This window comes from Nicotiana tomentosiformis, chromosome 10, assembly GCF_000390325.3.
Source record: "Nicotiana tomentosiformis chromosome 10, ASM39032v3, whole genome shotgun sequence".
Lineage (NCBI taxonomy): Eukaryota > Viridiplantae > Streptophyta > Magnoliopsida > Solanales > Solanaceae > Nicotiana > Nicotiana tomentosiformis.
The window spans coordinates 61,049,084-61,119,729 of NC_090821.1; the positions used below are offsets into that span (position 1 = coordinate 61,049,084).

A 70,646-nucleotide genomic window follows, 5' to 3' on the forward strand; every position below is an offset into this window, starting at 1 on the left:
CAACATTTAATATAGATGTATAAAAAGTAGGCTGAAATTTAATTAGACGTTTTAATTTAATACCTGGCCAAAGTGTTTATCACTCAAAACTAAGGCTGTCCAACGGGACGGGCCATTCCGTCCCGCGTCCCGTCCCGTCCCACTTAATTCTAAACGAGATGGGCCCATGTTAAACGGGACACGGGATGGGACATGATGGCCATTTTGTCCCGTTTGTCCCGTCTCGTTTCGTCCCGTCCCGTCCCGCATCCTATTATTTTTATTTTTATTTTTTGAATTCTAGCCGTTGGGCAACGGCTCCAATTGCAAAAATAATCGTACCCAACGACTAAAAACGATTATAATTGGCCTCCACCCCTCATAAATGATATGTATGAAGTAAAACTTAAAGAGATCCAACTCAAAACCAAAAAAAAGAAGTTAATTCCAAGGAGTTTTCTTTGGTGAATTCGGCACATGTTTCCTTTGCCCATAGAGAATACTAGGAATAAAAGTTTAGAATTAGAAATTTCATTCAACATTTAATATAGATGTATAAAAAGTAGGCTGAAATTTAATTAGACGTTTTAATTTAATACCTGGCCAAAGTGTTTATCACTCAAAACTAAGGCTGTCCAACGGGACGGGCCGTCCCGTCCCGTGCCGTCCCGCGTCCCGTGCCGTCCTGTCCCACTTAATTCTAAACGAGATAGGCCCATGTTAAACGGGATACGGGATGGGACATGATGGCCATTTCGTCTCGTTTGTCCCGTCTCGTTTCGTCCCGTCCCGTCCCGCCTGTCTCGCGTCCTATTATTTTTATTTTTATTTTTTGAATTCTAGCCATTGGGCAACGGCTCCAATTGCAAAAATAGCCGTATCCAACGGCTAAAAACGGCTATAATTGGCCTCCCTCCCCCCTCCCCCCTCCCACAAAAGATGTTTGTACTAGGTGGAATTCTACTTATGAAATGCTTAAAGTTGCTTATGATTATCGGGCGCCTATAAAAAAGGTATTTAATATGCATAATGGTATCCCCGCTGATCAAATTGTTAGATTCTGATTGGGATCATATCAAAGAGCTTATTAAATTTTTAAAAAAAATTTATTATGCTACAAAATAATTTTCTAGTATATATTATCCTACTGTTACACAAATATTATGGTATATTTGTAGAATTTCTGTTGTATTTGGTAAGTATAAAACTAATCCAACTTATGCACCAGCCATTAATGAAATGATTGCAAAATTTAAAAAGTATTTTTTCCTATTCCCCAAGTTTATTTAATTTCTACTATACTTAACCCATCTTTAAAATTAAGAGGTGCAAATGGACTTGTTTGTAAAATTTATGAGAATTTAGCAATTCAAGAAAATGAACAACTATCTCTCGAAGACTGCCAAGCTAACATATATTCTTATGTTAGATCAATGTTTGATAAATATAAATATATGAAAACAACAGATGGTGAAACTGCTCCTTCTACTTCTAAGCGTAGAGTAGAAGTTATATGGGAAGATATGGATGATATAACAGGTTTTGATTCCTCTATTGATGATGAACTTGATTCTTATCTTAATCAAGAATTGGAAAGTATTAAAGACGAAGAAGGCAACGAATAACTTTTGGCATGGTGGAGGGAGCGTGGCAAGACTTTTTCAACATTTTCAATAATGGCCCAAGATATCCTTGCTATTCAAGCATCATCAGTAGCATCGGAGAGTGCTTTTAGCGCAACAAGATTTTAAATCGGAGATCATAGACATTCATTAGTAGAGGACAACCTAGAGATTTCCGTATTATTCAGAGATTGGATTAATTCAGAAAGAAGAAATCTTGGTTTTGAAAAATTAACCACTAGGGAAGAAGAGGAATACAATGAGATACTTAGCACTGGGAGCGATGACGGCATGGAACTCATGGAACATCAATCAACATTGCCAATTCCAGAACAATGTCTGAGAGAAATTATAGATAAGTTACAACGAAATTATATAGGAGCTTACAAATATTAGTATGATAATTTGTAATTAGCTACTAAGAGGCCTAGTTCAAATAGAATCCTTCCTAGAAGGTGGCTACGTAGATTAGGTCCTCTTCAAAAGAATTATATTTGTTTGTGAGATTTGAAAGTTCTATTAATAAAATAAAAGACTCTAAGCGTATTTTTTTTATGAATTGTCTTACACTCTTACTTAGTTACTTAATAGCTTGAAATTATATTAAATAAATTATAACTCTATTATAAATTTATAATTACTAGAATATTTCATTACAAGTCTTTTGTTTTAATATTTTATAATTCTTTACTTAGTTTTCTAATTTTCGTTTAATTTTTAAGTTTATTAAATAAGTCAAAAAACTAGTTGTTGCAAACTTCAAAAACTTAGTCATTGTCAAAAGAATAGCTGTTGCCAAACTCAATATTTAAATAATTTTTTTTTTAAAACGACACTTAAGGCCCGCGAACCCGTCCCATCCCGTTTGTTAGCGGGACTGGATGGGCCTACCGTCCGTCCCGTCCCGTTTGTTAGCGGGACGGGATGAGCCTGCCATTTCGTCCCGTTTATCCCGTCCCGTTTCTTCCCGTCCCGGCCCGTTAATTTTGTCTCATTCCGTTGGACAACCATACTCAAAACTGACCGCGGAGCAGTGGGGCCATTGGAGCACAACATAGTTGATCTTAGAATATTTTTTAAGAGTACCTGCCTGGATTAAAAGTTGGTAAACTGATTTCTTAAATCTTCGTATGCCATCTATGAGTCATATTACTAAATTGTACAAGTTTGGTCTCCCAATAATATATGGGTGGGGTAGTTAAAGGATAGCTAGAAACCATTAATTCCTAAAAGAAAAGTGTCAAGAGAAACACACACACAAACCCCAAACTTTTCTCGAATATAATGTTACACGCTTAAACTTCGCGGGGTCGGTAATAGGTCCCTAGCAAAGTTTAGGTGTTAAACAGCAAATTCGAGATAAGTTCATTGTAGTTTTTATGCATTTCCCTTTTTTTATGGAAATTACAAGCACGAAATAATTTGGACGCACTTGGCTGATCAAATTTGCAGTAACTAAATTCCAAATTCTTCAAACAAGAGAGGAATCCAAAGAGCTAAAGCTCAGATGGGCTACTTCTTTCCCTTGCTGTATAAATTTCACAACAGTTTCTCAGAAAGAGGAAAGAGATGGAGAGGAAATTCCTTGGTAAGACTTTACAGAAAATTGTATAGATCATTTATTGGAACAAGCACAAATTTAGAAAAAATAACTAATGTTTCTTGGTTTCCTAAAACAATAACTATTTTATACCACAGTTATTTAGCTAAAGCGGCAAATAAGAAGGAATATATAAGCAGTTGATCCTTATTTTTTCCGGAATGTTAGACTATTGTATACGGTCAAAATCGAATTTGCCCTTCGTGTGATTAATAAAGATTGGAGCATGATGGACCGATATTCGTCATTATAATATCGAGCTGTGATGTGAAGTTGGGTTGTCAAGTTCGAGACCTAGAGATCGATCAATACCGATATCGAGTCAATATCGAGCTCGAGACCCAGAGATCGATCAATATCGAGCTCGAGTCAATATCGAGCTAGAGACCCGGAAGTTCGATCTATATCGAGCCCGAGCCAATATCAAGCTCGAAACCCAGAGACCGGCCAAGATCGAGATCGAGCCAAAAGATAAAAGAGCCGTTATAGCCGCATTTGGGGAGAGAATCTCGGCGAAAATTAAGAAAAAACTAATTAATTAATCTATCATGGAATCACCACTATATATTTTTAATTATACCCAAAATGAGATTCCTCCCCTATATTAAGAGTGGTTGTCATTTGTAAGAGAGAAGATTGGATACACTCATTCATTCTAATATATACAGAAAATAGTGCTAATACTATCCTTCTTTGGTTTTTGGTATCTTAATCATATTATTTCTTCTGTCAATCGTTTTTTACCCAGTTTGGAGGTCATTAAATTTGAAAGCTTAGGCTAACTAGTTCATCTGGTTTGCATTCATCCCTTTTATAACTAATTTTAATACACATTTATTTATCTTTTCCGATTTATACCAATTTTTATCACATATCCTTAGAACTACGTATAAATTCAACTCTATCCGTTTTTCGGGTAAACAACTATATAATTCAATAACATATGATGAGGAAAGCAAATTATTGTGGAAGCAGTTGGCTAGTCAAATTTGAAGCAACTAAAATATATAAGGAGTAGTTAGAACTTAGAAGACAGAGACCTCTGAAAGACTGTACACTTGTTTGAGAGGCTGAATCAAACGTTTGTTCCAATTTCCAAAGCTCAGCTGGAAATTGAAACCATTAGTTCCAGTTTACAACATTCTAAACAAAGAGAAAGAAAAGCATTTGTCTTCAAACATGTCTCATCCTCTTGAAACACTGCAGTGTCTTGAAAAGCAATTAATTTCATTCCGTGAGAATGCTCATCTCATTGATACTCTGCAGTGGATCGAAAAGGAGTACTGTTCATCCTGTGTACTTGCAGACGAAGATCTGATATTTATATATCATGTCTTAGACACACTGCAGCGGGTTGAAGAGGAATGCGGTTCATTCTGTAAGTTTTTAGACGGACATCGTTTTTCAGAGGAATCTCGTCCCCTTGACACACTGCAGTGGATTGAAGAGGACTGGGGCTCATTCCTTGTGTTTTCAGAAGAGTACAACAACAACAACAACTCAATATAATCTCATAAATGGGTCTTGGGAGGGTAGTGTGTACGCAAACTTTACCTCTACCATGGGGTAGGAAGGCTGTTTCTGAATAGACCCTCGGCATAAGAAGATGAAATGCGACAATAGAATAGTAACACCAACATAACCAGAAAGATAGTACCAGCGAGCCACGAGTCCGAAAATATACCTGGAAAAGCAATATCAATAATCAATGCAGTGACGAGGTCCTAGAAAATAGTACGAGCACCACACTTACCTCTAGCATACTAACACTGACCGACTAGACTTACACAGAACAGTGTAGAAAAACGGTCAACTACCTACTAACCTTCAACCCTAATGATCTCCCTTCATACCTTCCTATTAAGGGTCATGTCTTCGGTGAGCTGAAGTTGCGTCATGTCCTGCCTGATCAACTCTCCCCAATACTTTTTTGGCCGCCCTCTACCTCTCCTCATACTCGTTAGAGTCAACCGCTCGCACCTCATAACCTCCTCTACACGTGCCCGAACCATCTAAGTCTCACTTCCCGCATTTTGTCTTCCATGGGAGCCACGCCCACCCTTGCTCGAATATCTTCATTCCTAATCTTATCCAACCCCGTGTGCTCGCACACTCATCTCAACATCCTCATTTATGCTACTTTCATCTTCTGGATATGGGCAATCTTAATTGGCCAACATTCTGACCCATACAACATGGCCGGTCTAACCACCGCTCTGTAGAACCTGTCTTTAAGTCTCGGGGCACCTTCTTATCACATAAAACGCCAGATGTTAACCTCCATTTCATCCAACCTGCCCCTATACGGTGTGTGACATCCTCGCCGATCTCCCCGTTCCCCTGGATAATCGACCCAAGGTACTTAAAACTTCCTTTTGGGGGATGACTTGTGAATCAAACCTCACGTCGTTGTCCACTTCCTCTGTAACATCGTTGAACTTGCACTCCAAGTACTCAGTCTTAGTCCTGCTCAACTTGAAACCTTTTAACTCAAGGGTCTGTCTCCAAACCTCCAACCTCTCGTCAACCCTTCCTCACGTCTCATCAATCAAAACTATAACATCAGCACTACAACAAAAAAGGAGCTTTAGCGGCAATTAAAAACGGCTTTAGCAGCAATAACAATAGCCGCTATATCGTTTACCGGCCATTGGTATTTATGCCATCATTTTTTCTGGCACTAATGGGTATAAGTTCATGATTTAATTTAAGGATTAGAGAATCATGATCTAACACCTATTTCTCATGAACTCCATCCTAACCGATATTTTTACACACAAACACATTGATCCAGATTCATCATATAACAAAGCCAGAATAACTATTACTTTCAAAAAAAATATGTTTTCTATTCTAATAACTGATATAAAATCCCCATAAAAATGCAACTTTCACTACTTAAAAATTAAAGAAGATTAAAATATTACCAAATCCAAAAGACGACTTGAACTTGGTATAATTTTAAGACGATAATCATTAAGAATGAAGTTTACTATGATGAAATCAACAGGAAAGAGTTCCTTCATAGCAAAGATCTTTAAATTGCTAGTACTGGATGTTCACGTAGAATAATCACACAACTTCAATAATGAGACTCGGTCTATCTAGCCAGAAGAAATTGTTCTGAGAATGAACACAAAATGCAGCAAAACATTCCATGGGTATAAACAACTACCAACATTATAATTCAAAACATAAACTTTTCTCCACCCTTAACATTCAATCTGCCAAGCTAGCTAATTGAATTGATCCAGCAAATACAATTTCAACCATACCAAGAGATTTTAAATTCTAAATTATAGTCTGCCTAAAACAAGAAAGAACACCACAATTAATTAAAAGCAGTATCTTAAGTTATCTTATTTAAATCAATTCAATTATATTACAGCAAAATAAAAAAAGATTAGGAAGAGATTTGAGAAATAGGATGATCTTAGTAGCTATCATGAATGACAGTCCCAGGAAACGAAATTTTCATCATCTGCCTTAATAAACACATATGTAAAAACATAGAGCAAAAGCTATTCAATGGCAGTCAACGCATTATTAACAAACAAGACCTTGTAGAAAGCGCTAAAGTCTGCTATGGTTTTAAGCACAAAGAATACCAAAACAATAAAACATGAGATTTAGCGAAGAAAGGTGCTTATAAGGAGAAAAATTGAGTTGGGTTTTTAGGTATTGAGTCAAAAAGGTTCAATCTTTCTGTTGTCATAACCATTGAACCCTAAATTCTAAAAGATAAAGATAGAAAGTGTATAAAGAGAGATTGAAAAATATAGAATTAGAAATAAAGAGATTAATCAAAATCGTACCTACAACCTACGAAGAATTTTGTTTGTTGAAGCCAAATTGCAATGTTAGGTTTTTTAACTCCTGGAACCTTGCAAAGCTTATGGAAGAGCCGTAGTTTGAAGTCCAAATTACAACGAGATTCGTAATATTTTTTTAAGAGAAAATGGAGTGGTAAATTATATAGGAGGGAAAATATTTAGAGCGAAAAATAAATTGGTGGGAAGAGAAAAAGTAAAAACAAATTTTTTCGGGCTATTCTCTTGAATTGCCACTAAAAATATACTTTTTGCTGACCAATATTATTTGGCTGCTAATATTTTACTCGGCAATTATACTATTGCCACTAAATAATTGCCCGCTAAAACCATCTTTTATTGTAGTGGCAAATAACATACACCATGACACCTCCCTTGAATATGATGCATCTTTGCGTCCGTGCGTCCATTGCAAGAGCAAATAAGAAAGGGCTGAGCGCAGATCCTTGGTGTAACCCCATAACCACCGAAAAATGCTCCGAGTCTCCTCCTACTGTCCTAACCTGAGTCTTGGCTCCATCATACATGTCTTTAATCATACTAATGTAAGCTACCAGGACACTTTTTACCTCCAAGCATCTCCAAAGAACCTCCCTCGGACCTTGTCGTACGCTTTCTCTAGGTCAATAAACACCATATGCAAATCCTTCCTCCTATCTCTATACTGTTCCACTAACCTCCGGATAAGATGAATAGATTCTGTAATTGAATGACCCGGCATGAATCCAAATTGGTTCTCAGATATAGACACCGACCTCCTCACCCTTGCTCAAACTTCCATCGTATGACTAAGCAGCTTGATACCCCTATAGTTGTTACAATTATGGATATCACTTTTGTTCTTGTACAACGAAATCACCATACTCCACCTCCATTCCTCTGGCATCTTCTTCGTATTAAAAATAACATTGAACAGCCTGGTCAGCCACTCCAGGCCCTCTTTGTCGACATACCTCCAAAATTCAATCGGGATCTCGTCCGGCCCAGTTGCTCTGCCCTTATTCATCTTACGCATAGCGCCAACGACCTCTTCAACCTTAATGCACCTACAGTACCTAAAATCACGGCGACTCTCGGAGTGCTCCAAATCACCCAACACAATGTCTATGTCCCCTTCTTCATTCAGAAGTTTATGAAAGTAAGTCTATCATCTCCTCTTAATCATAGCCCCATCCATTAAAACTCTCCCTTCCTCGTGTTTGATGCACCTCACTTTATCCAGATCACGAGCCTTTCTCTCTATCGCCTTGGCCAACCGAAATAATTTTTTGTCCCTGCCTTTTTCCCCCAACTCTTCATACAAACGACTAAGCGCTGCATTATTGGCATCAGTGACCGCTAGCTTCGCCTCCTTCCTTGCCTTCTTATACCCTGCCATGTTCGCTCTTCTCTCATCCTCGTCTGTACTCTGCACTAACTTCAAGTATGCCGCTTTATTTGCTTCCACTTTTCCTTGAACATCCTCATTCCAACACCAATCTCCTCTGTGCCCGCCAGAGTAACCCATTGAGACCCCTAACACCTCCCTCGCAACCTTCCTAATACAGTTCGCCGTCATCGACCACATAACACATGCGTCCTCACTACTCTTCCATGCCCCCAAATCCATCAGCTTCCCCTCCAACTCCTATGCTTTATCCTTGGAAAAAGCTCTGCACTCGATCCTCGGGAGACCCCTTATAACCCACTTCTTCCTTTTATCATGATGTCGGCGTCCATCACCAATAGTTTATGTTGCGACACGAGGGACTCACTCGGGATAACCTTGTAATCATCTAGGTATTAGCCACCGTGCTACGGAAAGTAACCAAATGTTCATCCCTCTTGGGAAAGAAAGAGTTCGCTACAACCAGCTCAAAAACCTTAGCGAAATCCAACAGAGTCGTACCTCCTCCGTTCCTATCCCCAAATCCGAAACCGCCATGAACCTCACCGTATCCTCCAGCGGATGTCTAAATATGCCTATTAAAATCCCCTCTTATAAACAGCTTATCAGTGGGCGGAATACCACGCACAAGCTCATCCAACTCCTCCCAGAAGCGCCTAACCTCTTCATCTAAGCCCACTTGGGGTGCGTAAGCGCTAATGACATTTAGGGTGAGCTCTCCAATAACTAACTTAATCGCCATAAGTCTATCATTCACCCGCCTAACATCAACCACCGACTCTCTAAGATCTTTATCCACCAAAATACCCACCCTGTTCCTACCTTCCTACTACTTGAGTACCATAGTTTAAACCCGTCTGCGTTCTTCGCCCTCGTTCCTACCCACATAGTCTCCTGAGCACATGCTATATTGATCATCCTCTTATGGAGAATCTTAGCTAATTCTATAGAATTACCCACCAGCGTCCCTATATTCCACGACCCAATTTCCAAACTATAGGCTCCCTTGATCCCCTTGCCCCTACCTTAGCCCCTGCCCTACCCCCTCCATCCCTCGGCACTCCCACCCCACCCCGAGTACATGACCTTATTCTACCATCATCAACCACTACCACTAGAACCTAGCAAATAAAAACAATCGCTAACTCAAAAACAAACAAGTACCCACCTTTATAAAGAAAACAAGCTAAAAGTACAAGCACGCTAATAATTTGTATGGACCAAAATACGAACTAATATGATAATTTTAACTAGCGTAGGAGAAAAGGAACAAGAAATCAGGAGGTACCAATTCCTAAAGTAAACCTGGAATGTAGTCTGGCGTACCAAGATCGGGAGCAAATCTGACTGGCCGGAGGTACTGATGCACCTCAAAGCTGCTTGGAAAAGAGGTTGAGCAGCCTGATCCGGCGGCTGCAACCACTGACGTACAATCTGCGCTCTTGAAATCTGTGCCAGCGCTTGACCGGAACTTCGCCGGAAAGGGACTGCAACTCCGGGAACTGCCTCTGTACACTCACACACACGCAGGAGAAAGAGATATCTGCATCGCCGGACTTAGACCGGCGAGGGGAGAAGAAGAGAACGGGAAAGAAAGAAGAAGAAAGAGGAAGAAAGAGAAAGAAAAAGAAAAAAGAAGGATACCACACACACACCGAAGAAAGAGGGCGAGAGGGGGATGTTGAATCTGGGCCGGCAACGACGATTCCGACGGCGCTACGTCTCCGGACTCTGACCAGTTGGGGGGGGGGGGGGGAGGAAGATAGAGGAAGCGGGAGAAAAGGAAGAGAAAGACAAGAAAAAGGAGATTAGGGTTCTTATCTGGGCTCGCCGACGGTGGATGCGGCGGTGAAGAGGTGGTACAACGGAAGTGTCTGTAAGTTACCGTTAAGAAATAAGAAAGAACGAAAAAAGTGAAAACAATCTTTGTTGTATCAAGTTGAATGTTTTCAGAAGAGTATCTGTCAAAATTATCTCATCTTCGTGAAACTCTGCAGCGGATTGAAGAGGAATACAGTTCATTCCATATGTTCTTATATAAAACTCTTTTTTCACGTGAATCTGATTCCCTCCATATTCTGCAGCATATTGAAGAGGGATTGGATTCATTCGATATGTATTTGAACGAATTACGATCAAAGTTATCTAATTTCCTTGAAACTGTACGGCAGGTTGGAGAGGAATGCGGTTCACTCCTAATATTTTCAGAAAAGTATATGCTGTCCTCAAAGGAATCTGACCCCCTTGAAACTATGCAGTGGATTAAAAAGGAATGGGGTTTATCCAGTTTTCTTTCAGAAAAGTATCTGTCTTCAGTGGATGGATTGAAGTTCCTTAAAAGGGATTTCAAGTTCCTGGATATTATTCTCAATTTGCAGGTCTCCAAAGATGAACTTGATATAGAGAAAATCCAATCTCTGTTTCGAGGTGCAGCAGCTAGTCTCATCAAGATCTCGGGTCAAGAAAGACCATGGAGTCAGCATTTTCATGGCTATATATCTGACTTGCAAGATAAGTTTCAGCAGACTAAGTCGGATATCAGAACACCTGGAATACCATTTCCAGTTATATCCAACACGGATGGTATTGTTAATCCCAGTTTTGTAATGGAATTCATTGACATTGTTGCTGCCAATCTCTGTGATTTGCTGAAATTTAATGATCCAAGCTCACTGCTTTGTATTGGGGACCTCATGGGTCAAATTGAGAAGGCTCTAAAGGAGTTGAAGTTTCTTAAAATTTTTGTCTGCTTTGTTTCAGACAGATGCATAGAGCCTCACGTCCAACAAACTTCCTTAACTCATGCTTTAGAAGTGGCCTGGCAAACAACAATGTCTACCTGGTTGTATCTTCCAAGAAATAAGTACAAAGAGCCAGATTTGGCTCCAGGTGAAAAGTATCCTTTATTTTCTCAGCTCCTGGAATACGAAATTCAGCCCATTAGGCCATACATCTGCAAGATCTATACTGATGTCCTGCAAGGTCTAAAGATAGTACAGTCGCAATGGTATCCCGTTCTCCAAATTAAGTATGTCGTAGATCGTGAAGTTGGATTTATGGAGACTCTCTTACGCAATTTGGAAGAGCTACCAATTTCTTGTAATTACAAAGCTACATGGCCAACCCTTCTAGATGCTCAACTTCTTGAGAGCCAATCTCATCAATCTACCAGTACTGGCCCCTCAGTCTCATCTTCAAGATATAGACGCTGTGATTATTGAAGCAGGACGGTTTACTCATCAAATGAGGTGAAGAATAAGGGAGACGTGTCTTTTGGGGAAACGAACCAAGTACCAGTTCCTGATTTGCCAGAAAAAATTCAGAGAATGCAAGCAATGATCTACCTCACAACTAGAAGGAGATTTCTCCATTAGTTCAACTTACCTGGGATTTATGAACTGGACTCTGCTGATTTTATTGTACACAACCTAATGGTTCTCCTATGAAACTATTCAAATTCAATTGCTTCTGTCGAGAACCGACTTCAGACAATTCAGAAGGAAATCAAGAGCTTCCAAGCTGCTGTAGAACAATATGATGGACTTCGCCAGTGTGCAACACGACTAACTAGTTTGGCACTTGGGGTAAAATATATGTCTGAAACTTGTCTAGGAAAAGATGTTCGAGACTGGTGTGTTTCCCTCTAGATCCTGCACATTGTTGAAGATGTTAAACTACTCATCTCAGAGGTAGAGGAGATTCATGAAATAAATGCATCAGAATTAGTATTGCGTAATACCAAAGATGTTGCCAGTGGATATACTTCTTCACAATTTGCTAGGAGTCCCAACATGAACGAAGAAATGGTGGGCCTTATGGATATGATGGATGAACTAAAAGGTAAATTATCCGAAGGATCTTCAAACCTTGATATCATCTCAATTGTTGGCATGCCTGGAGTGGGAAAGACAACTCTGGCAAACAACCTATACTTTGATCAATCAATTGTCTCTCATTTTGATATAAGTGCCCAATGTTGTGTGTCTCAAGTGTATACACTAAGGGACTTGTTATTAGCCCTTCTAGGCGATATAATTGACGACACATCTAAACTTGATAAAGAGGCTGATGATATATCGGCATATAAGCTTTGCAAACATTTGTTGGGAACGAGATACCTTCTCTTCATTGATGATATTTGGGAAACTAGCGCATGGGATGATTTAAAGTTATGCTTCCTCGATGCTAATAACGGAAGTAGAATTATTCTGACGACTCGGCATTATGATGTTGCCTCTTATGCTAAACATGATAGTGATCCTCTTGTTCTTCGATTGCTGTCTAATGAAGAAAGTTGGATGTTATTATAGAATAAAGTGTTCAATAAATTAAGATGCCCCCTGGTTTTAGAGGATATTGGCAAAAACATTGCACAAAATTGTGGAGGGCTACCTCTTTCAATTGTTCTGGTAGCAGGTATTCTTGCAAGGATGGAGAAGGAAAGACATTGGTGGGAACAACTGGCAACAAATTTAGGTCCACATATACAGGCTCAAACTGAGCACACCATAGATCTTAGTTATCAAAATTTGCCACATCATTTGAGAACTTGCTTTTTATATTTTGGAGCATTTTCGGAGGATAGAGAGATTCAAGTCTCAAAGTTAACATGGTTGTGGATATCGGAAAGTTTTGTGAAAACTAGCACAGAGAAGCTTTTGGAGGATACAGTGAAAGAGCACCTGGAGAATTTTGTTGAGAGAAACATAGTGATGGTTTCCAAAAAGAGTTCCGATGGTAAGATCAAGGCATGTCGCATTCATGACATGTTGCTTGAATTTTGTAGGACAAATGCCAAGTCGAAGAACTTTTTAGAAAGGATAAACGGGTAATCAAATTTAATGTTTTTCTTAAATCAGTTATCTTTGAACTTATTTTGATTATTTCAATCTCTTCACTAACAGGGATAGCAGTGCATGTCCAATTCATATTTTCCCTCCAAAGTGCAAGTCTCAATGTCGCATATCCCTCTATGTTCGCTGCAGTAATCTTGCAACATGGTGTTTTTCTTTCTCCAATTTGAAATATCTCCAATATAGGGAGTCTAGAAAAAATGCATTCTCTTCAATAGACTGTGCATCATACACTTTTAAAAGGTTCAAAGTTTTTAGAGTGTTAGATATTGAATTCACAATAATTGATTCTTTTCCCCAAGAATTAACCCTTTTAAAGTATCTTGCTTTTCGGACTGCCCAAGATACATTCTCACTCCTAACCAATCTTTGAAACCTTGAAACCCTGATAGTTCAAGGAATTAGAGTACAAGTATTAGTATCAGATACCATTTGGGAGATGGTTAATGTTATTTTGTGGCTTGAATTATTTTCTTGTATTTTTAGGAAATTCAAAATCCCTATAGGTTTAGGAAAACCCATTGTCCTAATAGATTTGGGAAAGAAAAACCTATTGTCCTTATAAAATTGAGAAACTTTTCTCTTATAGGTTTGGGACTATTTAGGATCTAAATATAAGGATTGTAGTTGATGATTTTATAGATTGTATTGTGTTTTTCTTCTCATTCATAGTGGAAAACTCTCTCTGTTTCTGCCCTGAGGATTAGGCTTAGCCGAACCTCATTAAATTCTTGTGTTGATTTTTCTTCTCTATTTGTTTTGTGTGTGATTGTGTGCTAGTTAATCCATGATCTTCCGCAACAGTAGGTATCAGAGCAAGGTTCGGGTTTCTACATATAATCTAGGGTTAAGATGTTATCGTCATCTTCAACAAAGTACAAAGTAGAGAAATTTGACGGGGGTTCTACCTGAAGATTATGGTAAAATAGTCACTGGTGTTATAAGGGTTATGAAAGGTAATTGATGAGGATTTTCCTGAAGGATAAGGCTTTGAGTGCGATCTTCATGAGCGGTACAGATAGTGTTATTCAGGAAATTGCTGAAGAAACTTCTGCATCAGTGGCATGGAAGAAGCTGAAAGATCTGTATTCTAAGAAATCGCTAACAAACTGCCTCTACTTGAAAAAAAGGTTATACATTCTCCGTATGAACGAAGGTACACCTGTTAAAACTCACATTGATGAGTTTAATTCAATTATAATGGACCTGAAGAACATGGATATCAAAATTGAGAGTGAGGATTAGGCCTTGATTGTGTTATATTCTTTACCACCGGCTTATGTCGATACGCTTCTATATGAGAAAGACAACATTTCACTGGAAGATGTTAGTAATGCACTAAAATCTAAAGAGTTGAAAAAGAGCTTTCCAGATAGTAGAATTGAGGGCGAGGGTCTTATGATTAGAGTAAGAGCACAACAAAAGCACTTTAACAGGAAAAAGTTAATCGCCAGATCAAAGTTTAGAGTAAGGAAGAAAAACTATTATGAGTGCGGGGAGCATGATCACTATAAGAGAGATTGTCCTAAGTTGAAGGAGAAAAGAGGGAAGCAAAAAATAGATAATTTGGCAAATATTGTTGACACTACAATAATTCTGATGATAGTGACTATGTAAGGGAAGTCTATGCTGTGAGTTCTAGTCATGGACAGAATTCTTGGGTTCTTGATTCTGGTGCTACTTTTCATATGTGTCCACACAAGAATTAGTTTGCAACTTACAAGCAAATGAGTGGGATTGTCTACATGGGAGATGATAATCCACTACTAGTAAAGGGGGTTGGTAACATCAAATTGAGAATGTTCGATGGAATTATCAGAAACATTGAGTGTTGGCATGTTCCTTGGATAAAAAGAAATTTGGTTTCTCTTTTGACTTTGGATGATCAAGGGTATAAATTTCACTCAGAGAATAGAATACTTAAAGTGTGTAAAGGCTCCATGGTACTCATGAAGGGTAAACTGCCTTCTAAATTGTATCATCTTCAGTACAGTGTTATTGAAGGGGAAGCTGATGTAGCTTCTGGGAAAAGTTATCTGAATCAGCCTTAGTTATGGCACTTGCGACTTGGTCAAATGAGTGATAAGAGGTTGTCTTTATTGAGTAAGCAGAATTTGTTGAATGGGTAAACAAATCAAGTTTTGAATTTTTGTGAGCATTGTGTGTGTGGTAAACAGACAAGGGTAAAGTTCAGCAAGAAGGCCAAGCACAAGACCAGAGACAAGTTCGATTATATACATTCAGACCTGCGGGGTCCAAACAGAGTTCCCTCCAAGAGTTGTGCCTGGTATTTTATGACTTTAATTGATGATTAATCAAGGATGGTGTTGGTGTATTTTCTAAAAACAAAAGATGAGGCATTTCCGGCATTTGTTAAATGGAAGACGATGGTTGAGAGGCAGGCAGAAAGAAAAGTTAAGCGTCTTCGAACTGACAATGAGTTGGAATTTTGCAATTCTGAGTTCGATATTTCTGCAGCAGAGGGGGCATAGTGAGATACCGCACTTGTGTGGGAACACCACAACAAAATGGTATTGCAGAACGTAAGAACATAATGTTTTGTGATAGGGCACTGAGCATGCTTTCACACTCATGTGTTAGCAAGTATTTTTGGACTGAAGCATTCAATACAGCTTGTTATTTGGTCAACGGATCTACATCCACAGCTACTGAGTTCAAGACTCCTTTTGAGGTATGGTCCAGTTTTCCTTATTCAAATTTAAGGATATTTGGTTGTCCTGCTTATGCTCATGTAAGGGATGAAAAACTTGAGTCGGTGGCAAAAAAATGCATATTTCTAGGGTATGCAACTAGAATGAAAGGTTATAGGTTGTGGTGCATAGATCAAAAGACTACAGGGTTAATTATCAGTAGGGATGTAACATTCAATGAATCTGCCTCACTGGACAATCAAAGGGAGAAGGCAATAGCAAAAACAAATCGTGGTGTCAGTGACCGCATAGAGCTAGAAATTGAATCTCCACTAGCTCAGCCTAGTAGTTCTAAAGGATAGAAAGTAGAGGAGGTGCACAATATTGATCAAGATGATAATATTAATGCACATGTGCAACAACAACCATATAGCATTGCAACATGCAGAGATAAGAGAGTGATCAACCGACCGCAAAGGTTTGCAAACGTAGTTGATGGGAATCTTCTTGGATATACAAATCCTTTGGGATTTGCTTTGGCAGTTGCAGAGACAGTTGATGTGTTTGAGTGTTATAGCTATCCAGAAACTATTCTGAGTACATAACCAAATCGACGGATTAGTGTTATGGCTAAAGAGATTGAGTCCCTTAACAAGTTTAGATATTGCCTAGACTTGGTTGATGTGTGCGGCAATGGGTAGAGCCCTTGCGAGGGCCGAGAGTAAGGTAGATAGACGTTGTTCCTATTGGTGAAGAGAATTCAAGCCAAGGGAAAGATTTGTTATTTTGTGGCTTGAATTATTTCCTAGTATTTTTAGAAAATCCATAATCCCTATAGGTTTAGGAAAACTCATTGTCCTAATAGATTTGGGAAAGGAAAATCTATTATCCTTGTCAAATTGGAAAACCTTTCTCTTATAGATTTAGGACTATTTGGGATCTATATATAGGAGTTGGAGTTGAGGATTTTATAGATTGTATTAGTATTTTTCTTCTCATTCATAGTGAAAAACTCTCTCTGCTTCTGCCCCGAGGATTAGGCTTAGCCGAACCTCGTTAAATCTTTGTGTTGATTTTTTTTCTTTATTTGCGTTGTGTGTAATTGTGTGCTAGTTAACCCGCGATCTTCTGCAACAGTTAAGTTGCGACATCTACATATATATCACAAAGCATCTTTCCTTTTGGATGGTGGACACGACTTAGAAAACCCCTCCAAATTGGATGATCTGCAAACTCTTTCCTCGTCATATTTTTCTGGCGTGGATAATGCTAATAAGATCTTGGAAATGACACCAAATCTTCGAGAACTGAAATGTGAAGTTTTGAAATTTGATGGCTCATTTCCTGCATTTAACAAGCTTACCGAGCTAGTGATGCTCAAGATTTCTTCAGGTCCTACATTTACTTGGGTTAATTAGTTGAAGCTCCCATCAGAGCTAAAGAAATTGGCACTGTTCAATTTCCGCATACATCTTAATGAAGTCACAACACTTTCAAATCTTGAGGTACTCAAACTGCTAGGAGTTACCGTTAGTTCCAATATATGGAAAGTGAATGCCGAGCAGTCTGTATGAGATGGAAGAAATATCAATGAATATGATGATGCTTGCTTTACCAATAAAAGGTGGATTAAATAGATATCTTTTTATTTAATCTAAAAACTAAGAAGCCCATATTGCTAATGATTGCCGATAATTTAATGACTACATCACAAATTCAAGGCAGAGCATTAATGGTTGGAAGCTGAAATGCTAATTTCCATCCTCATAGTCCACCCCTTCTAGATAACTGAATATACGTGATGATAGATGAACAATAAGCAGTATTATCTCAAAACAAATTAGTCAAATAGTATCAGTTGTTAATTAATTCATTAATTACGAGGTTGCAGCCTACTAATTTATTTATTTCCTTTACAGATTTTAAGGAGTTTTATCAGCTGAATTAAGCAGTTGGGAAGACAAAGAAGCTTATACCAGATGTAATATTGTATTAGCTGATTACTTATGGTATTCTACAACTGATTTCTGTGTTTATTCCTTTACTTCTATGGATTGAGATTGTGTGAATGGCTAATGGATATTGTAAAACGCATGGTGTTTCCATCTGTCAATGTCAGTAAGACAGCAATAGATAAAATTAGTTAAACAAACTAAGGCAGGGCATAGACCATAATACTGATGAGACTAGAAAATTTATCTAAATAAAAAAAATCATCAAATCTCTTGTTCGTCGTTCTTTACCAGTTTTTCTCGACTCTTGATTCGAGAAGAGAATCCCAACAACACTACTTTTCCAATAGAAAGGTCTCTATGTATAACTAGTAGAAGCCCTATAATTAAAATCTGCTCTTGTGATGAAATTCATCAAGAAGAAAAGTTGGAGGTTGAGACTAAACAATGAATGCAACACCTATTCCGATGTAGCTCGATCCTACCAAGGTTTTAGATCACCAACTGGACCAGCAGTCCAGTTTAATAAGATGTTGTCGCCATATATGTTCTTGTGATGAGGTAATTTACGAGCGAGTCCATTCAAGATTTGGTGGAAACCATCACCTGGTTGAGCAGGTTGTAGAAATAACATTGCCTTCTTCATTGCAGGATTGGCAAGCAATCTCTGCTTCCTCAATATTTCTTGTGATTGAATAGAAGTGAGAATGTTATCCAAATATGGAACATCCTTCTCTTCTACAAACAATCCGATATCTTCCCATGGAATTGCATCAGCAAATGGTAACACAATGTCATCTGCTATTATAACGGGTATGCATCCGAATAAAACTGCTTCAACCAATCTTGGACTCCACGGAGCCCATCCGAGAGGGCACAAGCAGAAGATAGCTCGTTGCATATCTTCGTAGTATGTAGTTGGATGATCTGTAGAAATATCAAAGAGAGGATTGTTCTTAAAGTTCTCCCAAACTGCTGCTCGAGCACCTCTTGCATAGTACCCGCCTTCAGGATCATTTCTATCGTCATAAAACAAGCCTCGGAAATAAACAAAGATGGATCTTGGTGTATCAGGAGGGATCAAGTGGGATTGAATTTTCTGTGGAGGAGCATATGGAGGAATAGTTATTGAGCCATTTTTCAAACAAACATGATTTCGTTGCCCGAATGTTTGAACCAAGGTAGCATGCTGCAGCAACGGAAGAATTCCTCTTTCAATAGCTTTCTCTTCTTGAAAGTGAAAACATGCACCAAAATCATGTGGTACAATAAAGAAGTGATCCACGCCTTGTGTCCTGTTCCAGTATGGCCAGGTAGAAGCAATAAGCTGAATCGCACTTCTCATCATAAGAGGTGACTTGAATGGTAAAGGATGACCATGTGGTGTCAAGTACTCACAAGTTGTGTAAACTGGAGTATAAAACCAATCTGCGTCTTCTGGATTAAGGGTTCGAACAGGACTGGATAACAGGAAACGATGCATATATATCTCGGCTGCAAACATGTGATTGAGGCATCGTGAATCTCTCTGAACAGTTTTCTTGTTGTATTTGCTGGGAAGTTCATATACATAAACTTTTAACCTTCCTATTGGATTATCTTCCAAAACATCACCAGCACTTCCTGAAATTCTTTCACTGTGTTGATCAGTTTTATGAAATTCTAAGGCTTCAATTCTCAAAAAAGAAGCAAGATAAAGAAACCCAAGAAAGCCCCTACCCCAATTTCTCATCTTCTACTATAGGGAACAAAAACTATAGCACAAGCAATCAGAAAAAGATTTGAGTCAAAAAGAAGAAAAGATCGTGTAATTTTATAAGATGCATGGTGCTTTCTGCCTCAACTAATTGGGAGTTTCATGCTATCATGTCGCCGAAAGGATATCTATTGAAAAGTCTCCTTAAAATGTAGGATTTATAATCTTGAAAATAAGACAGGTTGCCTGCTACAGCAAATAAATGTGACGTGATGGTATAAAATTTCTTAAACTAATGGTGTATATAACTTAAACCTTATAGTTGGAATGTGAATAGACAAGTTAGGAGGAATCAATAGTTGGAATCAACAGTTAGAGTGTCCGTAGACAAAGGTAGTAGGAATTAACAGTTGAAGTGTCACTAGATAAGGTAGGAGGAATCAATGTCACTAGACAGGGTAGTTATCCTTATTTTATGATGCCAGCCTGAGATTTTTTTGTTAGTGTAAAATCTTTAGCTTAGAACAAATAGAGAATAATGGAAAACAAAGATTACAACTCAGGTCAACACCTACAATGATTGACAATAAATGTTGAGCTTTCTTATTAGTAGTATTCTTTTTTTAAAAAAGGAAAAAACAAATAATTAAATAATGGGTCCACCCCTCTACCAATCTCCACTTACATACTAGACTTTTGCTTATATCAAGTTCAAACTCGTGACGTGCGCCTAATACATCTATCACGTGTTGTGCTCTTACTACTAGACCAAAGCGATGGGGCAACCTTTCTTAGTATTATTAGTATTTATGTTGCTATGGTTGGCCCTTCCTACAATGCGGTTCTTGGCTGAAGCTTTATAGTCCAAGTAAATTTTGCAGACTGCGAAAATTTGCTAGAAGCAACTCAAAGTCTCAAACTAGTTCACTTCCATTACGAATGTGCTACTAAAATATTCATCTTGATAGTTGGAATTACAAGACATTGGGAAGAGGTTTAGTCATCTTGTGCTTTGAACAACAATTAGCTTATTGAGAATCCATTAGCTGTTGAATATGTCTACGAAAACAAAATATCGTTACAAATTTACAATCATTGCCCTGATTAAATATGAATTGTGTGTTCCTTCCTAGGCAATATTTAAAGAATATGAGGTCACCATATTGAATTTACAACGACATCTTACATGTTTCAGAAGAATACTCAATACAGGTTGCTTAATTTGCAAAGAGACCTTCAGTTTCCAGGTTTTTTCTTGTTCGACTTGACGTTGAAATTTGCAGTAATGTTATGGGTAGGACAGTAGGATAATTTGTACATCAAAATGCCTTTCAGTTTTCAGTCAGTTTGAAGTGCTTAATTTTTCTTTTGCTCTGTTTTATACCAGTATAGTCAACATATAAATGGAGAAACATGAGTTGTGCTTAAATGGAAAAACATGATTGATAAGGATTCCCAACTTGTTTAGGACTTAGTCATAGTTATTGTTGTAGTATAGTCCATATATAAATGTCAATAATGTTACTTGACTTCATTGACCTCAAGTGGAAGAACTCAAGGAAGAAAATTAAAAACTAAAAACGATAAAGCTAAGAAATTTCGCATTTGCCTAAAGTCCGTCCTAGATATAGCTAATATTCCGCAGGCGATATAACTTCAAAAATTTAATCAAATCACAAGAGTGGCAATTTGGAAGAAAAAATCAAAAGAATAAGAAGGCCTTTAATTTAAGAAATATTTCAATCTCTTCAAAGTTTTTTTATCCCGTGGGATATTACTAGATATGTTGTTGTTGTCCAAAGTTTTTACCTTTGGATGCATAACCTCGAAGAACAAAAAGTTTGCTATAACCTCAAGTTCTCAACTAAGCAAAAGAACATAACATATGATTTTTCAAGAAACACATTCTTTCACGGTTGATGAAAAATACAACTCCGAAATATATTCCACTTGGAGCAAACACTTTGTTAGTAGACATTAATACATCAGGACAGGACTTTAGAGAGTAAAAATTCTAAATTCTGGTATCCAATTTTCTGCTGAGCCCTTTCCTTCTAATCTTGGTAAGAGTCAAAATAGCCACCGGGGAACGTGAGCCAGGAAAAGCCAACTCGTGCACAGGTACCAGCAAAATTTACTGTATAAGAGTTGTATTGAACTAGAAAATAATGAGGGAAAGCAAAAAAAAATTATCAGCAACCATATATTATTAAGGATTGATAAGTGATAACTACAGCATCAAGTAAAGAAGATGACTTATATAAAGGAAACAGAAGCAACAACCAGAATCTGAGACGTGTATTTGCAGTCATTTGTACTTTGAAGCTCCAGAAGAAGGCGACGTGAGATAACAGTTCCCCATTTCATGTATAAATATCTGAGGTGGCTCTTCTCTGTCAAAGGCAATTGAATATTTTAAAGGGGTTATATAAGGGAGAGTGACCAAGAACACACCCAACCCACTATAAGAAAATGATTAAAGAAGTTTTTCTTACATTTCATTAGCTTCTTGGTATGCATAACTGGATGCAACTGCTAAAAGCAATCCATCATGGCTATAAGATAGAGAGACAACACTCTTGGGATACCTTGGCATCTAAAAAACAGAACGAACAAATAGACTGAGATCCATCAATTGGTTAAAACAAGCAAACAGAGATGCTGCAAATCTCCAAAGGGAAATAAACAGAAGCAGTAGCTAAAGCAGAACGGGTATGTGTGACAGCAATGGACATTCTACTTTTTCATTTTGATTGGGAAACTGGCAAATTTTACTTCGGCATGTAATACAAGAGATTTGTTCACTGATCTCCACAAGCACAAGATTTCTTTCAACACTATGACTTCAACCTAGTGATATCAAAACTGCAATTATAACCATATTATCACTTTTTGCGGAACTTACACAATATCTGATTGTCAAATGAACAAGGGTACCTCAAATGTCCGTTTCCTTCCTCGAGCAATTACAACTATTTTATCACTTTTTGGGAAACTTATGCAATATCTGATTGACAAATGAACAAAAGTACCTCAAACATCCGTTTCCTTCCCCGAGCATCCCACAAGGTGACATAGCCATCATTGTCACCAGTGACAAATGAACCAATAATGCTGGGAAAGGAAAAAGGTACTGTGAGTATAACTTCTATCAGTTAGCAATAACAGAAGGCTGAAACTGGAAAACCACATACGATGGGTTAAACGCAATGTCATTAACTGTTACAAGATGACGTCTCCCATCTTTACTCTTTGGATGACATCTAAATGCGTATCTGCAAAATATGACAAATGAGTTAAGAGATCCATACAAAAGGAGAGTTTTGAGAATGACTTCATAGTAACCATATACTGAGAAATTTCAGTAGCTGAAACTTTTTCATTCCTCTATAAAATGTCAGAATTTGTCACTTAAAGAAAAGAAAAGTTATAGTTTCACCAGCGTGCAACCCTACCCATATACCAAAATGGATATGACTGTAAAAGAAATAAGGAAATATGAAGGTTTAAACCAAAAGATACATGGCCCCGGGAAGAATATTTCTACTGCTTTTTCAAGATTTTATAATTTGCCTTGATTAGTTGTCGATCTTTCTTTTTATTTCAATCAGGTTTGATTTTCAGCAACTGATTCTTTTGTCATAAAGATAAGAAGCCAATTCATCTTTTGTTGGCCTACTATTGACTGATACAAGGACCTAAAAAAGGCCCTCTCAAACTTTTCCATTTCTACTAAGTTCTCTACTAGCCATGGATGATTCCGCTGATGCTTGCGTCTAGTTAGGCTGCATATATCACACTGCATATATCACACCCTCTTGGGGTACGGCCCTTCCCTGGATCCTGCGTGAATGCGGGATACTTTGTGCACCTGGCTGCTCTTTCTCTACTAATGTTCTGAATCATCATCCTTCCCGTACCACCTCACTTTTCTAGAATGCTAAACTATTTTCCATGCTGGAACTTGGAAGACTAAAAATGGACCTTCAAACTTGAAAAACTTAGAAATAATTATGTGCTCTTTGTAAGCAGCAGCATCAACCTTTTGCTTACATCTCTAACATAGTGAATTGCACTTTGGATGAGGTCATCTTAGGCTATGAGGAATTAATCAGTTGTCTTTACATGCTTAATGGAAATGCTAATCTCAAGAATTCGCCAGCATTTGCAACTTCGGAAAGTGGATGCTACAACAAGGAGATGGAGCACAGAGCAAGTTCCTTGCAGGTTCAAGAGGTACCAGTTCATAAATACAGGAAAAAATGTTTCCGTGGCATCTGATGAAAATAAAGCTTTGGTACTTTTTTTGGAAATGCATTGACAGATTAAAATGGATTACAGCAGCCTCTTCTAGCTAGTGCCTTGTCTAGTTGTGTTTGCTAGTTGAGACATCTGATAGATCCTATATTCAATCCAAATGTTAAAAGCGATTTGGAAAGTTGGACTGGTGTTCTTACTTCTTACAAACATATAAGCAAAATAACCAGAAGCGAATTTGTGATGTCAGGTGAACGCCAAGTAGCTCTTTGCTCTTTTAGTTTTCTTTACACCAAGCGTTGGAGGGGCGGTTGTCGGCTATGGGAGCTTGGAGGAGCAGTGGTGACGGCGTGACGCGAGCACTATGTGGTCAGCAACAGCAGACTATATTAGGGAGGCTGCGAGAGAGGTGTTAGGGGTCTCGACGGGCGTATCTGGTGGGCACAAAGGAGACTGGTGGTGGAATGAAGTGGTCCAAGGTAAAGTGGAAGCAAAGAAAGCGGCGTACCTGAAGTTAGTGGGGAGCATAGGTGAGGAGGAGAGGCGAGTGTGCATGGAGAGGTATAAGGCAGCTAGGAAGGAGGCTAAGTTGGCGGTCACAGAGGCTAAGGCTGCGGCTTATGGTCGTATGTACGAGGAATTGGGGGAAAAAGGTGGGGAGAAGAAGTTAATCCGGCTGGCCAAGTTGAGAGAGAGGAAGGCTTGGGATTTGGACCGAGTGAGATGCATCAAGGACGAAGATGGTAGAGTATTGATGGAAGATGCCCAGATTAAGAGGAGATGACAGACTTACTTTCATAAACGTCTGAATGAAGAAGGGGATCGGGATATTGTGCTAGGCAGATTGGAGCATTCCGAGAGTCACCGTGACTTTGGGTACTACAGGCGTATCGAGGTTGAGGAGGTCGTGGGAGCTATGCGTAAGATGAGTAGGGGCAGAGCGACCGCGCCAGACGAGATTCCGGTGGAATTTTGGAAGTGTGTGGGGAGAGCAGGTTTGGAGTGGCTGACTAGGTTGTTTAATATTATTTTTAAGGGGAAGAGGATGCCGGATGAGTGGAGGTGGAGTACGGTGGTTCCATTGTATAAGAACAAAGGTGATATCCAGAGTTGTAACAATTATAGGGGTATCAAATTACTGAGTCATACCATGAAAGTGTGGGAGAGGGTGGTTGAAGCGAGGGTGAGGATGACAGTGTCTGTATCCGACAACCAGTTCGGGTTCATGCCGGGTCGTTCGACTAGAAAAGCTATACACCTTGTTAGAAGATTGGTGGAACTATACAGAGAGAAGAAGAAGAATCTGCACATGGTGTTTATTGACCTAGAGAAAGCGTATGACAAGGTTCCTAGAGAAATTCTCTGGAGATGCCTGGAGGCAAAAGGTGTGTCGGTTCCCTATATTATGGCGATTAAGGACATGTATGATGGGGCTAAGACTCGGGTTAGGACAGTAGGAGGCGACTCTGAGCATTTTCCGGTTGTAATGGAGTTACACCAAGGTTCTGCGCTCAGTCCGTTCTTATTCGCCCTGGTGATGGACGCGTTAACACACCATATTCAAGGGGATGTGCCATGGTGCATGCTATTCGCCGATGACATAGTTCTGATTGATGAGTCGCGAGCCGGTGTTAACGAGAGGCTGGAGGTTTGGAGACAGGCTCTTGAGTCTAAGGGTTTCAAGCTGAGCAGGACGAAGACGGAATACCTGGAGTGTTTTGAATAGCGTGCGGCGACAAATAGCGATGGGGGCCCGCTTCACTGAGGCGAGAAGCGAGAAGCGAAGCGCTCGCCTTTTTGATGTGAAGCGGCAGTTTATACAAAAAATAATATATATATATATATATATAAACTCAATAGCAATAATATATTAATAAATATATCAATTCAAAAATTAAAAACTCAATACATAGTCATAGTAGATTCATAAACTAAAACAAGCAACATCCATTCTTCTTCAGGTTTGAAATAAAACTCTCTGCCTCTGCCCAAAGTGAAGCTGTGAAGGAATTGAAAATCAAAAAACAGAGCAAAAAAAGAAAGAAGAAGAGAAGAAGAACTGAAGAACAAAAAGAAAGACAGAAGTCAGAACAGAGCAAAAACAGGGTGCTGCTCGATAAACAACAGAGCAAAAGAAAAAAAGAAGAAGAGAAGAAGAAGAAAAAGGAAGAAAAAACATAGCAAAAACAGACTATGTTCTGTTGACTGTTGCTCGATCAAAAACAGAGCCAAAAAAAAAGAAGGGAAGAAGAAGAAAAAGGAAGAAAGAAAGAAAGAAAGAAAGAAAGAAAGAAAGGAGAAAGAAGAAAGAAATAAAAAGGATACTCGAAGAAGAAGAGAAGCATACCTGGGTCGAATTGGATGAAGAAGAAAATGGCAGAAACTCGAGATGTGGCTGGGTCGACCACTGTGGCTATGGCTGGAGAAAGAAATCGATGTGGCTGCTCTGTTGTTTGAAGCGTGAAGAAGGAAATGTCTGAAAGCTCAAGCCCTAATCACGAGTCGTTTTCTTTAATCCCTGCACTGTTTCTTCTTTTTTTTTAAAAGCGACGCTACAGTGTCGCCTCTCGCTACAGTGCCAGAGGCGAGCGCTATTTGTTAAACGCAACGCTACACAGCAAAAAAGCGATGGAGGCTCGCATCGCTACGCCTCACGCTATTAGCGCTGAGGCGAGCGCTATTTACAACACTGCCTGGAGTGTAAGTTCAGCGCTGAGCAAGGGGAAGAGGGCGTGGATGTGGGGCTTGATTTGCAGGTCATCCTGAGTAGAGACAGCTTCAAGTACCTTGGTTCGGTTATCCAGGGGGAGGGGAGATCGACGAGGATGTCACACACCGTATTGGGGTAGGATGGATGAAGTGGAGGTTAGCATCTGGAATCTTGTGTGACAAGAGAGTGCCACTGATACTCAAAGGTAAGTTTTATATAGCGGTGGTTAGACCGGCCATGATGTATGGGGCTGAGTGTTGGCCCGTTAAGAACTCATATATCCAGAAGATGAAAGTAGCAGAAATGAGGATGTTACGGTAGATGTGCGGGCACACTAGGATAGATAAGATTAGGAATGATGATATCTGGGAGAAGGTGCATGTGGCTCCCATTGATGACAAGATACGGGAAGCGAGGCTTAGATGGTTCAGACATGTTCAGAGGAGAAGCCCAGATGCTCCGGTACGGAGGTGTGAGCAGCTGGTTGTGGATGGCACGAGAAGAGGTAGAGGGCGGCCTAAGAAGTATTGGGGAGAGGTGATCAGGCAGGATATGGCGAGGCTCCAGATTTCCGAGGACATAACACTTGATAGGAAGATGTGGAGGTCGAGTATTGGGGTTGTAGGTTAGGAGGCAGTTGAGTCGTGCCTTACTTCGTACCATTGTGGGACTAGCCATGTAGGGTTTTTGTCTAAGATAGCTAGTGGCAATATTGTGACTTACTATTTCGCTTTTCAATGCATGTCCTATTTACTAGCTATCGCTTTTGCTTTGCATCTTTCTTCTAGATTTCATGGTGTTCCTATTTTTCTTATGATTGTTGTGGTGATACTAATATTGTCTCCCTTTGCTTTGCATCTTTCTTCTGGATTTCATGGTGTTCCTATTTATCCTATGATTGTTGTTGTGATACTGATATTGTCTCCTTTTTGTCATTTTGTCTTTTTGTTTTTTTTTTAGCCGAGGGTCTTTCGGAAATAACCTCTCTACTCCTTCAGGGTAGGGGTAAGATCTGCGTACACACTACCCTCCCCAGACCCCATTAGTGGGATTTTACTGGGTTGTTGTTGTTGTTGTTGTTGTTGCATTTGAAAGCCAGGAAGACACCATCTTTCGAAAAATATCAGCTAATGCTGACCTGATATAAGAACTCGACTGCTTACAATTGAACCTAAAATGTGCCTAGCCTGGTTTGATTAATCTGGCCGGAATCACCATACAGTAGTCTGATGTACTACAAACTTTCATCTTTTCAAACAGAAAGAAAGTACTACAAACTTTTACTGACCCCTCATCTGAGCTGGATCTGCAGATGTACTCCAGAAGAACTCGCCCATCAACTGATCCAACAATAAATCCTACACAAAGAGGAATCTGACAAATTAATTGAAAAAAAGGTAAGAAAAAATATAAGCATGAGAAAGGAACATGTGATGGAGAAATATTTATGCCAGTTATCTAGCCAATATAAGATGGATAATACAAAAAACTGAAAAACCGACATAATTATATCCTTCTGCAGTCAGTGTTATCAAAGGCAAAAACAAAAGAAAAGAAATAAGCATAGAAGTCTATTGGGACTTTTAACTCAAAGCGCTAACAAGTGTGGGCTTTAATGGAGAAAGGCGCAATAGAAGGGAATGATAAACATACATACTACACTGAAGTGCCGCTTTAGCGGGGCAAAGTGCACAACCTACTTTGCACCCAGAAGGCTTAAGTGCGCCACAAGTCCTTGACAACACCGTCCGCAGTAAAATACATACATGCATAATAGAGTTCTTCTAATAGAACCATTTGTTCAACTTTTAAGAAGATACCTAAACTTTTTGTATTTTTTCTTTTTCTCTTTGCCTTTTTCTTTCAATGGGGTGAAGGGGTGTGATGGGGACCTTAGAAGCACAACATAGTTGATATTAGAATTTTGGTAAGAGTACCTTTAGGATTAAAAATTGGCCGTACACATTTTACTTTGACGCCTTTCGTGTGAACTGATTTCTTAAAACTTCGTAGGTCATATATATCAACTGAGGAGCCAGCAGCAACCATCAAACTGAACCCAGATAGTGACACTGACTCCGCCTCTGAAGCTAAGCTGTTCAAACAGCCATGAGATTGGGTTGAACGAGCATCCCAAAAATTTATCTTTCTATCCCAACCAGCAGAAATTATTTGACCTACAATTATTTTTTTTAATAAGATAAGTAAATATTATTAAGGCAAGTACCAAGATGGTACTGCAAAATACAAAATTACAACAGTACAGAGGTCACCATATAGCAATTAAGCACACTCACCTCAATGAATCTAAAAAGTATAAAACATCTTAGAAGTCTTCTACTGTCCCCTCCTTACACCAATGAAAAAGGAATTTAAGGAGAAAAAATTGAATCAATAAATTTATACCTTCAGAGCAATAAAGTTGTGAGCAAATCATTGAAGTTTGGTCCTTTCCATTTGCCACATGATGTTGAACACATATCCAAATAAATCAAGTTTCCAACTAATTGGATCCTCAACTTTAGGAATATGCAAATAGAATTCTTGTGCTTAGTACGATAATTAGCTTATGGAAAATCTATTAGCTTTGACATAAATACCTAAACATTGTTATCATTGCTTTTGCTTTGAAAATTATGTGTTGTGTGTTTCTCCAAGGGAATATTTAATGAAAATGTTAAGAAGCCACCATATTGAAATTAGAGAGGTACCAATATCTTACATGTCGTAGGAGAATACTCAACACAGGTTGCTACATCATCATGAATTCCCACTGAGGCTTTATTTCCTGAATCCAAGTCATACCTAGGAAGAAGAACAACCCAAAAGGGACAATCATGTGTAGAGTGATAACAAATTCAATGCATTCCCCAGAGAACGTACCGGGAAACATGTGAAAAAAATGTTTCTAGCTCTAAGCTCAACACATAAGCTTCTTCTTTTTCTTTTTCCTTTTCTTTTCTAACATGAAAGCTTTCTGTTTTTGTCCATTACAATACGGAATAAAAGCATAGCGGATCCTAGATTTGAACTTTATAGGTCCAAGTTCAAAATTCTATCATAGACCATTTATTTTTCTTTTATGTTTGATGATGTTGATGGTATATGGCCCAACTTGTGCACACCTCGACTATTCCACAAGGTACCTGCTACCTCCACAGGTACCGGGCACCTAAGCCCATCAAGCTTGTTTGATTTACTAGGCTTAAAATCTATTATTTGTACGTATTTAGTGGATTTTTAACACATACACAGGTTATGAGCCAAAGCTATTGGATTCAGATGAACCAATAACTTGTGCACTAAGTCGCCCCTTAAATAAAAGGGCTTACACGTGCACTATGCACCTACTGCAAGAGAGGGGGAGACTTGATTAGATTATCAAAAGCAAGAGTAAAAACCTGTAAATTGAACCATCAGAAGCAGCACTAAGGCACACCCTCTCGTTCTCAAAGCAGCAATCGAGGAGAGAAGCTTTCCCAGGAGATTCCATTCGAAGCTTAGAGCTATGTACATCGTACAATCGAAGACTCTGCAAAATCCAATTTTTGTGTTACATGTAAATGAACTAGAATTTAAAGATAGTAGAAGATGTAGAAACCCCTAAACTACTAATTTATCTAAATACAAAAAAAAAAAGAGTATTAATATTAAAAAACCCAAACGGAGGGAAAGGAAATGAGGATTATATAGCCGAACCCAACTAGTTTAAAATTGAGGCAAATTTTAATACTGTATCCAAATGAGCTTAAATCATACATACAAACACAGAATACAGAGAGGAAGGGGGTTTTACACTTACAGAATCCCAAGAAGAAATGAGCAGGTTGTTGGAATGTGGACCGAATCGGATCCTTGAAATTGCGTCCCGAATTGGATCCTCCAAATTCAAAGAAATAGTATTCATTTTGAATTGAAACGATGAAACAGCAACTATGTTTTGAAAAGTTCGAGCCCTAAAATGAGTGTCCTTTGGACAGCTTGAAATTTTCCCGCCTAATTACTTTAACAAATTTTCGTTTTGCTTTTCCCATTTTATGTAATGTTATGTTTGCAGCTGATCGGAAGGAGTAATTAGGAAATGGGGAAATGGGATTTGGCTAGTTGAGGTTATATGTGCGTATTTACATATAATTTTATCCATTATTTCATAATTTAACTTAAAATAAAGAATTTAAAATTTAAAATACATTTTAGATGAGTATTTCAAGTTAGCTAGTACGCTCTCTGTCTCATTTATGCAATGCTACTTTGGAAGGTAAACTTTATCAATTATCTCATCAAAGATGAGGCATAAGAGATAAATTATTTTTAAATATAAAAAGATATTATTTTTTGAAATAAATTTAAAAAAAAGTGTAATGCATAATTTTGAAACAAACTGAGTAATTGTTTTCACTCACAAACTGACATTTTCCTTGTAAAATTTATGTCAAAACGCAATTTGACTATGTTAAGTTTCATTTATCTTAATGCTACAAGCCCAAACGTTGCCTAATAGCTTGTTTCTCGATTAAATACCATAACACTATCTAGTTTTCTTTTTATATATGGAAACCAGGTGAGAAAACCTTGAAGACGTTATGCACCTAATAATTATTTTATGGAATGTTTCTTCAAACCATATGAGATTTTGTCCTTCTATAATCTCTATTACATTCTCCAATATAAACAAGAATCAAATACTTGAGCACTGGTACATGGAGGAACAGAATTGTTACAGGTGTTGCTCAGATTAAAACCATAGCTAGAAAATTCATCAATGATCAAACACTTCCAAATGAGATTTTCAGATATTTACAGCACTCTAAGTTGATTGACAGTATATTTGAAGGACCACCTACTAGTATGTTTACAAAGGGAAAAATTATTAATGCCAGAAAAACAAGACATTACTATCCTCTTCCTGTTAGGCAAAGGATATGACCAGGTTTCACAAATCAAAGTCCTTGAACTTCTCATTTGGAATATAGAAGTCAAACTTCACATCAACTGAACCAGAACTATCTCCAGTGTCTTTGTACTCGACATTAGTTATCGTTCCAGTTGGATCCTCTTCTTGGTATTCTGATTTTACTCGTCTGACTGGCACTGTGACAGAGTAAATTGTCCCTAGATCTGGATCCGTTGAGACACTCAACTGTACTTTATCCTGTGATTCTATTTCCACAAAATCAGAGAGAGCGCTAACGACGTTGCTTACAATCTTCTGTTTTGCCTCATCGCTGACAGCGCATCTATCAGAGAAGAGAATCATCTTTAGGCGTTGCTTAGCAATATTAGCAGCACTAGAATTACTTGCCGAAGGGGATGGTGGAAACATTATCTTCCAAGCCAAGTTTAGGCGCTCAAAAAAGCTCATGTTGATAGCATTGAGGAGTAAATTATCAAATTCCTGGCTGATGGAACTTGTCGATAGTTTATATTCTCCAAGGATCCCAAAAGGTCGCCTTGCTTGGCACCGCAAGCTATGGCCATCAGATGCTACACGAGACCATCTAGGCAAGACATCAGTAGCACTTGATCCACCGTTAAGAAAAGCACTAAAATCTACCTGCAATGTGCAAGAAATTATCTTTTAGGGTGGTAATGATACAAACATTGGGAGAACATGAACACAAAATTTAGATACATTTTAGGAAATTGTTTTAGAAGATACTAGGATGTTAAACTTTTTCCTACATAATGCACACCACAACTTGTACAACCATTGTTTCCCAATGCTCCCAAATTTTCTGGACAAAATTGAAGTAACTGAAGTAATAAAACAAAGATAGAGATGCAGAGGGTAGATTCTATATCCGAGCAACAGTCACATAGTATACCTATAAGCCAATCTTCGGCGGTACCATTCAAACTATAAAGATATAGAGGATGTACTTAAAATGATACTGACATGAAATCTTAGATTAGAAAATAAGTAAACATAACCATCTTCTGCTTCTCTCATCGTTTCAGGAAAACACAGGTTCTCCTTTGAAGCAAACAATAAATTCAGGTGAATCCATGAATGCTTACATGGCATAAGCATATCTAATCAATACTTGGAGCTCACATAAATGATGCAAACATATAACAGTGAATTTTTTACACCTTCGCTCGTAAGAGTCCATCTTAGGCACAGCATCTCACATTTACCTAGAGTACTAAGATCCAAAAGAGGGCAAAGGAAAGTCAATATTGAACTGAAACTAGCAATCGAGGAAGCAACTTCCGAGCACCAATCGACGTGGTACCAGGCAGAATAAACAAGACCAGTCGAACTTGTGAATCACATCATAGGGCACAGTTAACTCATTCAATTCAACCATCCAAGAAGAGGAGAAAGGGAACAAATAATTCAGGCACCAAGCAGTCTTGCTTTCTTCAAAATTAGGATCTAGTCAGCTACTCTAATATGCCGTAAACACAATTGCATTACACAATGGAAGTACCATGGACCAATGGCATTACATTCTGTGTAATAAGTACTAACTACATGCTTATAGAAAAATCCAATTACCAAAAAGTATTGGGTGGTTTACATGTAATGCTAACATGATCAGGTGTAAATTATAAGTAAAGGCATCAAATTCACGTAGAAACATGTTACTAATTGTTAAGAGATGCAACAATTAACCAAACTTGCTAACAGCGCAAGCACAAGTAGATTCATGCATTAAGGTAATTGGCAAATTTCCATGTGTCCTAAACAGAACGAACATCATCTCAAGAAACTAGCCTGACTATGTGTATCTAATTCAGCTCTACTAAACAGCTAGTGCAAGGAGATCGATTTAAAGCACGAGTGCAGATGAACAATAGGAAGTTATCTAGAGCAGATGTCTTCTTCCAATTCCATTGAGAAAATTTTAGCAAAAATCCGAAGAGCATTTATTCTCTTCAAAGTACTAAGAATGGTTGCAAAAATGCAAGGTAAAGCTGCGTACAATAGACCTTTGTGGTCTGGCCCTTCCCCGGACCCGCGCATAGAGGGAGCTTAGTGCGCTGGGCTGCCCTTTTTTTTAAGTACTAAGAATGGCAACCGTGCAAAAATAAGAAGGAAGTTACACTAAGAGAACTTTAAGAAGAACGTGTAAAGTATTCCACATTGGTTCAGGCTTGAGGGAAAGAGTTGTTGTCTCCCTTTTTGTAAATCAAGAATAATTTTAATAATAATGGCTTATATTGTCTCGTCACATGGCCTTGGGAAAATCTCCCCTCATCAGGCTCAAGTATTATCTAAATTATTTTTATGAGTGGCCAAAGGTTTATTTTCTTAACATGGTATCAGAGTCTGATCCTTGTCTATTCTTGGCTTACCAAATGGCCCCTACATTACGTTGTCGACGTACCAGATTCCCGACCCTGGGTATCACGAGGTGTGTGTAAAGTGTCCTACAGGCTACATTGGTTGAGTGAATTGGTTGTTGTCTCCTTATTGGGTCTTAGACAATCTTCACCTCGTGAGCTAACTTTTGATGTTGAATTAAACCAAGGTTCATTTTCTTAACCAAAAGAAGTGAGTAAAGCAGGATAAAAGGCGTGATTAAGCTAGTGCCTGTCAACTCTTGTTTAAAAGGAGGAAAACCGAATTAAAATAATTTAGTCATACTCATAAACCATACTGGAACTATTATTTTCCAAATACTCACACCGTCACACGCCATAACATTTTAACCATTACTTGCACTTCAATTACAAAAGTAGATCCAGGATTATAAGTCAGTGGTGTCGAGTACAACTCACTAATTTGAGAAAATAAGTTCAGACTAGGTATAAATGTATACTTATAAACAATTTGAGAAATACCCAATACATAATTTACTAAAAATTGGCAAAATATGAAGATGTTAAAGCTATGAATTAGGAAAAGAGGGTAAAAAGACAAACCTTAGAAGGAGGTAGAGAAGTCCGAAGAGGATTCTTCGGGTATGGAACCAATGTTGCGGAGACCCTTAAATCTCCTGATAATGCCATTTTAACTGATTGTTATATTCTCCTTTACTCTCTTTATCCCTCTTTCTACTTCGCTCTGTCCTGTGTTAGGGTTGGAAAATGGCAAATTCAGGTGCTTCCAATCGGGAGTCGGGACCATACAGTAGAGCTCACCCCAACCCTACTGACTCTTTATTACGACGCCGTTCTAATATATGTGTAGCAATTTCTTTTTTCTTTTGGCAGAATAGCTTAGTAGACACTTTGCACTAGTATGGTTATGTCATCCCGGTCCCTCTACTCTACAAAATTTCAATCGGACACTTGAACTCATGCAAAATATAACTTTTAAATACTGACCATTGACCGAGCACATGTGACAATAAAACATTGAGCTGGACAAAATGGGCGTAATTCACGCGGGGCAATGAGTATGAACATTTTGAACAATAAATTATTAAAATAAGAATATATATATATATATATATATATATATATATATAAAGTAAAAAAAGTAAAAAAAAAAAATGAGCAAAAGCAAAACATAAGACTTATCGTTCTTCCCAGCACCCCACCACATTTCGTTGACTTTTCTTTCTCCCTGTTCGTTTCTCCCCCCCCTCAACAAATAAAGAGGGAAAAAAAAAAGCAATCCCTTGCTGAAACTGTGAAGTGTACTCAAAATAATCAATTAAAATTTATAGCTTAAATCATGAAACATCCTACTTTAATTTTAGTTCCCCTTCTAAAATTCAATTTCGACAATGGTGTCAGGGAAGGTGCTACTGCTGGTAAAAGAATCTCATAATTTTTTATATAATTTTTTTATTTTTCTTTAACTTTTCCAATTGTTTTATGAAATATTTTAAATTGTGGTGGTTAAGCATTGTACTTGCTGTAGTATTCTGCAAAATAAGCGGTAAAGAACTGCTTGGATTTTGAGAAGTGATAGTAAAAGTGAAAAGAAGAGGAGTGTACTGATGGTTTTGGAGAGTTTCACCCGTAACGGTGACAGTGGAGATAATGGGACTGATTGAAAATTGTAACCAAATGTGGTTTTGATTATGTATTTGCAGACAAGAAGGAAGGGTGGTGATGTCCGATGATGGTGGGTAGAAGATTGAGAAAGTGGAAGAGAGATGACTTTTCTGGATTTCATTTTTTGGAAACAATGGGATGGATTTGTAATTTTTATATAAAAAAATAAGATTTTGTAATAAATAAATGATGTACCATTAATTTAGCTGAGGTGGGTATGATATATCTGTCATGTCAAGCGAATGAGCATCATATGTGTTTAAAATTTATATTTTGATCGAGTTCAAGTATCCGGTTGAAACTTTGTGGAGTGGAGTGAAGGGATCACAAAACCAAACTAGTACAAGTGTCTCTCGGGCTATTCTGCTCTTTTCCTGGGCTATTATTAAGCAGAGAACTTGGAAAAAAAATGAGATAAAAAGTGTTTTGATCGTTTAGTTGCTGAATTAGATTAACTAATCCCAACATAAGATAATATAGCATTTGATTAGTGGCGCTAAGAAAATAATTGTTGCATAACTATTATGCAAACATTTCGTAGGCGGTATTGAGTAATACTCGCATTAAGCTTGTATACGGTCAAAACCGTTTACGACCTTCGTATGATTAGTCAAGATTGGAGCATAATGAACAGAAGGTCATCTTCATAATATCGAGATGGGATTTGAATCCAAGTTACCAAGCTCGAGGCTCTAGGACCGATCAAGAACCGAACTCGAAGTCATTACCGAGCTCGAGTCCATAATGAACCACGAGGTGAAGCGGTGTCATCGAGCTAAAGAACTAGAGTCCGACCAATATCAGGCCTGATTCGATACCGAGCCTCGAGTTAATATCGATCTTTAAATCTGGGAATCAACCAATACCAAATCCGACCAAGATCAAGCCAAGAGACAAGAGCCGTTACAGTCGCACTAAGGAGAGAGAATCTCGGCGGGAATTAGAAAAAAACTATTCTATAATGGTTTCCCCACTATGTATTTTTAATTATATATAAAGTAGAATCCCTCCACTATAAGAGGGACGGCTATATTTCTGTAATAGGGATCGAGGAAGGCAGTGATATAGAATATAGCTCAGATATTATTGATACACTCCAATTCTAAGAGATTATCCTTTTGAGCTTTATACATTGATTCATCTTGCTTATTCATAAATCATTCCCCTTTTAACTTTGTTTGTATTTCATTATTTATGGTCAGTATTCAACATTTCTACCCACTTTTACGATTTGTATCAAGTTATACCATGTACCCTTAAAATACGTACACATTCAACTCTATCTATTTTCGGGTAAACAGTTTAGCGCCCACCGTGGAGCTAAGGATAACAGTGGTTGTTTGGTACGAATCTCTACAAAACACACCATTTTACGCTTGCCCTTGGAAGTATCTTTGATTTCAGGTTGAAAATGACGAATTCTCAATTAATAGCCCTACCTATCGACAACGAAGCTGGCCTTCAAAATGAGAACAACGACTTAACCCCCGGGGGTGGAAGGCCACTTGTCGATCCCGTCGGAGCTCAGGTCAAAGAGCCAATAGACGTCAAATCACATGCGGCCATCGAGGCGAACCAACGTTCTAACCTTGAAAACAGCATTTATGGTTGAACTGAGGAAAACGGAATCAGCTTGCGTATGATCTTCGAGATGTTGCAAGCTCAGCAAGTAGCAATAGACCAGTTGCAGAGCCAAACCCAAGCACCGACCAGACTCGAGCCCAGTTCCACCCCAAGAAGTCACCCACAAAACGAGGCCAGCTATAGTAAGGTTAAATGAGCAAGAATCGGGGACTAATCCCGAAATTGTTAAGATGTTCGAAGAACTGACAAAACAAATAGAGTCAGGAGAAAGGAGGATCGAAGCAAATGACAAAAAAATGGAAACATATAACTCCAGGGTTGATCAGATCATGGGGGAACCACCGATATTGAAGGGCTTAGATTCCAAAAAATTCATACAAAAGCCTTTCCCCCCGAACGCAGCTCCTAAACCAATCCCGAATAAGTTTCGCATGCTCGAAATTACTAAATATAACAGAATGATCGACCCCAACTAGCATGTCACCTATTTCACATGTGTTATCAAAGGGAACGATCTAGAGGACTATGAGATCGAATCTGTATTATTGAAAAAATTCGGTGAAACCCCGTCAAAGGGAGCAATGATATGGTATTATAATTTACCGTCTAACTCTATCGATTCTTTTGCTATGCTAGCAGATTCTTTCGTAAAAGCACATGATGGAGCCATAAAGGTCGAAACCAGGAAGTCGGACCTATTCAAGGTAAAACCAAAGGATAACGAGATGCTAAGAAAATTCGTATCTCATTTCCAAATGGAACGAATGGATCTACCACTAGTCACAGATGATTAGGCCGTTCAAGCCTTCACTCAAGGTCTAAACAAACGAATCTCGATGGCTTCACAGCTACTGAAGCATAACTTGATCGAGTACCCAACTATTACTTGGGCCGATGTGCACAATCGGTATCAATCCAAAATACGAGTCGAAGACGACCTGTTGGGTTCTGGGTCCGATACTAAAAGGGACATTGACCGAGAATAAAGGGCAAACAAGGATCGATATCGGCCATATAACGGAGATCGTAGGGGTAGCAAACCTTCACACAACCCCGTAGGAGGTGAAAAGAGAAATGATCGAGGCCAAGGGTCTCGGGGTCTGATGAACAGGAACGGGTTCGACAGGCATACTGGACCCAGGGAAGCACCTCGGTTATCGGAGTACAACTTCAGCATCGATGCATCCGCTATCGTGTCGGTTATCGGACACATCAAATATACTAAATGGCCTCGACCTATGCAGACTGATTCTGCCCAGAGGAATCCCAATCAAATATGAGAATATCATGGCACTCATGGCCATAGAACGGAAGATTGCATGCAATTAAGAGAGGAGGTAGCCTGGTTATTCAATAAAGGGCATCTTCGAGAATTTTTAAGTGACAAGGCCAAAAATCATTTCAAAGACAGGGATTTCAACAGACGGAACGAACAAAAAGAGCCACAACACATCATCCACATGATCATTGGTGGGATCGATACCCCTCAAGGGCCAGTTCTTAAACGCACTAAGATGTCGATTATAAGAGAAAAACGATCTCGAACTTAAGATTACTCACCCATAAGAACTTTCTCCTTTAATGATGAAGATGCAGAAGGAGGCATGCAACCTCACAATGACACACTGGTAATATCTGTACTTATGAATAAAACTAAGGTTAACCGTGTGTTAATTGATCCAGATAGCTTGGCCAACATTATTAGATCGAAGGTGGTAGAGCAGCTCGGCCTGCAGAACCAGGTCGTACCCGCAACCCTGGTTCTAAATGGATTCAATATGGCATGTGAAACTACCAAAGGCGAGATAATTCTGCCAATAAACGTGGCTAGAACCATCCAAGAAATAAAGTTTCACGTAATTGAAGGTGATATGATGTACAACGCCCTTTTTGGAAGGTCGTGGATCCACAATATGAGAGTTGTACCTTCGACCCTCCACCAGGTTTTGAAATTCCCAACATCGGAGGGAGTCAAAATAGTTTACGGAGAACAACCGGCCGCAAGAGAAATATTTGCCTTCGAAGAAGCAACTCTGATATCTTCATTATCATCGGCAAAAAGGACCGGGTTCGAAGAAAGAACGGAATACCAAATAGCAATCACAAATGTCACCTCCGACCCCATTAGAGAATCAGAAGACTGACGAATATGATGAACATGGGATCCCTCGATCCTTCGTGGTCCCCGATTATTCCGACGCTACTCAATCTACGGTCAAAGAACTGGAGCAAGTCATACTAATCCAATATCTGCCCGAACGAACGGTATACTTGGGCACGGGGTTAGATCCCGAGCTCAGAAAAAAGCTTATTTAATTTCTTATAGCTAACATAGAGTGTTTTGCTTGGTCCAATCTTGACATGACAGGGATCCCACCAGGAATCACCACTCATAAGCTAAGCTTGGACCCAAAGTTCCGCCTCGTAAAACAAAAAAGAAGGCCCAGTCCGAGGTCAAGCACGCCTTCTTCAAAGATAAGGTAACCAAACTTCTTAAAATAGGGTCCATTCGGGAAGTAAAATACCCCGAATGGCTAGCAAATGTGGTGGTAGTCCCTAAAAAGTGAACATGCTTAGAATGTGCATAGATTATAAAGACCTGAATAAAGCATGCCCTAAGGACTCTTTTCCTTTGCCTAATATTGATCGTATGATCGATGCCACGGCCGACCACGAGACTCTCAGTTTTCTCGATGCCTAATCCGGGTACAACCAAATACATATGAACCTGAAGGATCAGGAGAATACCTCATTTATCACTAAGTACGTGACTTATTGTTATAATGTAATGCCATTCGGTCTAAAAACTGCCGGTGTAACTTATCAATGCCTAGTAAACTGAATGCTCGAAAAGCAAATAGGAAAATCAATGGAGGTTTATATTGATGACATGTTGGTTAAATCCCTGCGAGCAGAGGACCACTTAAAGCATTTGCAGGAAACTTTCGACATACTAAGGGAATAGAACATGAAGCTTAATCCCGAAAAATGTGCATTCGGGGTCGGCTCGGGCAAGCTTCTCGGTTTCATGGTGTCCAATCGAGGAATCAAGATTAACCTAGAAAAAATCAAAGCAATCGAGGACATCACTGTGGTAGAAAATGTAAATACCGTACAAAGGCTAACGAGACGGATAGCCGCCCAGGGACGATTCATTCTGAGATCCTCTGATAGGAGTCACCAGTTTTTCTCTCTGCTTAAAAAGAAAAGCAATTTTGCATGGACTCCGAAATGTCAGTAGGCTTTGGAAGAGCTAAAGCGGTATCTATCTAGAACTCTGTTGCTTCATACCTCGAAGGCAGACGAACAACTATACCTGTATCTAGCTGTCTTAGAGGTAGTGGTGAGTGGAGTCCTAATTCGAGAAGAATGAGGTATGTAATTCCCTATTTATTATGTCAGTCGACCTCTAGGCGAGGCCGAAACTAGATACCCACACTTAGAAAAATTAGTGCTTGCTTTGATAAGTGCCTCTAGGAAATTAAAACCACATTTCCAGTGCCATCTGATACATGTTGTAACAACCTATCCTCTACGAAATATTTTACACAAACCTGAGCTTTTAGGTCTATTGGCCAAATGGGCCATAGAGATCGGCGGGTACGACATCGAGTATCGACCTCGAACCGCTATTAAATCTCAAATCTTAGCGGACTTCGTGGTTGACTTAATGTCGGCCTTTGTACCCGAGATCGAAAAAGCATTACTGATAAAATCGGGTACCTCTTCGGGAATCTGGATCCTCTTTACGGACGGTACCTCGAACGCAAAAGGGTACGGACTGGGCATTGTACTAAAATCGCCCACATGTAATATAGTTAGATAGTCTATAAAAACTAAAAAATTGACTAACAATGAGGCCGAGTATGAGGCCGTGATTGCAGGTCTCGAACTAGCTAAAAGTTTGGGAGCCGAGGTCGTGGAGGCTAAATGTGATTCCCTCCTCGTGGTAAATCAAGTCAACGAGACTTTGAAGTCCGGGAAGATCTAATGCAGAGGCACTTGGATAAATTGCAAGTGACTCTACATCGATTTAAGGAATGGACTTTGTAACATGTACTTCGAGAGTAGAACAGTGAGGCCAACGCTCTTGCAAACTTAGGGTCGTCGATCGAGGACGGCGAACTCAACTCGGGGACTGTCGTGCAACTCATGAAATCGGTAATCAAGAAAGGTCATGTTGAGATAAACTCTACAAGTCTAACCTGGGATTGGAGAAACAAATATATAGAGTACTTCAAAAATGGAAAACTTCTATCGGATCTAAAGGAATAAAAAACTCTAGGCACAAAAGTTGCTCGGTTCACCTTATCCAATGATGGAACGTTGTTTAGAAGGACGTTCAATGGTCCACTGCAATATGTTTTGGGCCAAGAGATACCGAATACATCCTCCGCGAGATTCACGAGGGCACTTGTGGGAATCATTCCGATGTCGATTCATTAGTCCACAAAATAGTCAGAGCAGGATATTATTGGATCGGTATAGATAAAGATGCAAGGGAGTTCATTCGAAAATACGACAAATGTCAAAGACATGCGCCCATGATTCATCAACCTGGGGAACCTCTCCACTCGGTCCTAGGCTCCTAGCTCATTGGCCTTTCATGAAATGGGGAATGGACATCGTCGACCCCCTCCCATCGGCCCCGGGTAAGGCTCAGTTTATTTAGTTTATGACTGATTATTTCTCTAAATGGGTTGAAGCAAAGGCTTTCGAGAAAGTCAGAGAAAATGAGGTAATAGACTTCATTTGGGACCACATCATATATCGGTTCGGGATTCCATCCGAGATTGTATGTGACAATGGAAAGCAATTCATCGGAAGCAAAGTAACCAAATTTCTCGAAGAACACAAAGTCAAAAGGATCCTATCAACACCTTATCATCCCAGCGGAAACGGACAGGCCGAATCGACCAACAAAACCATCATCCAAAATCTTAAGAAAAGATTAACTGACGCTAAAGGAAAATAAATACTACCCGAAGTCCTATGGGCATACCGCACAACATCAAAATTGAGTACAAAAATGAGCGACACCATTCTCGTTGGTTTATGGCACCGAAGCTCTTATCCCGGTTGAAGTCGGAGAACCTAGCATCAGGTTTCGATATGCAACAAATGAGTCGAATAACGAGATGATGAACATAAGCCTAGAATTATTGGACGAAAAATGAGAAGCAACTATAGTCCGATTAGCCACCCAAACACAGCAGATCGAAAGGTATTACAATCGAAGAACCAATCTTCAATATTTTAAAATCGGGGACTTGGTGCTAAGAAAAGTCACCCTCAACACTCGAAATCCAAATGAAGGAAAGCTGGGTCCGAATTGGGAAGGACCGTATCAGGTTCTCGAAATCTTCGAAAAAGGATCCTATAGCTCGGTATAATAAACGGCAAACCACTACCAAGCAATTGGAACGTGTCGCACCGAAAATGATACTACTGTTAAGGTACGACCCTCCTATGTTCATTTATATCTCGAAATTAACCCTTGCAGGTTGTCGATCAGAAACAAGGATGGGTTATTCAACTCGAAGCCTTTAGGCCTGAAAGCACGTGTTGCACTCTTTTTTCCTTAGACCGGTTTTGTCCCAAATGGATTTTTCGGCAAGGCTTTTAATGAGGCAACCATTGATCGTGCTAACTTAGAATAATTTAATAGTATTCGGGGCCTCTTTACAATCAACCTCGAATACTGGGGGGCACTACCCTCGAATATATCAAGTTCGATTATCAAGTTCGACACAAGAAAGTTACTTCATGACAATAGGATTTCGATAGGAAATATTTGTAAGAGCCAAATGGTCAAAACGAACCATGCTCGTGTAGTTTACTCGATCCCTGGTACAAAATATGAACACATGTATAACGACATAAAGAGAAATTTTCTTCTTTACCGATATCTCATATCTTAGAATCCATCCTTTATTTCGTGATCTATTATGCAAACAGGCTTAAGGGCCGACCATTACCCCATAAATCGGGGACTGCCAACCGAAAAATCAACGAGATCAAGTCCCACTAAGCCTATGAGCTATATCACTTCGAGTTCGAGCAAGCACTCACTCGAGTACTAAGCCTACATGCTACATCAAACAGGCTTAAGGGCCGACCATTACCCCATAAATCGGGGACTGCCAACCGGAAAATCAATGAGATCAAGTCCCACTAAGCCTACAGGCTACATCACTTCGAGTTCGAGCAAGCACTCACTCGACTACTAAGCCTACGGGCTACTCTTATTTTGCGTTCGAGCAAGCACTCACTTGACTACTAAGCCTACGGGCTACATTACTTCGAGTTCGAGCAAGCACTCACTCGACTATTAAGCCTAAGGGCTACGTTATTTCAAGTTCGAGCAATCACTCACTCGACTATTAAGCCTAAGGGCTAATCTTATTTCGAGTTCGAGCAATCACTCACCCAACTATTAAAATCTTGCGGGCTATGTTATTTAGAGTTCGAGCAAGCACTCACTCGACTACTAAGCCTACATGCTACTCTTATTTTGAGTTTGAGCAATCACTCACTCGACCACTAAGCCTACGAGCTACATTACTTCGAGTTCGATCAAGCACTCACTCGACCATTAAGCCTAAGGGCTACACCATTTCGAGTTCGAGCAATCACTCACTCGACTACTAAGCCTAAGGGCAAATCTTATTTCGAGTTTGAGCAATCACTCACTCGACTATTAAAAGCCTACGGGCTACGTTATTTCGAGTTGGAGCAAGAACTTACTCGACTACTAAGCCTACAGGCTACTCTTATTTTGAGTTCGAGCAATCACTCACTCGACCACAAAGCCTATAGGCTACATTACTTCGAGTTCGAGCAAGCATCACTCGACCATTAAGCTTAAGTGATACGCCATTTCGAGTTTGAGCAATCACTCACTTGACTACTAAGCCTAAGGGAAAATCTTATTTTGAGTTCGAGCAATTACTCACTCGACTATTAAAAGCCTACGGGCTACGTTATTTTGAGTTCGAGCAAGCACTCACTTGACTACTAAGCCTACATGCTACTCTTATTTCGAGTTCGGGCAATCACTCACTCGACCACTAAGCCTACGTGCTACATTACTTCGAGTTTGAGCAAGCTCTCACTCGACCATTAAGCCTAAGGGCTACATCATTTCGAGTTCGAGCAATCACTCACTTGACTACAAAGCCTAAGGGCTAATCTCATTTCGAGTTCGAGCAATCACTCACTCGACTATTAAAAGACTACGAGCTACATTACTTCAAGTTCGAACAATCACCCACTCAACTACTAAGCCTAAGAGCCTATAGACTATATTACTTCGAGTTCGAGTAATCACTCACTCGGATATAAAGACTTCAAGATCCGGCTTTGATCAAATTGCCTAAAGCCTCGAACTTATGAAAACTTTCATAAGGCATGAATGAAACAGAGTTCTTCATAAGGAATGACTGAAACAAAGTTTTCACAAGGCAGAATCTGAAACAAAGACAAATCGGGAAAGGAAAAGATCTTTATATATATGAGTATTTACAAGGTCTGATCAGGACCCTACACAAAAAAAGATCAAAAACCAAAAACCCTAAGGTTCATGATTATCTCCGGGAGAAACCTCTTCTCCATCGAGCTCCTCTCTGCTCTCAGACCCGCTCTTGCTCTCATCTAAAGCTTATTTCGAGTTTGAGCAATCACTCATTCGACTATTAAAAGCCTACGGGCTACGTTATTTCGAGTTGGAGCAAGAACTTACTCGACTACTAAGCCTACGGGCTACTCTTATTTTGAGTTCGAGCAATCACTCACTCGACCACAAAGCCTACAGGCTACATTACTTCGAGTTCGAGCAAGCACTCACTCGACCATTAAGCTTAAGTGATACGCTATTTCGAGTTTGAGCAATCACTCACTTGACTACTAAGCCTAAGGGAAAATCTTATTTCGAGTTCGAGCAATCACTCACTCGACTATTAAAAGCCTACGGCTACGTTATTTTGAGTTCGAGCAAGCACTCACTTGACTACTAAGCCTACATGCTACTCTTATTTCGAGTTCAAGCAATCAGTCACTCGACCACTAAGCCTACGTGCTACATTACTTCGAGTTTGAGCAAGCTCTCACTCGACCATTAAGCCTAAGGGCTATATCATTTCGAGTTCGAGCAATCACTCACTTGACTACAAAGCCTAAGGGCTAATCTTATTTCGAGTTCGAGCAATCACTCACTCGACTATTAAAAGGCTACGGGCTATATTACTTCAAGTTCGAACAATCACCCACTCAACTACTAAGCCTAAGAGCCTATAGACTACATTACTTCGAGTTCGAGCAATCACTCACTCGGATATAAAGACTTCAAGATCCGGCTTTGATCAAATTGCCTAAAGCCTCGAACTTATGAAAACTTTCATAAGGCATGAATGAAACAGATTTCTTCATAAGGAATGACTGAAACAAAGTTTTCACAAGGCAGAATCTGAAATAAAGACAAATCGGGAAAGGAAAAGATCTTTATAGATATGAGTATTTACAAGGTCTGATCAGGACCCTACACAAAAAAAGATCAAAAACCAAAAACCCTAAGGTTCCTGATTATCTCCGGGAGAAACCTCTTCTCCATCGAGCTCCTCCCCGCTCTCAGACCCGCTCTTGCTCTTATCATCATCATCGAAAGCCAGGGCTCCAGATTCAGCTTCAAGTTCTTTAGCCTTTTTTATCTCTTCGGTGAGATCGAAACCTCGAGCATGGATTTCCTAGATGGTCTCCCTCCGAGATTGGCATTTAGCGAGTTCAGCAACCCAGTATGCTCGAGTTTGAGCGGTCTCAGCTGCCTTTCTCGCTTGTACTTGAGCGGCTTCGGCATCGGCCCGATAGACAACCACAAATGCTTCCACCTCGGCTTTTGCTTTTTCAGCTTCAGATTTGGCCTTGGCAAGTTCGGAAGTCAACCAAGCTTCAAGGTCCTCTATTGTTCTTGCTTGAACCGAGCTCCTCTCCTTCATGCCTTGAAGTTGACTTTCAGCCGATGAAAATTGGGCTCGAACAATCTCTTTCTCTACAGCAAGGCGATCTATACCTTCTTTCCACCCTAAGGTCTCCTCCTTTATTATATCAACCTCCTCACGAAGCTACCCGATCATCTCGAGCTTCTGCTATAGCTGTGAGATCAAAGTATTATCCTCCGATCCTGAATCGAGCCCATAAGTTTTTAAGATTTTCATTACCTGCTTGGTCAGATCGGTCTGGTCTTGGTGAGACTTGGTTAAATCGGCTCGGAGGTCCTTGATTTCCTCTTCTCTTTGCTCACAATGAAGTCTGATGGCATTTCTCTTTTCCGTGAGCCTTTGGAGGTCAGCCTCGTACCGACTAAGCTCAGCTCGGGACCGAGAACATGCTTCCCGATGAAGCGTTGAGGCCTACGTAGAAAGAAAAGAAGTTAGAAGAGGAAAACAAACATAGAAATAATACTAACTAAGAGAGTTAAGGCTTACCCAATTCAGAGCTCGCTGCACTTCGATAAAAAGGCCCGATGCCTCACCCGAGTCCTTCCTCGAGACTTCTAAATCAATCAGGCTGGTAGCATCTTCGACCCCAGTAAAATAATCACGAAAGGGATCCTCCATTCCGTGGCCTCCTTCGACAGAAGAGGTCTTCAAGGCCCGAGCCTCTCGAATCATTTCCTCGGAAAATGAGGGGAGCAGCGGGGAACCTCCAATTTCTATTGCCCCAAGTGAATCACTTGGGGTTTTCTCCATCTTGAGGGGCCTCGAGACTAGCCCCCACAGTTATACCCACTATTGGCTCATTATGGTGGGAGGTAGCCTCGATCCTCAATGACTCGGTGACTTCGACCAGTTCTCTTGCCGAGACTCCCCCATCACAAAATTGAATCTTTGCGGCCATCATCGATTCAGTAGCCTTTGGAGCCTCAACGCTCATTTTCACTCGGGACATCAGCCCAGAGTCATCATCTTCTTCTTCGTCTTCATCCCTTAGGCGCCAAACTGAGTCTTTGGTCAGAATGATGATATTTTTCCTCGGCTTATGAGCCGTCTTCATCTTAAGTATTGGATCCTCGGAGGTAGAGGCCCTTTTTCTTTTATTGTCCTTCACTGGTTTTGGAACTGGGGCCAAAGTATTTTCCTCGCCAGACGTGGGCCTCATATCCGCATCCTTTCCCCAGGCCTACACACAAAAAGATTAATTATAAGTATAACAAAAACATTTTGTTCGAACCATCAAAGACATGGGAAAGAGGCTTACTATGGTTTTTGGCCTCCCATCTGCCCTTTGATAAATCGCGTCACGAGTACTTGTCATATGTAGAGGTCGAAGCGAGGTCCCGTACCCAGCTTTTAAGGTCAAGAACTGCACCGGGCTTCCAAGCAACCGCTGCATCATAAAAAAGATATTAGTGAGAAATAAACGAAGGACAAAGACAATAGGAGTTAATAGTAGAATTATACATACGCTTCATGTTCCATTCGTAGTTAAATGGCATCTACTCGGCAGGGATTAGGTCTGAAGTCTTCACTCGAACGAACCTACCCATCTAGCCCCGGTCTTTGTCCTCGTCTATGCTCGAGAACATCACTTTGGTAGCCCGGCGCTGGAGTTTTATTAACCCACCTCGATAGAGGCGAGGGTTGTACAATCTAATGAGGTGGTCAAGGGTGAAAGGCATCCCCTTGACTTTGTTCCCAAAGAAGCGAATCAGAATAACGATCTGCCAAAAAGAAAGGTGGATTTGGCCTAGAGTTACTTGGTACTGGCGGCAAAAATCTATGACAACATGGTCGAGGGGGCCCAACATGAAAGTTTAAGTATAAATACTTAGAAACCCTTTCACATGAGTAGTAATATTTTCTTCGGGAGCCGGGATTATCACTTCTATGTCCTCCCAGTTGTAATATTTCCTTAACTGTTTAAGATGGCTCTCGGTTATCGAGCACATATATCTCGATACTAGCTCGCATCGACCGGGGACCAGCGAAGCTTTGTTGATCTTAAAATCGGAGGTAAGAACACACCCCCCAGGAACACACTCCTCAGGTCGTGGCTCCACCGGTGTTTTGTCGCCGGCATGCCGCGAAGAATAAGCCTTTTCTTTTTGAGGAATGGTTTTTGATGTTTTTACCACTAGGATCTAAAGATTGAAGATAAAGGAAGATGACAAGATTTTGGTATTCTAAAATAGGGATTTTACGGTGAAAATCACAAGCTTACATATGAAGAACTCAGAAGATGCGAAAGGGAACTTAGAAGATTTGAAGATGTAAAAGTAAAAAATGGTTAAAAAAAGGGGGGGAGAGGGGCTATTTATAGGGTTGGCAATGACGGTTCAGTGTCGACAATGGCCGACCATTGTCTGACACTTATTTAAGGCCTTGGTAAACTAAACTGAAGGGATATCTATCACATACGTCATGGCCGGGCTCGATGCAAACGTCAGTGTATATCTAGTCATACAGTTTAAAAATCATGTCGTTGCTCGCCACATTCTTTCCGAGAAATGAGGGGACTATTTGTATACAGTCAAATTCATTTATGACCTTAGTATGATTAGTCAAGATTAGAGCATAATGGAAAGAAGGTCATCTTCATAATATCGAGATGGGATCTGAATCCAGGTTACCAAGTGTCACGACCCAAAATCCCACCACAGGCGTCGTGATGTCACCTAGTCTCTAAGACTAGGTAAGCCGATTTCCATTACATTTCGAAGCCATTTTTTTAAATATAAATTGAATAGCTAATCAAAACCAATAGCGGAACAAATATGAATATAACAACCTCCCAAGAATGGTAGTACTAAGTCACGAACTCTAACGGAATACATGAAATAATCTCAAGGATCGAATACTCAATACTGTTTGAATAATAAATAACAGTACAATAAAATGGAAAAATTCCAAGGAACTATGATGACCAAGCAACTCTACCTTGAATCCTTGCGATCCCACTCTAACTCTGTCCGAGTCCGATATCTCCAATACCTGGCTCTGCACAAATATATGCAAAAATATAGTATGAGTACACCACGGTCGGTACCCAGTAAGTATCAAGACTAACCTCAGTGGAGTAGAGATGAGGTACAGTCAAGACACTCACTAGTCTAATAACCTGTGCAATAAGATATATAAAAATAATAGAAAACAAATAACAATAAGGGCAACACAAATCAACCATTAATATTGCTCAACAAATGATAAATACAAGTACACCCAATTAAATCAAGTCCTTCAAATATAAATCTTTCGCCCATATGCTTCTCAAATAATACTCTTCAGGATATAATACTTTTCAATAAATATATTTTGAATATACTCCCTTCAAATAAATATTTTTCAAATATAGTTCTTTCAAATAAATCTTTTTCGAATATAATTCCTTTAATAAATATCTTTTAATTATAATTCTTTCAAATAAATCTTTTTCAAATATAATTCCTCAAATGAGTATCTTTCGAATAAAAGTCACCATGTGACTCCTCATTTCAAAATCATAAATTATGGGTCTCAGCCCAATTTCATATTTTCACGGCACCTCGTGCTAATTTCTTTATCACAACCGCACAGACAATTCACGTGCCAATATCATCATCATTTAACCATGGCACCTCGTGCCCACATTTCATATCACAACTGCACGAATAATTCACGTGCCAATATCATTATTTTATTTTATTCCCGGCACCTCGTGCCCATATTTCATTTTATAATCTGCCTGGCAATAGCCACATTCTCTCAATTTCAATATAAATCAGATTGTTATCAATTTACCAACAACAAGATAAATTGCACAAGGTATACAAATAAACACAAGGAATGTCACAACATCACATAAAATCACCAATGCAACCACTCCACATCATCACATATCATCCCTGACAATAGTCACCCTTATCTCTCCTATAGCCACCCTTATCACTCCTATAATAGCCTCCCTTATCCCTCCGCTCTGACAATATCAATAGCCACCCTTATCGCTCTTAATTCCACCTTTATCTCTCCTATAGCCACCCTTATCTCTCCGCCCAAACAATATTCCAACAAACACAATAGTGAAATGCCACCCTTATACCCACATAATATTAACAGTGGAATGACACCCTTATATTCTCAAATAACAACTCACACAACACAATAATTTACACGGAAAAGTATCACTGCAACATAACAAAATCAATTCATATCACAATTTGCCCAATGGCCATAACCAAATTATAAAGACACAACAAAATCAATTAATTTCACTACAAATAGCCGAAGGCTCCACACAATGTGTATAATACCACAAAAACAATCAACAGAGATAGAAATTATTCATCATAAAGCAAAGCCTTCATTAATCTAAATTTAGATAATTATATTAACTCATCTTCTTAAGCTTTCTTCATTAATTATTTGCATAGGGAAAATTCATAACAACAACAACAACCCAGTAAAATCCCACTAATGGGGTCTGGGGAGGGTAGTGTGTATGCAGACCTTACCCCTACCCCGTAAGAGTAGAGAGGTTATTTCCGAAAGACCCTCGGCTCAAGAAAACAAAAAGACAAAAGGACAAAAGGAGACAATATTAGTATCACCACAGCAATCATAGGAAAAATAGGAACACCATGAAGTCCAGAATAAAGATGCAAAGCAAAGGGAGACAATATTAGTATCACCACAACAATCATAAGATAAATAGGAACACCATGAAATTCAGAAGGAAGATGCAAAGCAAAAGCGATAGCTAGTAAATAGGACCTGCACTGAAAAGCAAAATAGTAAGACACAACATTGCCACTAGCTATCTTAGACAAAAACCATACATGGCTAGTCCCACAATGGTACGAAGTAAGGCACGACTCAACTACCTCCTAACCTACAACCCTAATACTTGACCCCCACATCTTCCTATCAAGTGTCATGTCCTCGAAAATCTTGAGCCTCGCCATATCCTGTCTGCTCACCTCTCCCTAGTACTTCTTAGACTGCCCTCTACCTCTTCTCGTGCCCTCCACAACCAGCCGCTCACACCTCCGTACCGGAGCATCTGGGCTTCTCTTCTGAACATGTACGAACCATCTAAGCCTCGCTTCCCGCATCTTGTTATCAATGGGAGCCACGTGCAACTTCTCCCGAATATCATCATTCCTAATCTTATCTATCCTAGTGTGCCCGCACATCCACCACAATATCCTCATTTCTGCTACTTTCATCTTCTGGATATGTGAGTTCTTAACAGGCCAACACTCAGCCCCATACATCATGGCCGGTCTAACCACCGCTTTATAGAACTTACCTTTGAGTATCGGTGGCACTCTCTTGTCACACAGGACTCTAAATGCTAACCTCAACTTCATCCATCCTACCCCAATACGGTGTGTGACATCCTCGTCGATCTCCCCTCCCCCCGGATAACCGAACCAAGGTACTTGAAGCTGCCTATACTCGGGATGACCTGTGAATCAAGCCTCACGTCCATGCCCACTTCCTCTGGCTCAATGCTAAACTTACACTCTAGGTATTTCGTCTTTGTCCTGCTCAGCTTTAAACCCTTAGGCTCACGAGCCTTTATCCAGACCTCCAGCCTCTCGTTAACACCGACTCTCGACTCATCAATCAGAACTATGTCATGGGCGAATAACATGCACCATGGAACTCCCCTTGAATATGGTATGTTAATGCGTCCATCACCAGGGCGAATAAGAACGGACTGAGCGCAAAACCTTGGTGTAACCCCATTACAACCGGAAAATTCTCAGAGTCGCCTCCTACTGTCCTAACCTGAGTCTTAGCCCCATCATACATGTCCTTAATCGCCATAATGTAGGGAAGTGACACACCTTTTGCCTCCAGGTATCTCCACAGAACTTCTCTAGGAACCTTGTCATACGCTTTCTCTAGGTCAATAAACACCATGTGCAAATCCTTCTTCCTCTCTCTGTGCAGTTCCACCAACCCTCTAACAAGGTGTATAGCTTCTGTAGTCGAACGACCTGGCATGAACCCGAACTGGTTGTTGGATACAGACACTACCATCCTCACCCTCGCTTTAACCACCCTCTCCTACACTTTCATGGTATGACTCAGTAATTTGATACCCCTATAATTGTTACAACTCTGGATATCACCTTTGTTCTTATACCACTCCAAACCTGCTCTCCCCACACACTTCCAAAATTCCACCGAAATTTCGTCTGGCCCGGTCGCTCTGCCCCTACTCATCTTACGCATAGCTCCCACGACCTTCTCAACCTCGATACGCCTGCAGTACCCAAAGTCACGGTGACTCTCAAAATGCTCCAATTCGCCTAGCATAATATCTCGATCCCCTTCTTCATTCAAAAGTTTATGAAAGTATGTGATCCATCTCCTCTTAATCTGGGCATCTTCCATAAATACTCTACCATATTGGTCCTTGATGCATCTCACTTGGTCCAAATCCCGGGCCTTCCTCTCTCTCAACTTGGCCAACCTGAATAACTTCTTTTCCCTACCTTTTTCCCCAATTCCTTGTACATATGACCATAAGCCGCAGTCTTAGCCTCCGTGACCTCCAGCTTAGTCTCCTTCCTAGCTGCCTTATACCTCTCCATGCACGTTCGCCTCTCCTCCTTACCTATGCTCCCCACTAACTTCAGGTACGCCACCTTCTTCACTTCCACTTTACCTTGGACCACTTCATTCCACCACCAGTCTCCTTTGTGCCCACTAGAAATGCCCGTCGAGACCCCTAACACCTCTCTCGTAGCCTCTCTAATACAACCTATTGTTGCTGACCACATAGTGCTCGCGTCACCACTGCTCCTCCAAGCTCCCCATAGCCGAAAACCGCCCCTCCAACTCTTGGGCTTTATCCTTAGTTAAGGCTCTCCACCTGATTCTCGGTCTTCCTCGAGTAGGCCTTTTTCTCCTCTTTAACATAATACCAACGTCCATCACCAAGAGCCTATACTGCGTCGCGAGTATCTCATCCGAAATCACCTTGCAATCCTTGCACAACCCTCTGTCACACCTTCTAAGGAGGAGATAGTCAATCTAGTCTTCGCCACCGCATTTTGAAAAGTAACCATATGCCCATCCCTCTTCCGAAAGCTAGAGTTCGCAATCACCAACCCAAAAGCCTTAGCGAAAGCCCTACAACGATATACCTCCTCCGTTCCTCTCCCCAAAACCGAAGCCTCCGTGCACCTCACCATAACCACTTGATTCATAATGAAATTAAATTCCAAAAAATATCAAACCATCGAACTCACAGAATTCACATAAATATACAAATAATAATTACATTGAATTCTCGTATAAAAACAAGTTCAATAAATGTGATTCGAGGCATAGCAATTAGATGATTAAATACATACCAACAATTATCCAATTTACAACACAATAATGCCTTAAGACTTTAACCTAATACAATTTGCACATATAAGCCCAAGTACGTACTCGTCACCTCGCGTACACGGCTTTTCACTTTTCATAAATGGCACATAAGACTCGATGCCTACGGGGTAATTCCCCTACTTGAGCTTAGGCAAGACACTTACCTCTTTGAAGTTAGGTCGATATTCCAAAATATCCTTCTTGCTTGAATTGATCTTCGGACAGCTCAAATCTATCCAAATTAATTGTATAACTTCAGTAAAATTCATCAAAAATAATTCAGGATAATAAAATGTCGACTTAAAAATTTATTCTAAAAAGTAAACAAAAGTCAACATGGGGCTCGCCTCTCGGAACCTGACATAGTTTTTACGAAATCCGAGCACCCATTCCGATACGAGTTCAACCATACCGATTTTATCAAATTCCAATAACAACTCGACCTCCAAATCTTAAATTTTTATTTTTGGAAGATTTTGCAAAAATCTTGATTTTTCTTCCATAAATTCACGGATTCATGATGTAAATGAGTATCGAATCATGAAATATAATCAATATCGGATAAGGAACACTTACCCCAATATTTTTCCGTAAAAATCGCCCAAAAATTGCCCAAGAATCGTGCTCCAAAAAACCAAAACGAAATGAAGGAAATAACCATTTTTGCTCCTTAAGTTTCTCCCCATCCGTCACTAAAAGTCCACACCAGAACTTGCTTGCACTAGCCTTCATTCAATCGATCATAGCTTTATATACAAATATCCAAATAATTAATGGTTTAACTTTTTGGAAATTAGAATCAAAAGACTACAACTTTCATATTTTGATAATTTTTTGATTCCTTATGAATTGCAAGATATAAGCTTCCAAAGTTGGCTCCACGCATCAGAAATTTCTGGCAAAACTACTCTACTAGCCTTCATTCAGTCCATAATAACTTTCTGTACAAATGTCCAAATAATGAATGGTTTAACTTTCTGGAAACTAGAATCAAAGATCTACAACTTTCAAGTTTTAAAAATTTTCAGATTCCTTATATATTGCGAGATATAAGCCTTCAAAGTTGGCTCCACGCACCAGAAATTTCTGGCGAACAGAACAACTCTGCAACAGAAATTTTCAGCAACCCTCTTTGTCCGATATCCATTCCGTTTACCTTCCGAAATCCACCCGAGGCACTCGGGACCTTAACCAATTATACAAACATGTTCTAGAATACAATACGAACTTAGTCGAGGCTTCAAACCACATCAAACAATATCAAAACGATGAATCGCACCTCAAATCAAAATCTATGAACTTTGAACTTTCAAATTCTATATCTTGTGCCGAAACACATCAAATCAATTCGGAATGACTTCAAATTTTGCACACAAGTCATAAATGACATAATAGACCTATTTCAATCACCAGAATTAGATTCCGACCTCGATATCAAAAAGACAACCCCCCGGTCAAACTTCCCAAAAATCTAACTTTCGACATTTCAACCTTAATTCCACTACGGACCTCCAAATAATTTTGCGGACACGCTCCTAAGTCCAAAATCACCATACGAAGTTATTAAAATTATCAAAATTCCATTTCAGAGTCGTTTGCTCAAAAGTCAACTCTCCGGTCAACTCTTTCCATTTAAGCTTCTAATTAAGGATTGTTTCTTTTAATTAAATCCGAATTTTCTGAAAAATCAAACTCGACCACACCCGCGGGTCATAATACTTATTACAAAGTTGCTCGAGACCTTAAGTCGATGAACGGGGCATTAATTCTTAAAATAACAAGTCGGGTCGTTACATTCTCCACCTCTTAAACAAACGTTCGTCCTCGAACATGCTAAGAATTATTCTGAGGTTACCAAATTGATGATTTTACTTTTACACATATACTTACGATTGATCCCACGTTACCGTATTTGAGATAAGCCTGACAACACCGTCTCAGTTGAGATTATTTCTTTGATTTACACTTATAAGCCTTAAAACCAATTTCTTACACTCCAAACATTTTCAAAAGGCCTGATTTTCACATCAACGCACGATATTAGTCTCAACTAGCTATAGTCACTCGTGTCTACACACACATCAACTTTCTTGATAGTGTTGAAGTACTTCAAAATTATTCCGGAGTGTTGCATTCTCCCCCGCTTAGGATCATTCGCCCTCAAATACATAACATAACTTATCTTTTATTTTGCACGTCTCAATCCCCCAAATTTTTACTAACTCCCAAATTTTTTAGAAATTTCGGCAGAGTCTCCCCTGTAAATGGGTCTATCCACCTGCCAGAGTAACACCAAAACAACTCCTAACAACACATCCACAATCCAACAAAGCACCACAATGTATATATCAATAATACTAAACTTAGCATTATATGCACTGCATTATCATAATGATATCAGGACATGAAACACATCATATGTATGCCCATCACCACATCTCTGGTCTTAGTAGTTGTTCATAATTGATTACAATATCGCCGATTAACCTCATATTAACCAAAACCTCGTTTCGAATTTTTCACAACACTGACAGCAAAATGTGAGGCATAAAGACCTCATAACTATTTACCCGACTTAACGAGTCACATTTAACACCACTTGGGCACTCACCTCGTAGGATAAAACTCAATAACTACGGCACAATTATGGTACAAAAACATATAAAAGAATTATCACATAAGCCTATCAGGCATAACTCCCTATTAGTACTTTAGTACAAATTAAATTTCACAAAGGGAGAATATAAACTCATAAATATTTCACTATAAGAACCTCGTCCTTATATAACTTCCACTGCGGCTTGTAGCTCAGTTTAAATATTTCACATCGTATAAAAATGCGAGGATCTCGTCCTCAACTCCGAACCACAAGTATTTTGCACATTGTGCCAACTGAAATTTCAATTTCCTTTCTTTCTTCTTTTCAATAAATTTCGCAAATATTTTTCATAACACATAATGAACCCTCATACCGGTAGGGCATATAATTCATAAAATTAGAATCAATTATTCCGAAACACATCAAACCCACTGTAATGAATAATAAAAATTACTTTTGGACGTATAGCCCTCAATGGTGCCCAAAAATAAAATGATAGACACGAGCTAACATCATCAAAACTCCCAATAGGGATAAACATATAAGTGGTTCACAAAATTACGATGCTCACCCATAAGCGGAGCATAATAGGAGGACTCGTCTCAATATTCAGAACCAAATCAAATTAAGGAAAAATATCCTTTTATAACAAATCAGGATCATACCTATAACGACACCATCTGGTGTATCGGCCTCAGCCAAATCATAGCGATTATATCAACGGGTCAGGTCTTCACCTCTTAGGCGCCCTCTACCCGTCTGTCCTCCACCCATAACTGGCTGTGCACGTGGGGTAGTAGCTGTACTGGGGCCCATAGTCTGAGTGTTCTGATAAAATCCACTGAATCCTCCAGAGCTTCAAGACCTTTTGGCCTCCTTAGACTCCCTTTCCTCACCTAAAACATCCTCAATCCTCTTCGCAATCTCCACTACTTGCTGAAATGGAGTATCAGTTTGCAACTCCCGAGCCATGCATATTTTAAGATCATAATCGATCCCCTCAATGAATCTGTGGACCCGCTCTCTGGCGGTAGGAACCAAAGTAGGTGCACGACGAGCTAACTCACTGAACCTGATGGCATATTCTGACACTGTCGTGGTGCCCTGACGCAACCATTCAAACTCTGTATGCCACGCATCTCGGAGGGTCTAGGGAACAAATTCCTTCAAAAACATCTCTGAAAACTGAGCCCAAGTAGGTGGTATTGCATCGGCTGGTTTACCTTCTTCATAAATTTGCCACCACTGATACGCTGCGCCTGAAAGTTGAAATGTAGTAAAGGCAACTCCGCTCACTTCCACAATACCCATCATGCAGAGAATACAATGACAATTTTCTAGAAATCCTTGGGCATCCTCTGTAGCTGTGCCACTGAAAGTAGGTGGACTGCACCTCTTAAACCTCTCAAGTCACTTTTGTTCTTCTTCTGATGCCTCTGGCCTGACCTCATGCCGAACCGGAATAATAGGTTGTACCGGTATTACACCCGCAACCTGACCAATGTGAACCTGCTCCTCTAGAGTCGTGGTATGAGTCTGAGCTACTCCCCCAATCTGCGAAATATTTGGTGCAACAGAGATCAATCCCGCCTGAGTTAATGTACCAAACATACTCAGGAATTATGTTAAAGTCTCCTGAAGTACGGGGGTAACAACATGTGCTTCTGATACCTGTCCCCCGACTGGAGCTACTGGTGGCTCCTCAACTGTTGTTCTGACAGGTGCTCTAGTCACAGCACGTGCCCTTCCTCGACCTCTACCTTGGCCTCTACCTCGGCCCCGGCCTCTTGCAGCCCTAGCAGTATGTGTGGATGCCTGCTCAGCTAACCCGGTAGCACATGTCCTCACCATCTGTGAGAGAATAGAGATACAAAGGCTCAAATTCCAAATTCAACAAATTCCGCACGACAGGAGTGAAAGAAGTGGAAATTTCCTAACAGTTTTGCAGCCTCTCAAAGATAAGTACAGACGTCTCCAAACTGATCCGCAAGACTCTACTAGACTCATTCGTGACTCGTAGAACCTATGAACCTAGAGCTCTGATATCAACTTGTCACGACCCAAAATCCCACCACATGCGTCGTGATGACACCTAGTCTCTAAGACTAGGTAAGCCAATTTCCATTACATTTCGAAGCCATTTTTGTTTTTGCATATAAATTTAATAGGTAATCAAAACCAACAGCGGAACAAATATGAATATAACAACCTCCCAAGACTAGTAGTACTAAGTCACGAACTCTAACGGAATACATGAAATGATCTCAAGGATCGAATACTCAATACTGTTTGAATAATAAACAACAATACAATAAAATGGAAAGACTCCAAGGAACTATGACGACCAAGCAACTCTACCTTGAATCCTTGAGATCCCACTCTAACTCTGTCCGAGTCCGATATCTCCAATACCTGGCTCTGCACAAAAATATGCAGAAGTGTAGTATGAGTACACCACGGTCGGTACCTAGTAAGTATCAAGACTAACCTTAGTGGAGTAGAGACGAGATACAGTCAAGACACTCACTAGTCTAATAACCTGTGCAATAAGATATATAAAAATAATAGGAAACAAATAACAATAAGGGCAACCCAAATCAACCATTAATATTACTCAACAAATGATAAATACAAGTACACCCAATTAAATCAAGTCCTTCAAATATAAATCTTTCGCCTATATGCTTCTCAAATAATACTCTTCAGGATATAATACTTTTCAATAAATATATTTTGAATATACTCCCTTCAAATATATATCTTTCAAATAAATCTTTTTCGAATATAATTCCTTTAATAAATATCTTTCAATTATAATTCTTTCAAATAAATCTTTTTCGAATATAATTCCTTCAAATAAGTATCTTTCGAATAAAAGTCACCATGTGACTGCTTATTTCAAATTCATAAAGTACGGGACTCAGCCCAATTTCACATTTCCACGGCACCTCGTGCTAATTTCTTTATCAAAACCGCACGGACAACTCACGTGCCAATATCATCATCATTTATCCATGGCACCTCTTGCCCACATTTCATATCACAACTGCACGGACAATTCACGTGCCAATATCATCATTTTATTTTATTCCCGGCACCTCATACCCACATTTAATTTCATAATCCACCTGGCAATAGCCACAGGCTCCCAATTACAACATAAATCAGATTGTTATCAATTTACCAACAACAAGACAAATTGCACAAGGAATAAAAATAAACACAAGGAATGTCACAACATCACATAAAATCACCAATGCAACCACTCCACATCATCACATATCATACCTGACAATAGCCACCCTTATCTCTCCTATAGCCACCCTTATCACTCCTATAATAGCCTCCCTTATCCCTCCGCCCTCACAATATCAATATCCACCCTTATCGCTCGTATTGCCACCCTTATCTCTCCTATAGTCACCCTTATCTCTCCGCCCAGATAATATTCCAACAAACACAACAGTGAAATACCACCCTTATACCCACATAATATCAACAGTGGAATAACATCCATATATCCTCAAATAACAACTCACACAACACAACAATTTATACGAAAAATTATCACGGCAATATAACAAAATCAATTCATATCACAATTTACCCAATGGCCACAACCAAATTACAAAGATACAACCAAATCAATTAATTTCACAACAAATAGCCAAAGGCTCCACACAATGTGTATAATACCACAAAAACAATCAACAGAGATAGAAATTATTCAGCATAAAACAAAGCCTTCATTAATCTAAATTTAGATAATTATATTAACCCATCTTCTTAAGCTTGCTTAATTAATTATTTGCATAGGAAAAATTCATAATGAAATTAAATTTCAAGAAATATCAAACCATCGAACTCACAGAATTCATATAAATATACAAAAAATAATTACATTGAATTGTCGTATAAAAACAAGTTCAATAAATGTGATTCGAGGCATGGCAATTAGATGATTAAATACATACCAACAATTATCTAATTTACTACACAATAATACCTTAAGACTTTAACCCAATAAAATTTGCACATATAAGCCCAAGTATGTACTCGTCACCTCGCGTATACGGCTTTTCACATTTCATAAATGGTACATAAGACTCGATGCCTAAGGGGTAATTCCCTCACTCGAGGTTAGGCAAGACACTTACCTTTTTGAAGTTAGGCCGATATTTCAAAATAGCTTTCTTGCTTGAATTGACCTCCGGACAGCTCAAATCTATCCAAATTAATTTTATAACTTCATTAAAATTCATCGGAAATAATTTCGGATAATAAAACATCGAATTAAAATTTTATTCTAAAAAGTCAACAAAAGTCAATGCAGGGCTCGCCTCTCGGAACCCGACATAATTTTCATGAAATCCGAACACCCATTCCGATATGAGTTCAACCATACCGATTTTATCAAATTCTGATAACAACTCGACCTCCAAATCTTAAATTTTCGTTTTTGGAAGATTTTGCAAAAATCTTGATTTTTATTCCATAAATTCACGAATTCATGATGTAAATGAGTATGGAATCATGAAATATAATCAATATAGGATAAGGAACACTTACCCCAATATTTTCCTATGAAAATCCTCCAAAAATCGCCCAAGAATCGTGCTCCAAAAATCCAAAACGAAATAAAAGAAATGACCATTTTTGGTCCTTAAGTTTCTGCCTATCCGTCACTAAAAGTCCATTTTCCGTCACTAAAAGTCCACACCAGAACTTGCTTGCACCAGTCTTCATTCAATCGATTATAACTTTATGTACAAATATCCAAATGATGAATAACTTAACTTTATGGAAACTAGAATCAAAAGACTACAACTTTCATGTTTTGATAATTTTTCGATTCCTTATGAATTGCGAGATATAAGCTTCCAAAGTCGGCTCCACGCATCAGAAATTTCTGCTAGCCTTCATTTAATCCATCATAACTTTCTGTACAAATATCCAAATAATGAATGGTTTAACTTACTAGAAACTAGAATCAAAGGGCTACAACTTTGATGTTTTAAACATTTTCAGATTTCTTATATATTGCGAGATATAAGCTTCCAAAATTGGCTCCACGCACCAGAAGCTTCCAACTTCCCCACGTGCACCAGCGGCCTCGCACCTGCAACCCTTTCTTCCGCAGGTGCAGAAATAGCAGAAACAGTAGCTCTAGCTGCAAAGTCCAACTTCGACCAATCCGTTAACCACCCAGAATCACCCTGAAGCCCTCGGGGTCTCAACCAAAAATATCAACAAGTCATATACCAACATACAAACTTTGTCGAACCTTTGAATCACTTAAAACAACATCCAAACACCAAGTTACCCTCGGATTCAAGCCTAAGAACTTTTAAATTTCCAAATTCGACAACCGATGCCGAAACTAACCAAACCACGTCCGAATGACTTCAAATTTTGCACACACGTCACAAATGACACTACAAACCTACTTCAACTTCCGGAATTCCATTCTGACCCCGATATCAAATTTTCCATTGCCGACCGAAATCGCCAAATTTCCAATTTCGCCAATTCAAGCCTAATTCTACCACGGACCTCTAAATAATATTCTGGACACGCTCCTAAGCCCAAAATCACCATACTGAGCTATTGGAATTATCAGAATTCGAATCCGAGGTTGTTTACATATAGGTCCATATCTGGTCCACTTTTCTAACTTATTATTTTTCAATTATGAGACTAAGTGTCTCATTTCACTCCGAGTACCTTCCGGACCCGAACCAACTAACCTGATATAACATAATATAGCTGAATAACACAAAAAGAATTAGAAATGAGGAAAGCGGGGTTATAACTCTCGAAACGACCAGCCGGGTCGTTACAGAGGTTGACTACGAGGTGTCAATCATTATGGGGAGACCTTTCCTTGCTACAGGGAAGGCCTTAGTTGATGTGGAAGCTGGAGAGCTCACCTTTCGGGTAGGAGATGAAAAAGTGGTGTTCCATGTTTGTAAATCAATGAGGCAACCAAATAGCAACGGAGTGTGTTTGTTCGTGGATCTTGTGACCGAAGTAATTGTTGATGACACAAGTATTGTGATAAATGTGGAAGATACCTTGGAAATTGTGTTGTTGAATCATGATGAGGATGAGAAGGAAGGCTTTATAAAATGTGTCAATGCTTTTCAAGGAATGTGATCATATACTCATAAGCCCAGAAAACTTTCCTTGGATCTCAAAAACCGGAAGACTCTATCAACAAAGCCCTCAATCGAGGAACCTCCCACCCTGGAGTTAAAGCCTTTGACTTCATACCTCAGGTATGAGTTTCTAGGCCCTTGTTCCACTTTATCTATTATTCTTTCCTCATTCTTAACTAATGTGCAGGTAGATTCCACCCTTGCAGTGCTTCAAAGGAGGAAGAAAGCAATAGGTTAGACATTGGCGGATATTCGGGGTATAAGCCCCTCCTTTTGTATGCACAAAATCATTTTGGAGGAGGATGCCAAACCCTCCGTGGAAAATCAAAGTCGACTGAATGAGGCCATGCAAGAGATAGTAAAGAAAGAGATCATCAAGTGGTTGGATGCCGAGGTGATTTACCCCATTTCCGATAGTTCGTCGACCTCACAAGTGTAATGTGTCCCAAAGAAAGGGGGCATGAATGTGACCACAAAAGACAAAAATGAATTGATCCCCACAAGAACTCACATCGGGTGGAGAGTGTGCATGGATTATAGAAAGCTCAACAAAGTTACGCGGAAAGACCATTTTCCACTTCCATTTCTTGATCAAATATTGGATAGGTTAGTCAGACGTGCTTATTATTGCTTCTTGGATGGATATTCCGGATATAACCATATTCTTATTGCACCTGAAGACCAAGAGAAGACCACCTTCACTTATCCGTATGGTACTTTCGCATTCTCGCGGATGCCATTCGGGTTATGCAATGCACTGACAACTTTTCAGCGGTGTATGATGTCCATCTTCACCGATATGGGGGAGGGCTTTCTTGAGGTTTTCATGGATGATTTATCTGTCATGGGGGATTCTTTTGAAGAGTTCTTGGATAACCTGGATAAGGTATTGGTATGTTATGAAGAAACTAACTTGGTGTTGAATTGGGAGAAGTGTCACTTTATGGTTAACGAGGGCATTGTCCTCGGTAACATAATTTTCAAGAATGGTATCGAGGTTGATAAAGCAAAAATTGAAGTGATATCCAAACTCCCTCCCCTTACTTCCGTAAAGTGAGCGAGAAGCTTTCTAGGTCATGCGGGATTTTATCGCCGATTCATCGAGGACTTTTCTAAGGTGGTAAACCACTTGTTCAAACTCTTGGAGAAAGATGCCAAGTTACTTTTCAATGAAGATTGTATGAAGGCATTTGAACTACTCAAGTATAAGTTGACTACCACTCCTATTATCACCGCGCCAAATTGAAGCTTACCATTTGAGCTCATGGGTGATGCAAGCGATGTGGTGGTTGGTGCATAAGATCTTTCATCCGGTATACTATGCTAGCAAGACCATGAACGAGGCCCAAGTCAACTATACGGTGACCGAGAAAGAACTCCTAGCCATTGTCTTCGCTATGGAGAAGTTTCGCCCGTACCTAATGGGTACAAAGGTGATTGTTCACACCGACCATGCGGCACTTCATTATTTGATGAGAAAGAAAGACTCTAAGGCAAGGTTGATGCGGTGGGTGCTTCTATTGCAATAGTTCGATCTAGAGATTCAAGACCGAAAGGGTAGTGTAAATCAAGTGGCGGACCACTTGTCCCGATTGGAGGAGGAGGGGAGGCCACATGATGGCCTTGAGATCAATGATTCATTTCCTGACGAACAACTCCTTTCCATTTCTATGACTGGGATGCCATGGTTTGCCGATGTGGCCAACTATCTTGTGAGCGGCATTGTTCCGAATGTGTTCTCCTCAAACCAAAGGAAGAAGCTCAAACGGGACTGCCTGGACTACTATTGGGATGAGCCATATCTTTTAAAAATTTGCACTGATGGTGTTATCCGGAGATGTGTTCCAGAAGAAGATCAATTGGGTATTCTTGAAGCTTGCCATTCTTCACCCTATGATGGTCACCATGGTGGAGCGAGAACTGCTACAAAGGTCCTAAGTTGTGGATTCTATTGGCCTACCTTGTACAAAGACACCAGCGAGCTAGTTAAGCATTGTGATGAATGTCAAAGGCCGGTGGGATCTCCAATAAAAATGAGATGCCTCTCACCACCATCCCGTAGATTGATATTTTTGATGTTTGGGGCATTGATTTTATGGGTCCGTTTATGAGCTCATGTGGGAACACCTATATATTGGTAGTTGTGGATTACGTTTCCAAATGGGTTTAAGCTGTGGCTTTTCCCAACAATGACGCTCGGAGTGTGTTAGCTTTCTTGAAGAAGAACATATTCACAAGGTTTGGTACTCCAAGGGCCATCATTAGTGATGGGGGTTCACATTTTTGCAACAAAGCCTTTGACACTTTACTCTCCAAGTATGGTGTCACTCACAAGGTGTCAACCCCCTATCACCCCAGGCAAATGGACAGGTTGAAGTCTCCAACAAGGAGATCAAGAGTATTCTAAATCTAAGTCTATCAATGCAAATCAGACTGATTGGTCAGGGAAACTTGACGATGCTCTTTGGGCCTATAAAACAGCTTACAAAACTCCAATTGGTATGTCTCCGTATCAGTTGGTGTTTGGGAAAGCATGTCACCTTCCGGTGGAATTAGAGCATAAGGCTATGTGGGCATTGAAGAAATTGAACCTTGAATGGGATGTAACTGGCAATCTTCCGGTGGAGCAATTGAATAAAATTGATGAGTTCCGGTTGCATGCTTACTCCAGTTCGTCCTTGTATAAGGACAAGATGAAGTACCTACATGATAAGTATATCCGGAACAAAGAATTCAAAGAAGGTGACCTTGTTATTTTATTCAACTCTCGGTTACGGATGTTTCCGGGAAAGCTTAAATCAAAGTGGAGTGGTCCTTTTGAAGTGGTACATGTGACTCCTTTTGGTGCTCTTGATTTGAAAAATAATAATGGTGAGATCTTTAGAGTCAATGGGCACCGGGTGAAGCACTACCTTGGTAACTTTGATGATGGCCACGTTGTGGCATTGCTCCATTTCAAATGAATGATGGTAACATACGTCGTGCTGCGACGTTAAATCGGGCGCTTCTTGGGAGGAAACCCATGTGTTTTTTTCTTTCTTTTGATTTTCTTGTTAGATTAGGCATTGTTTTGGACTAACTGGTTGCGAAGTGTATGCAGGAATTGGGTGTGCAGTGCAGAAAATGGACAAGATAAAAATTGGCCAAGTAGTTGAACTGTGCGGACCGGGCCAGAATTATATGGCCGCACAAGCCCTTCGCGGCCGCACAATTCTGTGTGCGGTTGCACAACTGAAAGATGGAAAATGCCAACTCTCTGAAGTTTGGCCTGACAAAATCCCTTATGGATTCGCAGCCGCAATCAAAATTTTGCGGATCGCACAGATTGTGCAGCCGCAACCATTTTTATGCGGACCGCGCCACTAAATCAGCTACTGAGTTAGAAAAGGCAAAGAATGCGGACCGCGCCAAAATTGTGCGGCCGCACTCAGGTAAGTCGGTGGGCCAAAGTATAAATAAGACTTTTTGAGACTATTCAGACTTTACACTCTCTGGCCTCTCAAGAACAGTGCACTCTTTCTTGTTTTCAATCTCATCCCATACTTATCAATTGTTGATTTCCGACTACATTTCATTACTGGTATGTTAATTTCAATGAATTAATTTCATCTTTTTCTTTTCTGTCCTCCTTGTTGTAGTTTTCTTTTTTATCTAGGGTTAAATTCATGCTAAAAATGTCAAATTGATGTTTAATTCTTATTTAGAAGCATGTGGGTAGTGTTTGAATGCATAATGAGGTCTGGGGTTAGTAGCCTTTATTGTTCAATTTCCACAAATCATGCCTAATTAGTGAAAACCCTAGTATTAATCCTACCTCAGTGCCGCTCTGATTTGAATTTCGCGAGCGCACACATTTTTGTGCGGTCCGCGCTAGGATATGCGACCGCATACAAAATTGTGCGGTCCACGATATCATAGGTTGAAGGAACTTGTCATTGCTAAATTTGTGCGGCAACACTCAATTTTGTGCGGTTCGCGTATGATTTTCGCGGCCGCACTCAATTTTGTGCGGTCCGCACAATTAAACTTCAGAGACCTAACAAATCGATTATGCGGCCGCGCTCAATTTTTGGCCTACCAATGTGATATCCCTAGTCAACCCCTTTGAGTCGAAGCCCTTTTTCATTCAATAGCCATGTTACAAGCCTTTATCCATTTTATAATGACCTCTCTTGGCACCCGATCTTTCCTTAGCATTTTTGATACAATTGGCAAAAGAATAAGTTTGGGGGAGAGACGAGGAATGTGAAAGTGATAAAAGGTACAAAGAACAAAAAAGAGTGACATGGAAAAGGAAGAAAAGCCAAAAAGAAATATGCCAAAAAGAAAGTGAATAAAGTAGAAAGTTGAAGAGATTCAAAGAAAGCAAGGATGAAAGCATGGAGTGCTTAGAAAAGGAGAAAAATGATTGTCATGAGCAAGAAAGAGTGAGATTACGTCTCTCTAGTTTCCATAAGGAAGAAGAAAATGACTCCAAGAGTCAAGAAAGTATGAGCCAAAAAGAGGAAATGGAATACTTAAGGAAATATGAAACCATCATATGCCGATAAGTCCTACCTTGATCCAAAAACCTTCATTACGTTCCCTCAAAATCCTTATATGATTTCAAATTGAGTGAGCTTACATTAGTGGTGATTTACATAAGGGGAAAGCTTATGGTACTTAGAGCAGGACTTGTGACATTCTTTTGAGAGAGATGAGCGCACTTCTTCACAATCCTTGTTTTGAGTATTACATTCTAAAGTGAGATTTGCTCATGGAGATTAGAGGAGGAGGAGGTCATTAGGTTCCACAATGACCTACGTAATAGAGCGAGTTTCCTTGGTGAATTAAGTCAACGCTTGATGCTCTAGTGTAACAGTAGAACTATAGTACTCAAAAGGTCTAAAACATGGTGTTGTTGACAATTCATTTGTGTTGAGGGTAATTGTTAGTCCCATTTGATGCATGATTGATTCACCTTAGGCCAGCTGAAATATCCTTTTTTTAGTGGAGGTGGGAATTACCTTATTTGCTTGAGGACAAGCAAAAACTTAAGTTTGGGGGAGTTGATAAGTGAGGATTTTAACCTATTATTTGCTCTCTTTTACTTTTGTTTTAGGCAAAATGCTTGAAGGTATTCCCGGAAACTAATAAAATGTGCTTGCTTGCAGGAATTGTTCAAAATGAGCCAAAGGAATCAAAATCAACTCACAAAGGAGTCAAAAGTTGAATAAAAATCAAGGCTGGGAAAAGAGGTCTGAAGCGCGGATCGCACAAATATTGTGTGGCCGAGAGGCCATGATGCGGCCGCGATCAAAATTATGCGGTCCGCGAGAGGGAGATCCAGAGAGTGATTTTTGGGCTAAATGATGAGCGCGGACTGCACCAAAAATGTGCAGCAGTGAAAGTCCCTGTGCGGCCGCGATTAAAATTACGCGGACCGCGATGACTGAGATTCAGAGAGCTGACAACTTGAGCAAAAGAGAGAAGTGCGGACCGCACCAGAATTGTGTGGCCGCAGAATTCATTGTGCGGCCGCGATCAAAATTATGCGGTCCGCGAAATGAAGAACCAGAGACAGATCCAAAAAAGAAGAACGCGAACCGCATCAGAATTATACGGCCGCGAAAGCAAGAGTGCAGCTGCACTCAGAATTACGTGGCCGCACAACCTCCGTAGGGGCATTTGTGTCCGATATTTTCAGCTCAGTATAAATAGGAGTTTTTATCATTTTTAGGAAATGTCAGGTTTTGTTATATTTTGTATACGGTTGAATTTTTTGTTTTCGGAGTTTTTGTACTAGATTCACTTTTTAACATTAGATTTTCATTCCATAAATTAATATTATGGATTATATCTTCATTTCATCTTTAATTTCTGTTATTTTCATGAGTAACTAAACCCATAGCTAGGGTTGTGACCCAACCCTAGTGTGGGTATTTAATGGGTATTTGATTTTAAAGCTTGAATGTTAATGGTTAGTTATATTTAGCCTAGTTCTTGCTATAACTTAAGAATTGATGGTTGCAAATATTGATTCATGTCTTTATGACTTAGTCTCTACTTGAGAAAGAGGGACTAAGTCTAGGAAAACTAGGCTAACAAGGAATTGGGGTGAACTCAAGAAATTGATAGCCCCAACTAAAGGGTTAAACCTAGAGATAGTAATACCCAAACTTGAACTAATATCACTTGATTTGCATGAATACCCATTTAGACTTGAGAAAGCCAAATTGGAAAAAATCACTCAAACAACCGAGAAGTATAGAGTGAGTACCCGGGTGTAATAGCTATATTACAATCCCAACTAATCAAGCTTGCCCTAAATTTTGCTACCCGTTAGATATCCACATAGGTAGAAGTCACTACCCTAGTCTCTTTAAACATTTGAAAAACAACAACAAAAATATTGTCCTTAGTTTCAATTATTTAAATCTTTAGAGTAAAGTTAGAAATAGAAATACCAATCAAGTTTGTAAAAGTGCAATTAAAGCCAAAACTTGCAATTAATTTAGATATATACCTAATCCCATATTCTAACTCCCTGTGGATTCGATCCCGACCTTTGTTGGGTATATTATTGCATCGACCGCCTCGCTACTCAATTGTGGTGTAGGTTTGGACCAGATCAACCAGCGAGGAGGTGGTCCCCAACAAGGGGGCGCTGATTAGCCGGGTGATCTCCATGAGCCAGACTACCATCACAACAGCATGTCGTCATATAGCCTTCAGCTTCAGCTCACTCCAGGGACTTCGCAAGTGACCCCGTCAGATCCATTGTTGATCACGGGCATGAGCATTACACGAGAGGATTGGGATAATTACTTTCTAGGCCCATCGACCGCTACTGATGATCGGCCGACCCGAGATGTGGATAGTGGGCGCCGGCTGAGTTATGGCTCATCATCGAGGGGTGCTGGGGATCTTTCACAGGTGCAGGTATGTTTGTATTAATATTAAATTTAAATTTGTTTTTATCTCATTGATTAGTCATAAATATCTTTATGTTTTTCTTATTAAGGCTTCATCCTCGCCCATCACGAAGGCCACTTTGTGCGATGTTGACCTGGCTGCGATAGATGATTATATTCAGGAGCCCGGCGAGACCATGGTAAGACAATTTAAATTTTTGTGACTTAACACGTACATTACTAATATATATTTTCATATACTGAGTTGACTTATTCTTTTATAGGTTACTGCTGGACCGACGACCTCTTCCACCGATCCTTCCAGCACTACTGACGATCATGTTGCATCGCATCCTGCGATAAATAGGCAACGTGATGAGGATGATCCTGATAGCGTAACCGGGCGGTATGGGATGCGCCTCAGGCCAGCGGCTGCATTGAAGCACACAGGCTGTGGGACGCATTGATTTATTTTTTTGTATTTTATGTAAATAATAGCAACAATTTTTATTGTTTACATTTTTATTTTCCCGGTTCTTCATTATTTTAATACTACAATACAAACACAAGCATAGTAACTTAACATAATTTAAATTCAGTATAACTAATGAAAATACATGACATGGAAAATATAAAAATAAAATACTACACTCAACACATACATGTCATTGTTTAGTCACTACCGCCTAGTATTCTCTGCTCCAACGACTTTAATTTCTCTTCCAGCCTATTTTTTCTTCTTCCGCCTCTTTTAGTTTCTCCTGCAATGCCGCAATTTCTCGTTTCATTTCAGACTCACGGCGTTGGTATTCATAGTTCATGTCCCAAATATATTGAAAAGATCGTTTGTAGCATTCCTGCTTAATGGGTTCATCAAGCCATACCTCAAAATTGCAATAATTTTCGTCATTGCCTCCAAACCTGTTTACACACATCCAGTATATGCACCCAACATGACCATCGGACCAATAATCCTTCACCATACAACATTTGCCACAATAGCACATTGGTACATAATTGCATCCAGACATTTGTTAATGCAAAAAACAAAACCCTGCTTTTATGGAGAGTTTTTCTATTTATTTTGGTTAAGCGCAAATAATAACTAAAATGCGCTAGTTATTTATATGCAAGGCAACACACATAACGTAGTATTTAACCGCGCTATGCTTCGCGTGTTAAGAATTCTTTTGGGTACAATACAGCTTTTGCAGGCGGGCAACTTTTCAGGTCGACAAGACAACACACATAACGTAGTATTTACCCGCACTATCCTATATATATATATATATATATATATATATATATATTCACATAATTATCAAACATCTTCCTTCTCCGACAGTGTAGGTTTCTAATACTTTTAGATTGTAATTCGAAAGTCAACGTAATAGGTTTGATTTTTTAATTCAATACTATTTTTGATAACATGAACGGGAGTGAGAAATTCATTAATTTACTCCACTGATAATGTTAAATATCAATAAGATTTAACAATAATGGAAGCATAATTTTATTTGATGCATTTTGCAACATAAACAAGTACATACACTTATTAC

General features: G+C 39.5%; 7 protein-coding genes and 1 long non-coding RNA gene across 13 annotated transcripts; 3 read left to right on the forward strand and 5 right to left on the reverse strand.

The window, feature by feature from the left end:
* Window positions 1-4,189: 4,189 nt before the first annotated feature.
* On the reverse strand, window positions 4,190-9,391 carry LOC104088409 (uncharacterized). 3 transcript variants are annotated; one of them, XR_684539.4, is made up of 2 exons: window positions 7,017-9,391; window positions 4,190-4,885 (listed from the first exon to the last, which is right to left on the reverse strand). It is a non-coding gene; the product is annotated as an uncharacterized lncRNA (long non-coding RNA). The 3 variants fall into 3 exon arrangements; XR_684538.4 differs by having other exon boundaries at window positions 4,190-5,769; XR_011411484.1 differs by lacking the exon at window positions 7,017-9,391 and adding an exon at window positions 5,055-7,010.
* A 158-nt stretch (window positions 9,392-9,549) lies between these two features.
* LOC104088410 (putative late blight resistance protein homolog R1C-3) lies at window positions 9,550-18,012 on the forward strand. Of its 2 annotated transcripts, XM_009593068.3 has the most exons (3): window positions 9,550-13,246; window positions 13,323-13,418; window positions 17,842-18,012. In XM_009593068.3, exon 1 carries the CDS (start codon window positions 10,362-10,364, stop codon window positions 11,637-11,639), a length of 1,278 nt encoding a protein of 425 aa, XP_009591363.1. In that variant the 5' UTR covers window positions 9,550-10,361; the 3' UTR covers window positions 11,640-13,246; window positions 13,323-13,418; window positions 17,842-18,012. The 2 variants fall into 2 exon arrangements, with proteins under 2 accessions (XP_009591363.1, XP_009591361.1); XM_009593066.3 differs by lacking the exon at window positions 13,323-13,418.
* Window positions 12,222-13,250, forward strand: LOC138900275 (putative late blight resistance protein homolog R1B-14). The gene is made up of 2 exons (XM_070186996.1): window positions 12,222-12,711; window positions 12,769-13,250. Exons 1-2 carry the CDS (start codon window positions 12,222-12,224, stop codon window positions 13,248-13,250), a joined length of 972 nt encoding a protein of 323 aa, XP_070043097.1.
* Window positions 18,013-18,135: 123 nt separating the features above from the next.
* Window positions 18,136-19,786, reverse strand: LOC104088411 (probable beta-1,4-xylosyltransferase IRX10L). The gene has a single exon (XM_009593069.4). It carries the CDS (start codon window positions 19,604-19,606, stop codon window positions 18,356-18,358), a length of 1,251 nt encoding a protein of 416 aa, XP_009591364.1. The 5' UTR covers window positions 19,607-19,786; the 3' UTR covers window positions 18,136-18,355.
* A 1,670-nt stretch (window positions 19,787-21,456) lies between these two features.
* Window positions 21,457-30,612, reverse strand: LOC104088412 (mitotic checkpoint protein BUB3.3). Of its 3 annotated transcripts, none has more exons than XM_009593070.4 (10): window positions 30,340-30,611; window positions 29,939-30,069; window positions 29,260-29,342; window positions 28,475-28,714; window positions 27,826-27,895; window positions 22,765-22,845; window positions 22,603-22,684; window positions 22,066-22,166; window positions 21,854-21,963; window positions 21,457-21,728 (listed from the first exon to the last, which is right to left on the reverse strand). In XM_009593070.4, exons 1-9 carry the CDS (start codon window positions 30,442-30,444, stop codon window positions 21,879-21,881), a joined length of 978 nt encoding a protein of 325 aa, XP_009591365.1. In that variant the 5' UTR covers window positions 30,445-30,611; the 3' UTR covers window positions 21,457-21,728; window positions 21,854-21,878. The 3 variants fall into 3 exon arrangements, with proteins under 3 accessions (XP_009591365.1, XP_033509915.1, XP_070043565.1); XM_033654024.2 differs by lacking the exon at window positions 30,340-30,611 and adding an exon at window positions 30,197-30,318; XM_070187464.1 differs by having other exon boundaries at window positions 21,457-21,963; window positions 30,340-30,612.
* Window positions 30,613-31,205: 593 nt separating this feature from the next.
* On the reverse strand, window positions 31,206-34,640 carry LOC104088413 (cell division topological specificity factor homolog, chloroplastic). The gene is made up of 2 exons (XM_009593071.4): window positions 34,410-34,640; window positions 31,206-32,091 (listed from the first exon to the last, which is right to left on the reverse strand). The coding sequence occupies exons 1-2, from the start codon at window positions 34,494-34,496 to the stop codon at window positions 31,471-31,473; spliced, it is 708 nt and encodes a 235-aa protein (XP_009591366.1). The 5' UTR covers window positions 34,497-34,640; the 3' UTR covers window positions 31,206-31,470.
* Window positions 34,641-45,643: 11,003 nt separating this feature from the next.
* LOC138900276 (uncharacterized) lies at window positions 45,644-46,687 on the reverse strand. The gene is made up of 4 exons (XM_070186997.1): window positions 46,556-46,687; window positions 46,289-46,480; window positions 45,911-46,192; window positions 45,644-45,817 (listed from the first exon to the last, which is right to left on the reverse strand). The coding sequence occupies exons 1-4, from the start codon at window positions 46,685-46,687 to the stop codon at window positions 45,644-45,646; spliced, it is 780 nt and encodes a 259-aa protein (XP_070043098.1).
* Window positions 46,688-63,864: 17,177 nt separating this feature from the next.
* Window positions 63,865-65,855, forward strand: LOC138900277 (uncharacterized). Its single transcript, XM_070186998.1, has 4 exons — window positions 63,865-64,125; window positions 64,627-65,019; window positions 65,252-65,341; window positions 65,850-65,855. The coding sequence occupies exons 1-4, from the start codon at window positions 63,865-63,867 to the stop codon at window positions 65,853-65,855; spliced, it is 750 nt and encodes a 249-aa protein (XP_070043099.1).
* Window positions 65,856-70,646: the final 4,791 nt, after the last annotated feature.

What these genes read in the sequence shown, in the direction of transcription:
- LOC104088411 (XM_009593069.4), bottom strand. Translation starts at nt 19,606, where the DNA reads ATGAGAAATTGGGGTAGGGGCTTTCTTGGGTTTCTTTATCTTGCTTCT.
- LOC104088410 (XM_009593068.3), top strand. Translation starts at nt 10,362, where the DNA reads ATGTTTTCAGAAGAGTATCTGTCAAAATTATCTCATCTTCGTGAAACT.
- LOC104088412 (XM_070187464.1), bottom strand. Translation starts at nt 30,444, where the DNA reads ATGAATACTATTTCTTTGAATTTGGAGGATCCAATTCGGGACGCAATT. An exon ending in TCATTTCTTCTTGGGATTCT is followed by an intron (nt 30,070 to 30,339) that starts GTAAGTGTAAAA and finishes TGGATTTTGCAG; the next exon opens with AGTCTTCGATTGTACGATGT. An exon ending in GAAGGAAACGGATGTTTGAG is followed by an intron (nt 22,167 to 22,602) that starts GTACTTTTGTTC and finishes TCTGTTTTTTAG; the next exon opens with ATGCCAAGGTATCCCAAGAG.
- LOC138900277 (XM_070186998.1), top strand. Translation starts at nt 63,865, where the DNA reads ATGACTGGGATGCCATGGTTTGCCGATGTGGCCAACTATCTTGTGAGC. An exon ending in GAGCGAGAACTGCTACAAAG is followed by an intron (nt 64,126 to 64,626) that starts GTCCTAAGTTGT and finishes AATGCAAATCAG; the next exon opens with ACTGATTGGTCAGGGAAACT. An exon ending in GGAGTGGTCCTTTTGAAGTG is followed by an intron (nt 65,020 to 65,251) that starts GTACATGTGACT and finishes TTTTCTTGTTAG; the next exon opens with ATTAGGCATTGTTTTGGACT.
- LOC104088413 (XM_009593071.4), bottom strand. Translation starts at nt 34,496, where the DNA reads ATGGCATTATCAGGAGATTTAAGGGTCTCCGCAACATTGGTTCCATAC. An exon ending in CTTCTCTACCTCCTTCTAAG is followed by an intron (nt 32,092 to 34,409) that starts GTTTGTCTTTTT and finishes TGCACATTGCAG; the next exon opens with GTAGATTTTAGTGCTTTTCT.
- LOC138900275 (XM_070186996.1), top strand. Translation starts at nt 12,222, where the DNA reads ATGGTGGGCCTTATGGATATGATGGATGAACTAAAAGGTAAATTATCC. An exon ending in ATTGCTGTCTAATGAAGAAA is followed by an intron (nt 12,712 to 12,768) that starts GTTGGATGTTAT and finishes CCCTGGTTTTAG; the next exon opens with AGGATATTGGCAAAAACATT.
- LOC138900276 (XM_070186997.1), bottom strand. Translation starts at nt 46,687, where the DNA reads ATGGAGGATCCCTTTCGTGATTATTTTACTGGGGTCGAAGATGCTACC. An exon ending in TGCAGCGAGCTCTGAATTGG is followed by an intron (nt 46,481 to 46,555) that starts GTAAGCCTTAAC and finishes CTTTCTACGTAG; the next exon opens with GCCTCAACGCTTCATCGGGA. An exon ending in AGACCGATCTGACCAAGCAG is followed by an intron (nt 46,193 to 46,288) that starts GTAATGAAAATC and finishes ATGATCGGGTAG; the next exon opens with CTTCGTGAGGAGGTTGATAT.